We start from the raw sequence: 70,497 nt of genomic DNA, 5'->3' as shown, positions 1-70,497 counted from the left end.
CGTGCCACGGCAGCGGCACCCCGCGGCCCGGGCACCGTGACTTTGGGCACTGCGACCGTGGCCATGGCACTCCCGCGACTCCCACCGTGCCCCGTGAACGAATGAATGAATGGCCCGGGAACCACGGGCACCGCGAAAACAGATCGCGCGTAGAGGGCTAATTAGGCCTATATATTTTGTATTTGAAATGCAACAGTTCTTCACCCAAAAAAATTGAAAACCATGAAAGTTTAAAATTCCCCGACAACAATGGAAGAAAAAAAAAAAGACGGTCCCAGCGCCCCCCTAGGTTGTGCGAACGCCCCCCAGGTGGCGGTACCTTCCCCCGTTGAGAAACCATGATATAATCGATATATTTATATATCTATACATATCGATCTAGAGATTGAGTGAGAGAGAGAGAGATAGCGAGAACGAAGGAGAGAGAGAGAGAGAGAGAGAGAGAGAGAGAGAGAGAGAGAGAGAGAGAGAGAGAGAGAGAGAGAGAGAGAGAGAGAGAGAGAGAGAGAGAGAGAGAGAGAGAGAGAGAGAGAGAGAGAGAGTGTAAAAGAGAGAGAGTGCAAAAGAGAGAGAGTGCAAAAGAGAGAGAGAGTAAGAGACGGAAGAGAACCACTCCAGCACTTCTCTCTCAGCACTTTTCCTGCTGAGAGACGGCAGTCCACTGGTCTAACGGTAGAAGAGCATTAACACCTGATCTTCTTTGCCCTCCTCCTGTCTATTTCAGAACCAGTGAAGATGACGACTTGTGGCCCCGTGACAAAGAGCCTGCTGCTGCTGGCTGTGGTGGTCGCTCTGACCGGACAAGGATCTGCAGGTGAGGGGAGGATGGGGCCGACGGGGACCTGGGTTCTGGGGACGCCATGAGAACCAAGGTACGGACTGCCGTCTTACAATGTGAAAGTTAGGGAAAACTAACCGTCTTTCTGTCTCTCCTTCAGCAGCTGAGAAGTTCTCTGAATGCTGCACCAAGGTAACCAGACAGCAGATCACTGAAACCATCGTGGACTACACGGTGCAACTGAGAAACAAGCGCTGTGTCAATGCCATCATGTAAGCGACCAGCCTTATGAAACGAATGTGTTCTTCAAAAGAACATCTCTAGCTTTGAACGTCCGCTAGGATGTGTGTCTTCGTTGAAACTTGCGTGTTAGGATGTGTTAACCTCATATAGGGTGTCATCCATGGCTCAGACTACTCACGGTGTCTCTGTGTTTTGTGTAGTTTCAAAACGGAGAGTGGTCGTTTGTACTGCAGCAACCATAATGAGCCCTGGGTGTTGAGGAAGGTTAGGGAGCTTGAGTAAGTGTCCCTCACTCATTCACTCACACACTCATTCATTCACATACTCAATCACTCACCTAATTATCCCCACACAGTTTCTGAAAAACAAAATCTAAGTCTCTTTGTTTGTGTTTCACAGGAAGAAAAAAAGAGCAAGATTGGCCCCCGACCCCTCCCTCCTTATCACCTCCGCCCCCTCCCTCCTTATCACCTCCGCCCCCTCCTTCAAGAGGTGAAGTATCCCTCACTAATTCACCGACACCCTCATTCCTTCACGTACTCATTCACACACACTCATTCATTCACACACAGCATGGTTTATGAAAGACAAAATCTAAGTCTCTGTTTTTGTGTTTCACAGCCGGGCAGAAAAAAGATTAGCATTGGCCTCCGCCACCGCCTTCCTGTAGCTCATCACCTCCAGCTCCTCTCCTCCTCCATTGGAGGGAACCACCGCCACGCCCTCAACGCATTATACCGTCCAATAGAAATGCATCTTATTCAGCGGCGGCCAACGAGCTCCAAGATGGCTGACCAGATACTTTTGAAGAGTTAAACAATGAACTGCTAGATTTTTTTTTTTAATTAATTTAGGGAACTCCAGACATACAAGGATTTTTGCGGGATTTGGTTTAGGGCCACGTGCCAATTTTTTTGAATGAGTTCTGAGTTTGAAGTCAGAACTCAAAAAAAAGAATCACATTTTGCCCTAATCCTCTTCTCTACATTGTCAACCCGTTATAGGTTATTTATTAAATTATGATAATATAGCACAATATTTAAATGTATTTTCAAAAGAGAGTCCTAATTATTAATTGCATTCATCGTTTTTAGAATTTTAATATTCAGAAGTATTTTGTGTGTTTGAATATCAATAAAATATGTCCTATTCTATAACCTGACTCTCTATCTTCATTATTTCATGATTTGTCCTTTGGCATCTTTGCCGATCTTTGAAAATAACCTCAGTAACTGCTTCCAAATCAATCATTACTTTACTACTGGTAAAATATCTAAACATAAACGCTTTGCTGAGCATATGGACAGGTCAGCCTCAGAGCCTCTCGGAAGTGTCACTCTGCTCCTAAAGTTATGGATCATTGGTTTCCTTCATTCTGTCCTTGTTTTACATTTTCATTTTACATTAAGGGCATTTAGCAGATTGTTTTATCCAAGAAGACTTACATTATGTACATTTATCAGAAGAAAGAGAAACAACAATATATCGCTGTCGTCATCCATGATACGATTCATATTAATAAGCACCAATAATGAATATCTTTTAAGGGAATTGGTGGTAAATCATGTGATTGTGCGATAAGAATGCCATTCTCCAGATGAAAGTGAACAGTATGTGTTTGGTTCGTGGAAGGCCTCAATTATAACCTTAAGTTAAGATCAATTACCGTAAGCCTTAGTTCTATTTTCTGCAAACATCAAACATATTCGGCAGGAATAATTTATCTAAATATACCACGCCCGGTTCACTTGCATCCTTATTCATCTTCATATGTTTGGTGAAGATGAATATTTTTAATATCATCTGGTTGGACACATTGGTTCAAGTGGATTTTCAATGGTCAGATACAGATCTTTTCTATAACGATAATTGAATAAAAGCTATGGTATACTTATAATATTACAACTAAATAATTTTATATTTGTATATACATAATACGTATTTTAATATTTAATTAAATAATTAGTAAACCAATTACATTTCAATCGGGAGACTTTTTTTCTAAAAGGTGTGCGCCGGGCTGCGCAGTGCACTCCCTAGTTATGGATTTGTCAAAACAACAATCTGATTTATTAGATTTTGAAACCCACGTCCTTTAAACCCTGTCCTACACCAGAGTTCTACAATAACAGCTCTATACATTTGATATGCCTGCGTTTTTTTGACCTTTTTTTTTTTCAATGGCCCTGCGTCCACATCACGTGACTCTCATGGTTGCTATGGTGATTGCCATGGACCGCCCCCTCTGCTCCAAACCACGTTAACGAGGTTAACGTGGTTTGAACCCACACACAGTCACTTGCGGTGTCCCCCAGGGTTCAGTCCTTGGCCCCATCCTCTTCATCCTCTGCCTCATCCCCCTTGGTCAGGTCATCAGACGCCATGGATTTTCGTTCCACTGCTATGCCGACGACACACAGCTCTATGTCAATGCCACAGCTGCCACCCCCCCTTCAACATCGCCGTCATCCCCATCAAAACTCACCACGTGTCTGGAGGAGATAAAGGTATAGAAGGACGTTGGAAGTAGGGGTGTGGTAGGGGAAGTAGGGCCGCAACTTAAAGGGGACATATCATACCACCAGGTGTGAGTGTGATTAGCCAAAACAAGCCGTTTTCAAAATGTGCAGCATCCTTCTCAGACTCTGAAAAACGAGTTCATGCCTTTATCTCCTCCAGACTGGACTACTGTAACGCACTACTCATCGGGATCCCTTTATCTCCTCCAGACTGGACGACTGTAACGCACTGCTCATCGGGATCCCTTTATCTCCTCCAGACTGGACTACTGTAACGCACTGCTCATCGGGATCCCTAGCAAGAGCCTGCAGAGGCTTCAATACATACAAAACTCTGCAGCTAGGAACCTGATGAGAGTGCGCAAGCATGAGCACATTACCCCCAGTCCTCCACTCACTCCTTCACATGCGCTTCCTTTCAATGGCGCATTTGATGATGCTGTGTGAGCCTTTCCTGTAAGGCTGGATTCCCCAAGTTGATAATCGTATGCGTCCTTTGAGACCCCCTTTGATGTAAAAGAGACCCCAGGTCTATAGCTTACGTGTTAATGTCCTCTCCTCAGTCACCTACTGCATCACTACCTTCAGGGTTTCGGCCTGCTAATGCATCATTGTAGTATATTTGAATGCCGTCTTTCATATATATATGACACCACCACCACTGGGACGTGGCAACAATTCTCCATATCCATATGGGAAGGTACACACAGTTACACACACACACTTTAAATCTGGCGGATCCTACCCGACGAGGACCTATATGGATTTTGAGGGGTACATTGCCAAGCATGTTAAAATTGTGTTTTCTGTCATTTGCAATGCTTGTGTCTCTGGGGACCTGGACTCCGGTCCTCACCGCACACGAGGTTCCCACGGGTTTGTTGTGCAATCAGGTTCATGTCCCCCCCACCAAGCAGCAAAAACAAGAACACACACACACGCACACACACACACAGACCACAGATAACAAGGTGTAGCATCCTGTAGCTCTACGTATCTGGAGATGCAGCGGTGCAAAGGAAGAAATGAAGATCAGAAGATAAACACGGAGAGGGATCCCTCTTCTGGGTTCCTTCTCCAGGTTCCTTCCCTGATATTAGGGGGGGTTTCCCTGCCCTTTGGGGGGCTAGGGTCAGGGGGCTTCCTTTGAGAAGCGGCCTGGGAAGCCCGTCAGATCTCTGGTCCAGGGCGTTCTAAACTGTTTGACCTGATGGGGATGTGGTGTTTCAAGGTTGCTTGGACGGCCGGGGAGTGTCCCCCATGGAGCCATCTCGCCAAATACAGACATGGTGCCCTGGCTGAGCATATATTGTGAAATACACTCAAAAATAATTCTGATGACATGGAAAAAAAACACAAGACTACACACACACACACACACACACACACACACACAGACCACAGATAAGAAGACTCAGGGTGTAGAGTCCTGTAGCTCTACGTATCTGGAGACGCAGCGGTGCAAAGAAGGAAATGAAGATCAAAAGATAAACTAGAAAACGCTTTTCCTGCAGATAATGCGGTGAGTGATGTACTACAAAGTGAGGTTGAGAATATTTTTTTTAAATAAAGCCACATATATTAAGACATAAAGAAATGTTAAATGGCTTAAATCAAGTGAAGGGATTTGAACAAAAGTGAAAAGGTGTAAATGGAGTAAACAATGTAAACATGCCTACCATTTATGAAAATGTTAATGGTTGGAAACAAATAAAGTGACTGAATGAAAAGTGCAAAGCATTGCTAAAAATGCAGAAATGTAAAATGTATCGAACGGAAGAATCTGAAAGGTCAGATGTATTGCCCTGCACTGCTGGTGTGTGTGTGTGTGTGTGTGTGTGTGTGTGTGTGTGTGTGTGTGTGTGTGTGTGTGTGTGTGTGTGTGTGTGTGTGTGTGTGTGTGTGTGTGTGTGTGTGTGTGTGTGTGTGTGTGTGTCTTTAAGAGAATAAAGACACACACATTAAAAGTGATTAAAAGTAGCCCAATAGAGCGGAAAAAACGCCAAAGCTAGCAACACTGCCTGAACGTCCTCCAAAAGTAGCCAAATACGGCATACATTTTTGTAATAGGCCTACACCAACAATGTTAACCGTCATACATAGCTAAACAAGCAAATGAAAAATTAAACACTAACACAACTGAAATGTTTATTAGGCTATTAACAATATTATATAAATGATACCGTAATGCACCCCTTCTTTGTCTTTGGATCTTTTGAATAAATGGATCAACAAATGGTGTCGCAATGATCGCAAGCAGAGGAACGTGAGAGTCATTGCGCAACAGCTTACCCAGTCTAAAAATCCCTTTATCACTAAAACACTTTTAGTGACATGTCCACTACGCTATCTGCTATATTTTACCTCAGTATGTATATCTTTATATCAAACAAAAAAAAATTATCGTGTGTGTGTGTGTGTGTTTGTGTTTGCATGCGTCCGCGATTCTTAGAGTCAAATGAGGACATCTGATAAGAGTTGAAGAAAAACATTTTGTGACGCTTGATATCGGATTGCAGATTGCAGATGCGACGTGGTTTTTCCTGCAGATATATCAGAGCTGACTCCTGAGAGCAGATGGATTGGAAGCTGTGGAACCATGGTTACCATTTCTGACCCGGACCCTGGAGTCTCTGAGGAACCTGAGGACACGCCTTGGGAACCCAGGAAGAGAAGATCTGGTAGGTGCCCTTTTGAGAGGATTTAAACGAAATAATCGATCACCTGATGCATTTAAAATATACTTTTAGAAAACGTTTTTAGCCAAAGGGACCAACCTGATTAACTAGCCACCATATATATAGACAGAGTTATTCTCCTAAATAACGACATGTGTGTGTTCGAGACAAAAAGCTCACATTTAACTTACTTGACTTGTGATTACGCCATGAGTTACGGACTATTGATAGGCATCTCAAGTAGTTTAAAGTAGACAATGGTTTATTTACTCAACAATTTTGTGGTTTAATAATGGCTGCTCATTTAATTGAAGTGATATCAGGTGTACTTATGAATTTAACATAAATATATACGTTTGTCCTTAATATGAACATATCTCAAATTATCACACAATACTTACAAAAAAAACATATTTTCTGCCTGGCCCAATGTGAAAGACCCTGGTGACATGCAGGCCACATGTGGTCCCCCCTCGATAACTGTGTGTGTACGTATGTATTTCTGTTTGTATTACTGTATAACTATGTGTGCGTATATGTCAAAAATGTGGTAATAATAACATGTATGCTTGATACCAGTACGTGTTCTGCTTAAGTGTGTTCTAAACTCAACACGAGAGCCACAGTACCAGTCATCACTTACTGATGCGTTCTCAGTAGAGGTGTTTCTTCAAGACGGGGAGGGATTCTGCAGACCGTAGGGAGTCTAGACTGTGAATGATAGACACGCAGTATGAATATATCTGTGTGTACATTACTCTGTATGTCCGTGCGTGTGTGTGCTTGAGTGCGTCCGTAAGTCTGTGTGGCAAATGAAGGCATCTGATAAAAGTTAAAGAAAAACATTTCCTGACACTGATGGTACCAGATTGCAAGCTGATAAATGGTCAGAATTAAAACAAGTGACGTTGTTTTTCCAGCTGATAGAGCAAAGAGGAAGGCTAAGTTCCGAAGCCGTAGAAGCCGTCAGAGAGTAACCATGGTCACCATCTCTGAACCGGACCCTGGAGCCTCTGAGGAACCTGAAGACACGTCTTTGGACCGGGAGGAGAACAGGAAGAGGAGATTAGGTGTCCCTTTTTTAGAGAATTTAAAAGAAATAACCCAGTCCAACAAAATTATCCCCAAAAATAAATTTTCCTCCACATACATTTATGATTTATGTTTAGAAAACTTTTTTAGCCAAAGTGACCGTGTGTGTGTGTGTGTGTGTGTGTGTGTGTGTGTGTGTGTGTGTGTGTGTGTGTGTGTGTGTGTGTGTGTGTGTGTGTGTGTGTGTGTGTGTGTGTGTGTGTGTGTGTGTGTGTGTCCTACTCCTAAACAGCTCTATGGTTTCACATCACTGTCATTGTGAGCATCGGACTGCTGAGTATTCTCCTCATCTCCCTGCGCTTCAGTGAGTCTAAATCATATCATCCTCAATAGAATTACAATACAGTTATATCACATTAATGTTTTACTGTAATAACAGCAATGATAATGATAAATATTGTTTTTGTTAGAATTGGTGTTAATAATATGAATGATCTTACTACCATATAATAGCAGGCCTGTCGGACAAGTTACTCAGCACACTTGGTCAGTGCGCAGTGGCCAAGCAAGACAAGACAAGGGCAAGATTGAGATATCAGCCCTGCCGTCGCCACTCTCTCCCAGCGGAGACGTTATGTCTATTATAGACTACACTTTTTTGCAAAACTATATATATATATTTTTAATATCACCCACCTCCTTAAGCCTCCTCCCCCACCCCCCTTTTAGTTGTTATATTTTTCGAATGTTTTGTGTGTATGCTACGCGCAGGGCCGTTGCTACAATTCCTGGGCCCCTAGACAAGATTTACTGATGGGCCCCCCTGCGCTGAATTGTTGACGGGGGGGGGGGGGGTGGGGGGGTGGAAGGAGCAATTGTTGACGGGGGGGGGGGGGGGTGGAAGGAGCAATTGTTGACGAGGGAGCAATTGTTGACGGGGGGGGGGGGGGGCGCTATGGTAGAATCGTCATCACCTTTCACCCCTTATCGACGGCCCTGGCTACGCGCGTGACTGTAGGCTACTTCGGTCTGTCTTGGCCAGGTTTTTAAAAAAACATCTTAAACTCTCACGTCAGGTAGCCAATTGGCAACCTTGGGTTAGGGTTATGCAAAGAACTAATATTTAATTAATGATGAAAAAAATATTAACTTGTGCCAAATAGATATTTTAGTAACAATTAATATTAATATTAATTAATATTAACAAAGGTTTAGGTAATGACTAGTTTGCTATTTATTATGGCACCTTATTATAAAGTGTTACTGATAATTATAGTTATTGTTTTTTAATTAGTATGATTATTAATAATAACGTGTTTTCTTTCAAGGGGGATGGACTTTGTGTTTGGTTGGCTGTGGGTCCTATGATGTTTAGAGACGATGTTGCTCTGTTTTAGAGCTCATATCTTCTGTATTCCTCTGGCCTGTCCTAGACTCACCGTCACCTTGGAAGGAGGGGAGAGAGCACTTACTGGATGAACTTGGTGAGGGTTTTATCAAAGCAAACGCGTTATTATTTATTTTTTCAAAAACAACCTCTGGTTTTGTGATTTATATTTGAACGTCCCCTCTTTGTCATAACTTCACATTTTATATTGTCAAGCTAATAGAGCATCGACGGTACTGAAGAGGATTAGGGCCACATGTAAGAAAAAACAGGTACCCGTAGTTCTGACTTTAAAGTCAGAATTCTGAGTTTAATCTCAGAATTCTGATTTTAATCTCAGAATTCTGAGAAAAAAGTCTTAATTCTGACTTTAAAGTCAGAACAACGGATACCTGTAAGGACCAAACTCTGTGGGAGAGACACTTTGCTTTATGCAGTAGGAGGAAGAAGAAAAAGCCATTTTGTTAATGGTAAAAGTCAGAATTCTGATAATAAAATTAGAATTCTGACTTTTTTCTCAGAATTCTGAGAATAAAGTCAGAACCTAATTTTTTTTTTATGTGTGGCTCTAATCCTCTTCCGTATCAACTTGTTAAACTACAACCAAATAAAATAAACAACGGATGTCTTCTGGCAGCACAGTGGTAGTGCAGGTGCTTGTTATTCTCCTTCCCCATAGCTTTTCGCTATGCGCTCCATTAAATTGGGTTTACAATTCTAAGGCACTTCCACAAAGATAGACCGATTTCTATCGTGGTCTACTAAAGTCAGGTTTCTATTGTCGTCTATTAAGGTCATGCCTCCTTGTGGTCTGTTAAGGTCAGGTCTCAGGGTTGTATGTCAGTAACGAAGACGGTAGGATAAGCAGTTCTGTGTTTGTTAAGGATTTTCTTTTACATTCAACAGATGAATTGGCACTTCGTGGCTGGATGTTTCACGACGAGAGTGTCTACCTTATTTCTACTACTAAGAAGAACTGGACGGCCAGTAGAGAAGACTGCCTGCAGAGAAACGCAGACCTGGTGGTCATCAACAGCAGAGAAGAACAAGTGTGTGTGTGTGTGTGTGTGTGTGTGTGAGAGACATATTGTGTGTGTCAATGTGTGTGTGAGTGAGTGAGTGAGACATATTGTTTGTGTGTGAGTGAGTGAGTGAGTGAGTGAGTGAGTGAGTGAGTGAGTGAGTGAGTGAGTGAGTGAGTGAGTGAGTGAGTGAGTGAGTGAGAGAGAGAGAGAGTTGTGTGTGTGTGCATGTGTATGTGTTCAGCTTTGTTGTCCTGACAACAGATGCTTTTACCCTTAGGAACAGATTTTCAGGTTTGTCAGCAGATTGATGGGTACTTCCTGGCTAGGACTGAGTGATCGAGACACAGAGGGGACCTTCAAGTGGGTGGATGGTACCCCCATGACCTCAAGGTAAGGCTGAAGACTCTATTCAGCAGCATCTCTTCTCTGAGAGTGACAGACTGACCTCTACTGTTTCCTCCTCGTGGTTCTCAGTTGGAGACACGGTAAACCACGCGTTGACGGCGGAGCAAAATACTGTGTCGTAGCAGGGGAGGACGGCTGGTCCGAAGAACCGTGTGACAGACAGCACTACTGGATCTGTGAGAAGGCCATACACCTGGATCATCTGAGGGCTGGGCGAAACAAAGAGGCCAACAATTTGGCCTCTCATCAAACAGAGTCCAACAATTTTACAGGTAAACTCCGCTACAAAGAAAAGCATGTAGTGTGTGATTCGAGACTTTGTGTGTGTTCATTAGTGGAGAACGGTTCCTCCTTTCTGTTCTCTTTGCCGTAGACACAGTAAATATACCCTGTAAGAGTTGAAAGGGGGTTGGTTGTGTTTAGGGGTACTAATGCCATGTTTCTATGTGGTCTACTAAGACAATGTTTCTATTGTGTTCTAGTAAGACCATGTTTCTATTGTGGTCTGCTAAAGTCAGGTTTCTATTGTGGTCTACTAAGGCTAGGTTTTATATTGTGGTCTACCAAGGTCAGGTTTCTATTGTGGTCTACTAAGGTAAGGTTTCTATTGTGGTATACTAAGGCTAGGTTTCTAGTGTGGTCTACTGAGGTCAGGTTTATATTGTGGTCTACTACAGCCATGTTTCTAATGTGGGCTATTAAATTCAGGTTTCTATTGTAGTCTACAGTGGGCATGTATTAGGAGAGAGTGAAGGGAGTGTCTGATGCTGCATCTCTAGATCCGTGTTGTAAACGTTCACTCCTCTCCCCCTGGTTCCTTCAGGGTCAGCGATGCCCACGGAGGAGGAGGAGGAGGAGGAGGAGGAGGAGGAGGAGGAGGAGGAGGCCCCCAGCATCACAGAGTTCCACGCCTCTACCCACGTGTTGCCCGTGGGCCAAACGGCCCGCTACACCTGCCACGCCGGCGGCACGCCGGAGCCCACCGTCGAGTGGCTCCACAACGGCAGGCCCCTGGAGGGGGACGGCACAGACGACCAATCAGAGGCCTGGGTGGAGAGGGGGTTCCTCTTCGTAAGAGGTGTGAGGTCTGGCGTGAAAACGGTCTGCTGCATGGCGAGCAACAGCGCTGGCACGGCCAATCACAGCGCTGAGCTGCTTGTCTTTGGTAAGTTCTGGATCCAAGGAGAGATGTTTGTTGTTGATATATTCCAAGTATTGTTGTTGATATATTCATAGCATTATTGTTGATATATTCATAGCATTGTTGTTGATATCTTCATAAAGTTGTTGTTAATATATTTATAAATGTATATGTGTGTGTATGTGTGTGTGTGTGTGTGTGTGTGTGTGTGTGTGTGTGTGTGTGTGTGTGTGTGTGTGTGTGTGTGTGTGTGTACATGTTTATATGTGTACTTTTTTTGTTTTTTTTGTTTTTTGTCACTTGTGTCATCGCCTGCTTTACCCAAAACGTAGCGAACCAAATACCGAACCACCAATTCTGTCAACGGTTCCCTAGTTCTTGTGGAAGTCTTGACGTAAAAGAGGTGTTTTTTAAGTCCGTTGATGTCAATGTTTTGATTGGGACATTCACTCACACACACATGGGATTTCTAATTAACTTTAACTTTAATTATCTTAATCACAATGTGTACTATTGCTTAGAAAATCGACAGCACCTGATTCCACTATAGTACCTATTGTATGCTATTTTTTTGTCTTTCTATGTTAATGTCTGAAGAGTCGAGAGCAACCAAAAAAAAGAATCTGGAAGAGAATAAAAAGAAGAAGAATGCAGGAAAGCAGTACACGTGATGATGATGATGACCATGAGGAATGGTTCAGCATCTAATTATGTCTTGTTCTCCCGTCAGATGCCTGTGAACTCACATTGGACCCCAACACGGCCAACCGAGAACTCCATCTGTCTGAGGACAACAGGAAGGTGAAGCGAGATGGAAGGGACCATTCGTATCCGGATCACCCAGAGAGGTTTGACTCCCAGGCTCAGGTGTTGGGTAGAGAGGCTCTGACTGGCCGCTGTTACTGGGAGGTAGAGAGGAAAGGAGATGTTTTTATAGGAGTGACTTACAGAGGAATCACAAGGAGAGGAGGGGGTTATGAAAGCCTGCTTGGAGCGAACAACAAGTCCTGGAGTCTTGATTGTTATGATCATGGTTACTATGCCTGGTACAACAATACAGAGACATTCAGAGGTCTCCCACCCCCCTCTGGCTCCACCAGAGTAGGAGTGTATCTGGACCGGCCTGCTGGCACTCTGTCCTTCTACAGAGTGTCCCCAGGTGGAGGAGGGTCCTCAGACACACACATCCACACCTTCCAGTCCACCTTCACCCAGGAGGACCTCCTCCCTGGGGTTGTGTTAGCGGGGGGTGCTTCAGCGTCTTTGTATCAGTTGTAGAAAAGGCTCTCTCTCTCTCTCTCTCTCTCTCTCTCTCTCTCTCTCTCTCTCTCTCTCTCTCTCTCTCTCTCTCTCTCTCTCTCTCTCTCTCTCTCTCTCTCTCTCTCTCTCTCTCTCTCTCTCTCTCTCTCTCTCTCTCTCTCTCTCTCTCTCTCTCTCTCTCTCTCTCTAGATTTCCCATTGATATATAAGCACATTTATTATTTGAAATGTATATAAAATACCCATTGATGGTAAATGTTTCAGACATCCCCAGTTTTGGTCTTAAGGGCTCTGAGATCATTTTTTTCATATTCCTGATTTAAAGCAGATTTCATATTCTATTCATAATAACCAAGAGGTCTGTTGGATAATGTTGCATGTTGTAAATTACTTTAAGCTGAATCTTGATTTTTTTGTGTTCTGTTGGGAACCAAACGGCCGCAGAACATGTTCAGTTATTAAAGAAACGTGCTCACCTGTTGATGATTTCTAAAGTCTGCTGCTTTTGCTTTTTTTTTGCTTTTGTTTTAGTCCTCGTGTTTATTGCATGTAAGGGACTATTTCTCTATTGTGTTTGTTAATGAAGCATAATTGTAATGAACCATTATTGTTTTATTAGTAAATAATGCTTACATAAATGCCTTAAGAATAATGATAGATTAATCAGAAACAACAAATGTTTTTCCGATATTATTCTCTGACCTCCTCCCTGGGCTTTGGTTGGGGGGGGGGGTGCCTTGGTGTCTCTGTAGGTTGTAGAAAGAAACCACAGACGTGTACTTAACTATACTCCAAATGCTACATTTTATGGGGCTTCTGAAAAGTTGATCACGATAAACCATGAAAGGAAGACACTTTTAAGATCTTCCATAGGATTAGCCAAGTTATTAATATTTAATGTAGTTGACATGTATATTAAATACCTATTGATGGTAAATCACATGGTTTTTATACTACAATATTTGTACATTTTCAGGCATGAACAGTTTTGGATTGGAGGATTATGATGTCATTATTTTTGTCATAATCTTAAAAAGGAACCTGATTAAAAGCAGATTTTATATTTTATTCATAATAACCAAGAGCTCTGAGGGATAATGTTGTAAATTACTTTAAACTGAATCTCAATTCCTTTTGTTCTGTTGGGAACCAAACGGCCGCATTTGTAAAGTCTGCTGCTTCTATTGTTTTAGTCCTCGTGTTTATTGTGTCCATGTAAGGGACTATTTTTCTGGTGTATTTGTTAATGAAGCATAATTGCAATAAGCAACTCAGTGGATCCAACAGTGTGTGTTCAGCCGATGATCATTCTCGTTTTATTAGTAAATAATGCTTGCATATGCGCCTTAATAATAATATTATATTGATCAAAAATTAGAAATAAAACAAATGTTTTTACGATATACGGGGGTGCCTCAGTGTCTCTGTGTCAGTTGTAGAAAGAAACCACAGACAGACGGCCGGACACACACTATCTGTGAGAGAGAGAGAGGTGATTGAGAAGAGGAGAGAGAATAAGAAAGTATTTTATTGTCTCTCTCACAAGAGAAATTTGCTTTAGGCACACCGAGAGCATCGGCGACGCATACATAAAAAATTGACATAGACAATCATAAAAACACGAAAGATGAAACACATAGCATCACCCCCACTATAAAACATAATCTAGGCACTACCCAAGGGCCCGCACATACACACACCCAAACCCCCCCCCCCCCCCCCCAATACACACACACACACACACACACACACACACACACACACACACACACACACACACACACACACACACACACACACACACACACACACACACACACACACACACACACACACACACACACACACACGCACGCACGCCCCACTAACATTGGTCTCTCACTCAATAATCAAAGCGGTTCAACTGTGTTTGGACGAACCGAACAAAAAGTGTGCAAAAACGATGGGTAGGACAGACCGAACCCTAACCCTCGCCCCCACCGCATGATTTCAACACAAAAAGGGGCACCTTTACGCGACCGTTTTATTTCATAAGGTTCAAATGACTTATGTCATTCAATGTCATTCCAATGACTCTGATTAAATGCCCAGCACTTCTCCTTTATCACAATATAAATATCCCTGTCCTGCTGAGAGAGGGCAGTCCACTGGTCTAACTGTAGAAGAGCATTAACACCAGATCTTATCTGTCGTCTTCCTGTCTATCTCTTGATCGTTAAAAGCAGCCAATCAGAACCAGTGAAGATGACGACCTGTGGCCCCATGACGAAGAGCCTGCTGCTGCTGGCTGTGGTGGTCGCTCTGACCGGACAAGGATCTGCAGGTGAGGGGAGGATGGGGCCGACGGGGACCTGGGTTCTCAGGGGACGCCACGAGAACCAAGGTACGGACTGCCGTCTTACAATGTGAAAGTTAGGGAAACTAACTGTCTTTCTGTCTCTTCTTCAGTACCTCAGAAGTTCTCTAAATGCTGCGAAAGGGTGAGCATAAAGCAGATCACTGAAACCATCGTGGACTACATGGTGCAAAAGAAAAACAAACCCTGTGTCAATGCCGTCATGTAAGTGACCAGCCATATGGAACGAATGTGTTCTTCAAAAGAAACATCTCTAGCTTTGAACGTGTCGTACGATGTGTGTCTTCATAGGGTGTCATCCATGGCTCAGACTACTAACGGTATCTCTGTGTTTTGTGTAGTTTCAAAACAGAGAGCGGTAAAACGTTGTGCTGCAAACATGATGCGCCCTGGGTGAAGACGAAGGTCGGGGAGCTTGAGTAAGTGTCCCTCACTAATTCACTCACACACTCATTCACTCACACACTCATTCATTCACACACATTTTATGAAAAATGCAATACAAGTTTCTGTGCTTGTTTCACAGGCTGAACAAAAGATTAGCATTGGCCTCAACCCCTCCCTCCTGAAGCTCATCACGTCCAGCTCCTCTCCTCCACCATTGGAGTGGACCACCGCCACGCCCTCAACGCATTATACCGTCCAATAGAAATGCATCCCATTCAGTGCCGGCCAATGAGCTTCAAGATGGCTGACCAGATACTTTTGAAGAGAAAAACAATCAACTGCTAGAACTTTTTTTTGATACATTTCCAGTACTCCAGATATACTAGCATTTTTGCGGAAGTGTTTTAGGGCCAGATGAGAATCTTTTTGAATGAGTTCTGAGTCTGAAGTCAGAACTCGGAGAAAGAGAATCACATGTGGCCCTAATCCTCTTCTCTACATTGTGAACCCCTTATAGGTTATTTCATATATATATATATATATATATATATATATATATATATATATATATATATATATATATATATATATATATATAATATAATAATATAACAACGCTTTATGTTACAATGTTGTATCGTTGTTTATCTACAAGTTCACTGGATTTCTTGAAGGTTCTAGCTATTCATTAATTATACCCGTTTTTCAGCATTTTAATATTCAAAAGTATTTTGTGTGTCTGAATATAAATAAAATGAGTCCTATTCTATAACCTGACTCTCCATCTTCATTATTTCATGATTTTGTCATTTGACCTCTATTCCCCAATCAAAAAGTTATAATAATAATGATTAAAATATAACTTTTTTTGAAGAAGAAGAAGAAGAAGAAGTAACGTTTTGGGTGGACCTTTTAAACATGGGTGGTCCTAGGTCCATCAGGCCCACCCATAACGCCGTGCCTGCTCAGTACCTGCCCCCTAATCAACCATTACTTTACTTATGGTAAAATATCTAAACACAGACGCTTAGCTGAGCATATGGACAGGTCAGCCTCAGAGCCTCTCAGAAGTGTCACTCTGCTCCTTAAGTTATGGATCATTGGTTTCCCTTATTCTGTCCTTGCTTTACAATAACATTTTACTTTACTTTATTAACGGAATTTAGCAGACGCTTTAATCCAAAGTGACTTACAATATGTACATTTGTCAGAAGAAAGAGGAACAACAATACATTGCTGTTGTTACAGTAAGGATATTTATAGAACCAAGTGCCAGTAACAATCGCTAGGTTAACCCATTCCCTGTATCCAACAAATATAGCTAGGATAAGATGCTACATAATGCTAAGCACTATTTGCAAGTGCCAGGACGTACATCATACAATAAGTGTGTACATTAAGTGCCAGGACGTACAACATACAACAAGTGTATAAGAGGGGGGTGGGGGGGTCAACGAGCTAAACTACACGCTCTATCATGAGGTGGTCCACTGAGACCAGCCCCCCCTTCCAGATCACCAATAACATTGGTCTCTCACTCAATAAACAATGAGGCTCAACTCTGTTTGGACGAACAGAACAAAAGTGTGTGAAAACGATGGGTGGAACAGCCTTGCCATTGCTCCTCGCCCCCACCCCGTGATTTCAACACAAAAACGAGCACTTGTCAATGTCATTCCAATGACTCTGATTAAATGCTGCGGCCTGTCTTCGTTATTTCACAACCGTTTTATGACTTGCGTTTCTTTCGAAATTGATCCATACCCAAGTCAGACATGAAGACAGGTCAGGTTATGAAAACGTTCTGTCGATTCTCCGTTAATGAAGAGGTCTTTCAGGGAGCTCAGCGCTGACTATGATAGGATTATATAAAAGTGGAGGACAGGAAACAGACAGAAAAAAAGGATATGACACGACCTGATTTGAATGAGATTCAGCATCACAGAAAGAGACGGTAGAACACTAAATGTTCTCTGTGTGATACAACCGGTGAAAAGAACAAACAACTCAGAAGGTGCCTTCCTGTCCCCTTTAACAGAACTTCTTCTTTCTAGGTCTGCTTTCAGACCGTCTCATGTCGTAGATCCTTCAATCTGGAGGGACTTGCATGGCACCCCAACATGCTCCTTGAGGAGGAGGCTTAGGATTGGGCCTCTTGCTAAAGGATGCCTACATGAAGGACACCGTAGCCTACACTTTTGCCCCCAATTCGGCTTTCATGCATGAAAATACACATGGTGGGCTACGTCCTGCTACGCGGTCCAACACCCTCATCTAGTGGCCGCTGGTTGTTTCTGGTCCTCATCCCCCCGACACACCTGCCTGTAATATGCTAATCATCATTCCCTACTTCAGTCGGGGGTTTCCAATCTGCCGGCGCCAGTTCGTCGTTTACTACAACAAGTTCGTCCTACCAGCTCTTTGTCAAGTCTTGCTCCAATTCCTTGCTTAGTAATCCCCTCTCCCCCTCTCTGGTTCTCCTTCTGCCTGCCTGCCTACCCGTCATCGGACCTCCGCCTACCTGACTACCCGTCCATCGTCGATCCCTTGCCTACCCGATCGCCCGCCCGGTACCTGACCCCCGGTCAGGAAGAGGTCGGAAAAGGTCTTCCCTAGGGAGGGTGGGGACATGTTCGAGGTAGACAGTTAGAGAGAGAGATACATAAAGATCAATATATTGATGCATCTATATATACATATAGATCTCCAGACAGAGATTGAGTGTGCGAGTTTGTGGAGAGACGGAGACAGAGACAGAGACAGAGACAGAGACAGAGACGGAGACGGAGACGGAGACGGAGACGGAGACGGAGACGGAGACGGAGACAGATCACTCCAGCACTTCTTCTTCTCCTTCTCAATGAAAAAGGTTAGGGAAACTACCGTCTTTTTGTCTCTCCTTCAGTACCTCAGAAGTTCTCTGTAGCCTACGCTGCACCTGGGTGACCAAACAAGTGTTTTAGGGCCAGATGAGAATTTTTTTGAATAAGTTCTGAGTCTGAATTCAGAACTAAAAAAAAGAGAATCACATGTTGCCCTTATCCTCCTCTCTACATTGTCAACCCCTTATAGGATATTTATTAAATTATGATAAAATAGCGACATTTAAATGTATTTTCAAAAGAGAGTCCTATTAATTAATTGCATTCATCAATGTCGGCACATTATGTTACAATGTATCGTTGTTTATCTATGAGTTCACTGGATTTGTTGAAGGTGTGAGCCATTTATTGATTTATACGTATTTTTTTGTGTGTTTCAATATAAATAAAACATGCCATATTCTATAACCTGACATTCTTCATTATTTAATGATTTTGTCTTTTGGCATCTTCACCCCAATCTTTCAAAATAACCTCAGTAACTACCTCCAAACAACCATTACTTTACTACATGTAAAATATCTAAACATAAACGCTTAGCTTAGCATATGGACAGGTCAGCCTCAGAGCCTCTCAGAAGTGGCACTCTGCTCCTTAAAGATCCCATGCCATTCTATTTTATGATGCTTTAATATAGGTATTAGTGGGCCACAAACACAGTATTCAAAGACGTCCCCGAAATTCAGCCGTGGTGCAGAGTTACAGTCACTCCGAAACAGTCGCACATTGAGCTTCCCCCAAACGCGCTGTTTCGGTGGGCGTGTCAAGGCAGGTCAAGGAGGGGGGGTGGGGGTGTGGCCCTGAGCAGCTTGTAGCCACTACCATGCGCTCTGTATACGGTGGGCGTGTCAAGGCAGGTCAAGGAGGGGGGTGGGGGTGTGGCCCTGAGCAGCTTGTAGCCACTGACAGTACCATGCGCTCTTTTTACGGTGGATGTATCGCAATGGCTCGTAGAAACCCATATTATACATAGATATCTATATCATATAATATATAATATTATCACCTGGCCCTGAGCAGCTTGTAGCCACGGTACCATGCGCTCTGTTTACGGTGGATGTATCGCAATGGCTCTTAGAAACCCATATTATACATAGATATCTATATCATATAATATATAATATATATTATCACGGCCAAAAGCTGTGTGAGCCTCCAGACGATAGGTTATTATGAATCTCAAACGACCGCGTCTACTTCAGATTGATGTGGAAGTGGAAGAACCAGAGACGTCGGAGAACCCGACGAAGTCCTTTGTGATTCATTATATCGTCTGGACGCGCACACAGCTTTTGGCCGTGATGTATTATTTGATATAGATATCTATGTATTATATGATATTATTTAGATATAGAGCAGAGCTCCAGGTCTGTAACGCAAGTGTTGTACACTTCCTTGTTATTTGGATAACCGTTCTGCTGTTGGTGTTATGGCATAACACGTCGGACTCTCGTCTCTGGTATTTCTACAACGAGACTCGTATTGGGGGTTATCTCAGCCATGGTTGAGAATGAATTGGGGGAAAGGAACTTTGGCTTTGACTCCCTGAAGTAGGCTACATGAACCACGACATGGAGGAGAAAGGGATTGTTGGCCGCGAATGTATCCCGCTTGAGCCCTGCTTCCCGCCGCCTCGGCAGCGGTCAGCGCTAATCACCGCCTCCTCAAGCCGAGGCGGTGGTCCATCGGCAGCGAGGCTCCGGCGGGAGACGACCGCGGTCAACAATCCCTTTCTCCTCCATGTCGTGGTTCATGACTTCAGGGAGTCAAAGCCAAAGTTCCTTTCCCCCAATTCATTCTCAACCATGGCTGAGATAACCCCCACTACGGGTCTAGTTGTAGAAATACCATAGACGAGAGTCCGACGTGCTATGCGCCATCACACCAACAGCAGAACGGTTATCCAAATAACAAGGAAGTGTACAACACTTGCATTACAGTCCTGGAGATCTATATCTAAATAATATCATATAATACATAGATATCTATATCAAATAATACATATTATCACGGCCAAAAGCTGTGTGCACGTCCAGACGATATAATGAATCACAAAGGACTTCGTCGGGTTCTCCGACGTCTCTGGTTCTTCCACTTCACATCAATCTGTAGTAGACAGAACCGCGCGCTGCCTGCTGCCTGCTGCCGGCGCAAGGCACCACCGCCCGGCTGCCCGCTGCCGGGCGGTGGTGCTTCGCGGCGGTGGTGCCTCGCGCCGCGGCAACCGGCGGCAGGCAGCATGTCGCAGTTCATGTACTTCGATGTCGTTCTGCCATTGCATTCAAAATTCTGTAACTAGCCTGTTACTACGAACTAAGCAACTACCATACACGTATTAGCATTTAGCACTAGCTCAATCACGACTCCTTCAGAATTCTTGTGGGTGGTTACGAACCAACCAAGTGGGCAGGGCCATGAATAATAGTTTGACAACGCTACGTCACAGTGTCACCTTATCCAGATCGGCTCATTTCTTCTGCCTTTTTCCTTTCATTGCCTATTGCATTCAGCAGACAAACTGCATAGATTTCAAACTTACCACAGCTCACAAACTTATTCAGACCTATGTTATTTAACAAACAGGAAAAATGTGATTTTAATGGCATGGGCTCTTTAAGATATGGATTATTGGTTTCCTTCATTTTGTCCTTGTTTTACATTATCATTTTACATTAACGGCATTTAGCAGATTGTTTTATCCAAAGCGACTTACAACATGTACAGTTATCAGAAGAAAGAGAGACAACAATATATTGCTGTCGTCAACCATGATACGATGCATATTAATAAGCACCAATAATGAATATCTTTTAAGGGAATCGTGGTAAATCATGTGATTGTGCGATAAGAATGCCATTCTCTAGTTCATGAGATGAAAATGGACAGCGTGTGTTTGGTTCGTGGAAAGCCTAATTATAACCTTAAATTAAGATAAATTACCTTAAGCATTAATTCTAATATCTGAAAACGACAAACATATTCGGTACCACGCCCGGTTAACTTGCATCCTTATTCATCTTCATTTGTTTGGTTTATCTTTCTAATCTACAGTAATTTGTCTGAACACTTTTCCATCTGGCCACTATAGGGCGACAAGAGATCATGAGTCTGCATGAACCAGCAAATTCACAAATGGGATCTGTTTTACATGACATCCATTCTATTACAGCGATTGAGTGGGTCAATGTGTGGGAGAGTGATGTATGGGCATGTGAACCTTGTGTCTACTGAGGGAGGGGGGCACGTGGTAACCTGGTCAGTCACTAAGGTATGCACGTAATGCATGAGCATGGGGTGTAGCCCCTGGGATTAAAGCTTATTCTATCATCGTCATTAACGACTCTATCCAGATACATGTCTGTCCTCTCTATCCATCATTAACTCTCTCTCTCTCTCTCTCTCTCTCTCTCTCTCTCTCTCTCTCTCTCTCTCTCTCTCTCTCTCTCTCTCTCTCTCTCTCTCTCTCTCTCTCTCTCTCTCTCTCTCTCTCTCTCTCTCTCTCTCTCTCTCTCTCTCTCTCTCTCTCTCTCTCTCGAACAAGAGTTGTTCCCACTTCATTGAAACACTCTCGTAGGAAGAGGAAGTGAATACTAAGAAAACGACTTGACCAAAATTCTGAATCTTGCAGCGTAAATCTCGGAGCATACAAAGGGGCGATAAAAACAGTTAGAAGACATGCAACCAATATTATATGTAGAGTTACTAAACACATTCCAAACAAGCAAGTTCTGCAGACACTCCTGGACAGAGAGCCGACCAGAGTGGCCATTGGGACAACCAGAGGTGTACATATTGGGGTAAACATATATGGTAGTTAATTGTATGTATATATTTTTTCTTTAAGGTTTTTTCAATATGGCTTTAAACCAGAGCCTATAGAAGCAGCAGACTCATGTAAACCACATTGTACCTTTAACAGCATAATGTTTAACTAAAATGGAAATAATTTAAACAAAGGATTAAATGGTCGTTCACTTAATGGCCATTTTGGTTCTAAACCCACGTGCACTTCTTTCAAGACGCAGCACGACCAACATGGCCGACAGGTAAATAAGGCTTGTAGTAACTTCCAAGAAACAAATGCGTGGGAGACTTTCGTTCTTGGCTTACAATCCTTCTTCCTCTTCCCTTTCTTGGTTCCTTCCCTTTACCAGAGAAAGGGGATTTCAGAGAGACTTTCGATATTGCGTCAGAAAGAGGTCGGACAAAGGCTTCCCGAGAGAGGGTCAGGACACGTTCGAGGTAAATCGATTGTTAGAGAGAGAGATAGACATAATCAATATATTTATATATATACATATAGATCAATATATGTCTAGATCTATACATACAGATCTACAGACTAAGAGATTGAGAGAAAGAGAAAGAGAGAGAGAGAGAGAGACGGAAGAGACATACCACTCCAGCACTTCTCCTTTATCACAATATAAATATCCCTGTCCTGCTCAGAGAGGGCCGTCCACTGGTCTACCGATAGCAGAGCATTAACACCTGATCTTCTTCGCCGTCCTCCTGTCTATCTCTTGATTAGATTTCTCGTTAGCAGCGGCCAATCAGAACCAGTGAAGATGACGACCTGTGGCACCGTGACGAAGAGCCTGCTGCTGCTGGCTGTGGTGGTCGCTCTGACCGGACACGGATCTGCAGGTGAGGGGAGGATGGGGCCGACGGGGACCTGGGTTCTCAGGGGACGCCACGAGAACCGAGGTACGGACTGCCGTCTTACAATGAGAAAGTTAGGGAAAACTAACCGTCTTTCTGTCTCTCCTTCAGCAGATTGGAAGGTCTCTGAATGCTGCACCACGGTGGCCAGAAAGGAGATCACTGAAACCATCGTGGACTTCATGGTGCAACACAGAAACAATCACTGTGTCAATGCCATCATGTAAGCGACCAGCCATATGGAACGAATGTGTTCTTCAAAAGAACATCTCTAGCTTTGAACGTCCGCTAGGATGTGTGTCTTCGTTGAAACTTGTGTGCTAGGATGTGTTAACCTCACATAGGGTGTCATCCCTGGCTCAGACTACTCACGGTGTCTCTGTGTTTTGTGTAGTTTCAAAACGGAGAGTGGTCGTTTGTACTGCTGCAAACATGATGAGCCCTGGGTGAAGGGGAAGGTCAGGCAGCTTAGGTAAGTGTCCCTCACTCATTCACTCACATATGCATTCAATCACACACTCATTCATTCACAAACTCATTCATTCACAGTTTCTGAAAAACAAAATCTAAGTCTCTGTGTTTGCGTTTCACAGGGGGACAAAAAGAGCAGCATTGGCCTCCACCCCCTCCCTCCTGAAGCTCATCACCTCCAGCTCCTCTCCTCCACCATTGGACGGAACCACCGGAACGCCCTCAACGCATTATACCGTCCAATAGAAATGCTTCTCATGAGCTCAAACGGCTGACAAGATACTTTAGAGGAAAAAATGAACTGCTAGAATTTATTTGAATGATTTTAGCGTGCTCCAGATATGCAAGCACTTTTGCTTGTAGTTGATTATGGCCACATGTGAATTTTTTTTAATGAGTTTTGAGTGTGAAGTCAGAACTAAAAAAAAAGCATCACATGGGGCCATAATCCTCTTCTCTACATTGTCATCCCGTATTTGTTATTTATTAAGTTATGATAATATAGCACAACATTTAAATGTATTTTCAAAAGAGAATCCTATACATTTATTATGTTTATCAATGTCGGCGCAATATGTTACAAACTTTAATAATTTTTTATTAATAAGTTTTCTGGATTTGGTTTTAGCCAATTATTAATTTATATGCGTTTTCAGCATTTTAATATTCAGAAGCATTTTGTGTGTTTGAATTTAAATAAAATATGTCTTGCCTATAACCTGACTCTCTTCATTATTTAATCATTTTTTCTTTTGGCATCTTCACCCCAATCTTTCAAAAATAACCTCATGCCTCCAAATCAATCATTACTTTACTACTGGTAAAATATCTAAACATAAACGCTTAGCTGAGCATATGGACAGGTCAGCCTCAGAGCCTCTCAGAAGTGTCACTCTGCTCCTTAAGTTATGGATTATTGGTTTCCTTCATTCTGTCCTTGTTTTACATTTTCATTTTACATTAAGGGCATTAATGGCACAGGGATTGTTTCATCCAAAGCGACCTACAACATGTACATTTATCAGAAGAAAGAGAAACAACAATATATTGCTGTCCTCATCCATGATACGATGCATATTAATAAGCACCAATAATGAATATCTTTTAAGGGATTCGTGGTAAACCATGTGATTGTGCGATAAGAATGCCATTCTCCAGTTTATGAAATGAAAATGGACAGCCTGTGTTTTGGTTCATGGAAGGCCTAAATTATAACCTTAAATCAAGAAAAATGTGATGTCTGGGAATGTGAACCTTGTGTCTACTGAGGGAGGGGGGCATGTGATGGAGGTTGTTAGTTGTTCCCATGGTAACCTGGTCAGTCACTAAGGAATGCACGTGATGCATGAGAATGGGGTGTGGCTCCTGGGATTAACGCTTACTCTGACCACCTTTAAATCAAGACTGAAGACTTTTATGTTTGCTGTAGCTTTCTGCTAAATCTTCTAAAATGATTTTTTAACTTTGCCTTTATTTTCTATTTTACTACTCAAAGGCCTTTTTTTTAAACTTTGCCATTATTATCTATTTTTACCAGAAAGATACATGATCTGATACAAGAGAGAAAGGATAAGGGTTTGAGAACCAAGTTCTGTCTGGGTTAGAATCCGGGTTTTAGTCCCAGAGAAAGGACCGAGTTCCTTTAGGTCGGTTTGGAGTCCCGACGTGGGTACCAGAGAGACAGTGGATCGGATCTTAAATACATAGCATTTTACTAAAATGCTGATCTGTTTTGCTCATTTTTTTGTCAGTCAGTCAGTCAGTCACTCGCCCTCCCTCTCCCTCTCCCTCTCCCCTCCCCCTCTCCCTCCATTCACAAGTTTGAGCACTAGTTGGAGAGGAAGTGAATCAATGACCTCAAGTGTCTGTTCAGACGGACAGTGATACTGAGAAAGCGCCTTTGGGGTGGAAATGAGGAAACAATCGAGTGAAAACGATGAGCAGATGACCAAAATACTGAAACATGCAGTGTAAATGATGGAGCATATCCTTAAAATGGGGCAATATAAACATTTAGAAGATGCTGTTTTCATCCAAACGAATTACAGGTGTGGATGAGAGAAATGAAGACATGCAACCAATAAAATATAGAGTTAAACTAAACACTAAACACATTCCAAACAAGCAAGTTCTACAGAAACACCTGGACAGAGAGCCAACACGAGTGGCTATTGGGACAACCAGAGGTGTACATATTGGGGTAGACATATATGGTAGCTAATTGTATATAAATTTAGCACAAAAAGTAACGCACATTTTTGTTTGTTTGATTATTTCTCTGTGGTAACGATGCATTTTGGCAATAAATCTTATACCGTTGGAAAGCCCGTTTAGTTCCCTTTCAAATGGTGCACCATTTGTAAGGAACATGCATTTGTGGGATGAGCAGCAGCGCTGAGTATGTGGGTGGCGCCCATGAAAAATTTGCCAAATCCTTTCTGCCATTGCCAAACAGGTTATTTTGCTGTTGCTATTGACACTTGTTTTGAGATTCTGGTATCCCCAGGTGCTGCCAATCAGGTGGCCGATTGGAACCTGATTGTGCAGCTTCAAGCTGGTGTTCTGCAAAACCAAAGTTGCGGCATTATTTGGAGTTATCCCTAGTACCCTCTCCAAACTGAAGGCCAAGTTCCATATAACGGGGGATGTCAAAGACAGGCCGCGAAGTGGGCGTCCCAAGAAGACGACACCACAAGATGACCGTTTCACCACCCTGTCAGCACCACGTTGGCTGACTTGCGACAAATGCTGGTTGAAGAATGGGATGCAATCCCACAGCAGTGTGTTACCAGGCTGGTGACCAGCATGAGGAGGAGGTGCCAGGCTGTTGTGGCTGTGTATGGTTCTTCCACAAGCTACTGAGGCTCCTGTTTGTATTATAAATTATAAAATGTATTATAAATTATAAATTGTTTAATTGTCAATTTTGTCTTGTTTCTTCAAACTTCAATCATCCAATCCACCAAACACCAAACGAGTCAATGGCAGAATAAGATGTTTGGCATTGGCAGAGAAGATTTGGCAAATCTTTCATGGGCACAACCCACATACTCAGCTTTGCTGCTCATCCCACAAGTGCATGTTCCTTACAAATGGGGCCCCATTTGAAAGGGAACTATACAGGCTTTCCAACGGAATAAGATTTATTGCCAAAAACCATTGTTACCACAGAGAAATTATCAACCAGTTTGGTATCAGTGAAGTGCACGGTCAAGCTAATAAGTTCATATTTTTTGCTTTAGGATTCTTTCAATATGGCTTTAAACCAAAGCCGATACGTAGAAACAGCAGACTCATGTAAACCACATTGTACCTTTACCAGCATAATGTTTGAACTAAAATGGAAAACATTGGGACCAGTCACATAAACAAAATATTACATGGTCGTTCACCTAGCAGCCATTTTTGTTCAAATCCCACGTGCACTTCTTTCAAGACGCAGCTGAACCAACATGGCCGACAGGTGAATAAGGCCGGTATTAACTTACAGGAAACAAAGTAGGAGACATTCTTTCTAGGTTTGCAATCCTCCGTCGTCGTCCCTTTCTTGGTTCCTTCCCTTTTCCAGAGCAAAGGGACTTGAGAGAGTTCCAATATTGCATCAGAAAGCGGTCGGAAAGGGCTTCTCTAAGGAGGGTCGAGAGACGTCACTCCAGCACTTCTCCTTTTCACAATATAAATATCCCTGTCCTGCTGAGAGAGGGCAGTCCACTGGTCTAACGGTAGAAGAGCATTAACACCTGATCTTCTCTGTCGTCTTCCTGTCTATCTCTTGATCGTTAAAAGCAGCCAATCAGAACCAGTGAAGATGACGACCTGTGGCACCGTGACGAAGAGCCTGCTGCTGCTGGCTGTGGTGGTCGCTCTGACCGGACAAGGATCTGCAGGTGAGGGGAGGATGGGGACCTGGGTTCTCAGGGGACGCCACGAGAACCAAGGTACGGACTGCCACCTTACAATGTGAAAGTTAGGGAAAACTAACCGTCTTTCTGTCTCTCCTTCAGCAGTTGAGAAGTTCTCTGAATGCTGCACCAAGGTGTCCACACAGCAGATCACTGAAACCATCGTGGACTACATGGTGCAAAAGAGAAACAATCACTGTGTCAATGCCATAATGTAAGTGACAAGCAATATGGGATGAATGTGGTCTTCAACAGAAACATCTCTACCTTTGAACGTGTGTTCGGTTATGGGTCTTCTTTAAAACGTGTGTTTTAGGATGTCATCATGGCTCAGACTACTCACGGTGTCTCTGTGTTTTGTGTAGTTTCCAAACGGAGAGTGGTGGTTTGTACTGCTTTAAACATGATGAGCCCTGGGTGATGAAGAAGTTCAGGCAGCTTAGGTAAGTGTCCCTCACTCATTCATTCACATATTCATTCACTCACACACTCATTCATTCACAAACTCATTCATTCACACACAGTTTATGAAAAAGAAAAAATCTAAGACTCTGTGTTTGTGTTTCACAGGGGGACAAAAAGAGCAGCATTGGCCTCCACCCCCTCCCTCCTGAAGCTCATCACCTCCAGCTCCGCTCCTCCACCATTGGAGGGAACCACCGGCATGCCCTCAACGCATTATACCGTCCAATAGAAATGCTTCTTATACAGCGCCGGCCAATGAGCTCCAAGATGGCTGACCAGATACTTTTGAAGAGAAAAACAATGGACTGCTCGATTTAAAAAATAATAATAATTTAGAGTACTCCAGATATACTAGCATTTTATCAGAAGTGCTTAAGGGCCATTTCTAATTCTAAGTCTGAAGTCAGAACTCAAGAAAAAGAATCACATGTTGCCCTAATCCTCTTCTCTACATTGTCAACCCGTTATAGGTTATTTATTCAATTATAATAATATAGCACAACATTTAAATGTATTTTCAAAAGAGAGTCCTATTTATTAATTGTATTTATTAATGTCAGCGCATTATGATATCATTGTTTATAGTTGCAACCCAGTCTCACGGAAATATGTGACGCTGTCACGTCACGTCATTTAATCTATTCACTCGTGATTTGGGACTGGGATCTGGGAATTTTTCTGTTGCCGTTTGCCTACAGATCAACACACCTGCATTAAATGTATCCGTGAATTGTCACAATTTCTCAGAATCAATGGTGAAAGTAGAAACGGGTGACCAAAAGCTGTCATAATGTTAGAAATTTGTGCTTTTGGCATGACATTTTTTAATTACGTGTCCCAGATCACGAATGAATAGATTAAATGACGTGACCGAGTCACGTATTTCTGTGAGACTGGGTTGTAAACTAACGGGATTTGATGAAGGTTCTAGCTATTTATTAATTTATAAGTTTTTAGCATTTAATATTCAAATGTATTTTGTGTGTAAATATAAATAAAATATGTTCTATTCTATAACCTGACTTTCCATCTTCATTATTTCACGATTTTGTTTTTGGCATCAGCTTAACTCGCAAACACTGCTTGGAAACAATACCTTGGCTCAATGTGTGGCAGAGATGTAGAACAGGCCAGAACTGCATTCATTATCTCTCAGTAAATTAACTATGATGGCAGTTTTCATGGTTTTCATGAAAAGGGATCTGTTCCAAACAGAATGACTTCCCAGGTGTAGGGTAGCCTTCCCATTACTAGCCAAATAATAGCATGATTGCTCTTCTGTCATACTATGTGATGCTAAATGTGTTTTGATTTTAGAGAATTCAATAAAGGTGCAGGATCGGCGGTGCGATGGGGGTCTGCAAGAGGTCGGTCAGCAGTTTTTTCTACAAAAGAAAAAAGGGAACTTCCCCTTCAGGGAACACTCCCTGAAGGAGTGACGGACTGGGATTAAAAAACGGCCCTGCCATTTTCACCCACCAGCGGCCCACGCGGGGACGCGCACGCACGCGCGTGCCCGCAACACACAAACATAACTTCACATGCACGGAAATAACACCCACTTTTGTAGCCCCATTGGTGATCAACTCTCTAACTTTAATATGCATAAAGACTGACTGTCCTCACTGTTTCTCACTGTCCTCCTGTCTTACTCCCTGCCCCTGGTCTGTTTGCTCAGTGTCTTGAACATTAGTGTTCGCGCATTTTTCACTGTCAGCCAAAAGTAATTTCCTGGATTTCGCTCTCTTTTTCTCCGCTCTTCCCTTCTGTCGCTTAATTCCTCGATTCATAGTTCATACTCATAGTAACCTCAGCAGACTCTGGTATCTTCCAACTTTCAACTTCCAACAACCCTCTATACGCAGACCCGGTCTGATTCGGTTTTGAAATTCCCAGAAGTCATTGCTTCATATAACTTTTGTAAACTAATATAAAAATAAAAATACAGGCAGATTTGCTGTATTTCAATTTCAAACAATGCACTTTTTAAACATCTGATTGAATAAGGCTACAAAATAATGTAGACCGATGTAAATATTAAGGGCAACCATGACTGTAGTATATAGACACTCATATATGGTATAAAGACAAATGGCTAATTCCAAGCTTTTAACACTATAGATGCTTGATAGTGTGCCAAGAGATAATGTGGGGCCACGTTGCGACGAAGCGGCCGCGCGAAGCCGACAAGCATGCCACCCCGTGATTGGCCGGCCCAAACGGCCCACGAGAGGCCGCGGCCCCTCTGGCATCTGCCCGAATGCCAGACCGTCCAGTCCGTCACTGCGCCTGAAGACAGTATGTCAAACCAGATGGGGTTCTAGGCAGGCCATGAGCGAGAGGATCCTTGAGCAGCAGAAGGCCATTTCCCAGGTGCTCTCTAATGAACGGAAACTCAGACATCTCACCCTCTCCCGGCAGGATGTTGATGTGCTAGAAGCTGTCAATAAGTCACTTAGCCCCCTAGTTGAATTCACGGATGCACTTTCTGGAGAGAAATATGTAAGTGTGTTGTGGCAACCCAGTCCCAAACCCTCAGGCCAGGTGGCCCGAGGGAGGAGTGGCGGATGGTGTATACCGCCGATATCCACCAGCCGGAGACAGAGAGCGTCCATTGCGTCACTCTAATCGACCCAATGGAGAACAACTGCGGCAGAGGGCGAGGAAGATCAGGTACCCTTTAAAAGACTGTTTGATGTTCTCCCAGGGGAGGGAACCGGGAGTCCGAGCGGAGCAGAGTACCTCCAGGACCCGATACGGACAGGTAGACTCGTTGATTTAACGGACTTTCCCAACAAGCGGCCACGAGAGAACCCGCACGCCAGGGTGACGCGCGCCGACACGGCACGCACCACGGGGACGGCATCACCAACGGGAGTGAACTCCCTCGCCAGGGACGCCAGGGACGAGACAGGCCCGGCCGGAAAGACAATGTCCTGGACTCTACCGTGACTCACGGAGTCACCTGTATGATTTTTGGTTTCCCCGTGTTGGGCACAGACCAACACGTTGTTTTACGTTATTTAATGAATAAACGCCCTACCGGGCTTTGAACGGGTCTTGGCGTTTGTCGTTTTCCTGCGTGAGAGAGACATTCCTGGGGCCGGGTCGCCACAGTGTCTTTTGAGAAACCAACCCTTCACCTCTTCAACAATTGAGGACATAGGGGGGGTACATAGAAAATAATAGGGGCGGCTTTTTTGACGCGCGCCGTTCGGAGGTGTTGTGTTTTAGTCGTAGCCTATACTCACAACTGAGGAGGACACTCTGACGTGGTGGAGAGGTACCCAAATGATGCTCCCACCCACGTCTTTCAAAATTGGCCAGGAAAAATGTGTGTATTCCTGCCACAAGTTCCTCTTCAGAGCGAGTCTTTACTAGCACTCATGGAAATATTGTTTCCTGCTTGCGCTCATCTCTGAAGCCTGATCATGTTAACAGGCTTGTGTTTCTGGCAAAAAACCTTTTAAGTCTGTGCCATATTCACCTAAAATGATTCTGAAGTTCAAGTCAAGATCATTTCAGTGAGTTCTGAGTATGATGGGCCAAGCCAGTCCTTCCAGCCATATTCCACTACTGGATCATTTTTCAGAATGCAATTTATTGAGTGTTGTTCACAAAAAACGTTAGATTAAAAATGTGTCAGTGCACTAAGAACGAAAAAGTTACTTTTAAGTTTGTTTAAGTTTTTCTGTCTTATTACATTTTCTAGTATATTTATTTTATTCATTGAAAGTTTTACAGAAATTGCAGAACACCTGGAAACATTTATTTGTACATTATTTTCAATTTGAACATTTTCAAATTGAAAATAACAAACTAACAGTTTGGGTACTGTGTAGTTTAAGAATTTTGAAAGCTCAGTTATCACCAAACATCTAACTTCTCCTGGGAATCATCACAGAGTGACTGAGCAACTCCCGCCACTGTAAATCAGAGGGGGTGGGGAGAGACCCTGAACTCAGTCTGAAGCACTGGCTATGCTAATGAGCAGGGGTGCCCAACCTTTTTTGACCCAAGATCTACTTTTCAAGTAGCCAACCTCCCGAGATCTACCAGCAAACCTACCTTGAAGCGGGGGGGGGGTAGAGAACAATTGTTGACTGGGGGGGGGGGGGGAGGGGGGGGTTGTATCGTGAACCTACGGACTTCAGTGGGGGTTTCATTCCGTCTGCGCACAATAATCTTCCTCCCACTCAGGGTGAAAATGGTAGGTCTTAGCTTGTTTCCCCTCAGCCATGCCAACGTTTAGGAGTGTGTAACTACTGTTGATGGCTTTCAACTGCTGTTAACAGCACATGCGCTACCGCGCGTATATGTCCCGCGCAAATTTAATTTTATTAAAAAAAAAATAATAAAATTAAAAAAAAAAAAATCTTTTTTTTTTCTTCACCCCTCGCGATCGACTTGGGATCTGTCGGCGATCTACTGGTAGACCGCGATCGACTGGTTGGGCACCCCTGCTAATGAGGATACTAGCATCCGTGTTCCTGTGAACGGTATCTATATATACAGATAGATCTACAGACAGAGAGATTGAGGTGTGTGTGTGTGTGTGTGTGTGTGTGTGTGTGTGTGTGTGTGTGTGTGTGTGTGTGTGTGTGTGTGTGTGTGTGTGTGTGTGTGTGTGTGTGTGTGTGAGTGTGAGAGAGAGAGAGAGAGAGAGCTTCTCCTTTTTCACAATATAAATATCCCTGTCCTGCTGAGATAGAGCAGTCCACTGGTCTAACCGTAGACGAGCATTAACACCTGATCTTCTCTGTCGTCTTCCCGTCTATCTCTTGATCGTTAAAAGCAGCCAATCAGAACCAGTGAAGATGACGACCTGTGGCCCCGTGACGAAGAGCCTGCTGCTGCTGGCTGTGGTGGTCGCTCTGACCGGACAAGGATCTGCAGGTGAGGGGAGGATGGGGCCGACGGGGACCTGGGTTCTCAGGGGACGCCATGAGAACCGAGGTACGGACTGCCATCTTACAATGAGAAAGTTAGGGAAAACTAACCGTCTTTCTGTCTCTCCTTCAGCAGCTGAGAAGGTCTTTGAATGCTGCAAAAGGGTGGCCAGAAATAGGATCACTGAAACCATCGTGGACTACATGGAGCAAAAGAAAAACCTTCCCTGTGTCAAAGCCTTCATGTAAGTGACCAGCCATATGAAATGAATGCGTTCTTCAAAAGAAACATCTCTAGCTTTGAACGTGCGCTAGGATGTGTGTCTTCGTTGAAACTTGCGTGTTAGGATGTGTTATCCTCATATAGGGTGTCATCCATGGCTCAGACTACTAACAGTGTCTCTGTGTTTTGTGTAGTTTTCAAACAAAGGGAGGTAGTTTGTACTGCCTTAAACATGGTGAGCCCTGGGTGAAGAGGAAGGTCAGGGAGCTTGAGTAAGTGTCCCTCACTCATTCATTCACAAACTCATTCATTCACACACAGTTTATGAAAAACAAAATCTAAGTCTCTGTGTTTGTGTTTCACAGGGCGACAAAAAGAGCAGCATTGGCCTCCACCCCCTCCCTCCTGAAGCTCATCACCTCCAGCTCCGCTCCTCCACCATTGGAGGAGGAGCGGAGCCGGTATACGCCCTCAACGCATTATACCGTCCAATAGAAATGAATCTTATTCAGCGCAGGCCAATGAGCATCAAGATGGCTGACCTGATACTTTTGAAATGGGAAACAATGAACTGCTAGAAACTTTTTTCAAATTAATTTAGAGAACTCCAGATATACAAGCAATTTTGCGGAAGTGGTTTAGGGCCAGATGAGAGTTCTGAGTTTGAAGTCAGAACTCAAAAAAAGAGAATCACATGTTACCCTAAACCTATTCTTTACATTGTCAACCCGAAATGGGTTATTTATTAAATTATCATAATTTAGCACAACATTTTAATGTATTTTCAAAAGAGAGTCCTATTTATTAATTGCATTCATCAATGTCGGCGCATTATGTTACAATGTTGAATCGTTGTTTATCTATAAGTTCACTGAATTTGGGTTTCTAGCTATTTATTAATTTATACGTTTCAAGCATTTTAATGTTCAACAGTATTTTGTGTGTTTGAATATAAATAAAATATGTCCTATTCAATATCCCGACTCTCCATCTTCTTTATTTTATGATTTGTCTTTTTGCATCTTTACCCCAATCTTTGAAAATAACCTCAGTAACTGCCTCCAAATCAACCATTGCTTTACTTATGGTAAAATATCTAAACATAAACGCTTAGTGGAGCATATGGACAGGTCAGCCTCAGAGCCTCTCAGAAGTGTCACTCTTCTCTTTAAGTTATGGATTATTAGTCTCCTTTACTCTGTCCTTGCTTTACAATTAAATTTTACATTAACGGCATTTAGCAGACGCTTTTATCCAAAGCGACTTAAAATATGTACATTTGTCAGAAGAAAGAGGAACAACAACATGTATCGCTGTCACCAAATGACTATCGCCCCGTAGATCTGCTCTGCCAGTGCATTGAGCAAGTGAAAGACTGGATATGCCAAAATTTCCTTCAACTAAATGACGATAAAACAGATAATTGTATTTGGTTCTAAAACGGAAAGGCTTAAAGTAACGCAACACCTTGCTGCTGATAGAGTTCTAACAAAGACGAAATACATATTACACCAATTCTTAAATCGTTACATTGGCTTCCTGTAGGTCAGATAATTGATTTTAAAATCATGTTGCTAACCTATAAATCCCTACATGGTTTAGGCCCAAAATATTTAACTGATATGCTTCCACTACATAAGCCTTCTAGACCACTAAGATCTTCTAAGGCCAATATGTTAATTATCCCCAGAGTAAACACGAAACACGGGAAAGCAGAATTTAGTTACTATGCAACAAATAGCTGGAATAAACTCCCTGAGGATTTAAGACTTGCCCCAACTCTGAGCACCTTTAAAACAAGACTGAAGACTTTTATGTTTGCTTTAGCTTTCTGCTAAATCTTAAATACATTGCACTTTCTAAAAAGCTTTTTTAACTTTGCCTTTATTTTCTATTTTATCACTAAAATAACTTTCTAACTTTGTATTTTACTCTTTTCTTTGCATATGTTTTATTTTACTTATCTATCATTTTATTTTATTGTATGACAATGTTTGTATGTGAAGCACTTTGAGTCTGCCTTGTGTATGCATGCCTTGGGTATGCAATATAAATAAAGTTGCCTTACATCACAAAAAGGCTACATGGCTACATATACTTGCAAGTACACAGATACTGAGTACAAGTTCTGTTTGCTGTTTCTTGCAGGTCATGCATTTGTTGAGGAGTGTAGCTGGCTGGCTGCGGCCGAGGAAGTAGAGCAATATATATATATGGCCCTAAATATAACCATGAATAGAGAATTGAAAAAAAAATGGTGCACATGTTAACATGTACACAGACATGCACATACACGTATATGAGAATGCAAATCTATTCAGACCTGTAATTCATGTCTCCGACTTTTTCACACAGCTATAGATAATTTTTTCTTTTTCTAATCTCTATTTATGGTGTCATAATGACTGAGTCAACGTTAAAACAAATGAGTTTCAGCTCTAATGCTGCTACTGTCTGTAATATGTTTCCATTCAGATTATTTGTCAGGATATTTTGCTATTATGGTCCGAGTCTGGTCTTAACTAATGCTGGGCTTACACCAAAATATTTTCACAGTCACAGACTAAAAACTGCAAGAGAGAATTTAGCGTTGGATCAAGTGTGATATTTAAAAAGGGTTTTGTAGATATGTAGATATGGGGGGTGGAGATGCAGCGACCACAGGAGGTCTGTTAACTTCCTGTTCGGGTTTCCAACTGTCTTCTCAGCAGCACAAGAGACACAAACTTGAAAAATAAACAACTGCTATTTACAGTGCTGTACTATTATTCAGATGAATGTACTTGATTAAATTGTTTTAATCAAGTACATACAGGGTTTTTCCCGTTCGTCTCGTCCCACCCCTAGTGCTGATAATGTAAGAGGCTGGTCTGGACAGAAAATGCCAGGGCTGAATCTTTGTCCCAGCCACCCATGCCCCCACCCCATGATTTCAAAACAAAAATGAGCACTTGTCATTCCAATGACAATGCTGCGGCCTGTCTTCGTTATTTCACAACCGTTTTATGACTAGCTTTACTTTCGTAATTAATCCAAACCTAAGTCAGATATGGCGACAGCTCAGGTTATGAAAACGTTCCGTCTCTTCTCCGTTAGCGAAGAGGTCTTTCAGGGAGCCCAGCGCTGACTATGATAGGATTATATAAAAGCGGAGGACAGGAAACAGACAGAAAAAAAAGATATGACACGACCTGATTGGAATGAGATTCAGCATCATAGAAAGAGATGGTAGAACACTAAATAAACTCTGTGTGATACAACCGATGAAAAGAACGAACAACTCAGAAGGTGATACCTGCCTTCCTGTCCCACTAACAGAACTTCTTCTTCCTAGGTCTGCTTTCAGACCGTCTCATGTCGTAGATCCTTCTATCTGGAGGGACTTGCATGGAACCCCAACATGCTCCTTGAGGAGGAGGTTTAGGTTTGGGCCTCTTGCTAGAGGATGCCTACATGTAGGACACCGTAGCCTACACTTTTGCCCCCGATTCGACTTTCATGCAAGAAAATACACATGGTTCACACTTATTTGGGCCAACGTTAGTTTCGGAACACAGCGAGTGTTTGTGTGGTTGATGTGGTCCAGATGCTAATCACCAAACGTCCAACTTCTCCCGGGAATCCTCACAGTGTGACTGAGCAACTCCTGCAACTCTCAATCAGAGGGGGTGTGGAGTGACCCTGAACTCAGTCTGAAGGATTGGCTATGCTAATGAGGATACTAGCATCCGTGTTCCTGTGATCGTATCGTTTGATGAGAGGTGGACGATAACCGATGTAAAGTGCTTGTTTGAGCCATTTAGAGGTCTTTTGTGTTGAATATTTTTAAGTAAATATATTTGGAGTCTAAGGCTAAAAGTACGAGTTATGAAGTATAAAGTGTATAAAATATTAATCAAATTTCCTTTCATATGTATATTTATGCACTTTGTGATGACGTGGTGATTAGTCCGTTGTGTCACCTGGGGAAGTAGGTGTGTCACGCTCTACCTGGAGCCTATTGGAGGCCCTCATACGTGCTTCCCAAGAAATGTGGGTCGGACTACCTCTGCCTCAGGAATAAATAGGGCGAGCAAAGGGTTCGCCACTTCAGTGCTGGAGTGTTAATGCTGATAGAGGCAGATTTAACAAGTGTCTCTGTTTGTCTGTCTCTCCGTCTGTCTGGCGCCAGTCAACTAAACAAAAGATTACATGGTCATTCATCTAGGGGCTTCCCTAGTGAGAGTCGGGACATGTTTTAGATAGATCGATAGTCAGAGAGAGAGAGATACATATAAATATACATATAGATCTACAGATACAGAGAGACAGAGACAGAGACAGAGACAGAGACAGACAGAAAGAGAGAGAGGAGAGAGAGAGAGCACTTCTCCTTTTCACAATATAAATATCCCTGTCCTGCTGAGAGAGGGCAGTTTACTGGTCTAACGGTAGACCAGCATTAACACCAGATCTTCTCTGCCGTCTTCCTGTCTATCTCTTGATCTTTAAAAGCAGCCAATCAGAACCAGTGAAGATGACGACCTGTGGCCCCGTGACGAAGAGCCTGCTGCTGCTGGCTGTGGTGGTCGCTCTGACCGTACAAGGATCTGCAGGTGAGGGGAGGATGGGGCCGACGGGGACCTGGGTTCTCAGGGTACACAATGAGAACCAATAAACGGACTGCCATCTTACAATGTGAAAGTTAGGGAAAACTAACCGTCTTTCTGTCTCTCCTTCAGCAGATTGGAAGGTCTCTGAATGCTGCACCAGGGTGAGCAGACAGCAGATCACTGAAACCATCGTGGACTTCATGGTGCAACACAGAAACAATCACTGTGTCAATGCCGTCATGTAAGTGACCAGCCATATGGAACGAATGTGTTCTTCAAAAGAACATCTCTAGCTTTGAACATGCGCTAGGATGTGTGTCTTCGTTGAAACTTGTGTGCTAGGATGTGTTAACCTCAGATAGGGTGTCATCCATGGCTCAGACTACTCAAGGTGTCTGTGTTTTGTGTAGATTTCAAACAAAGAGTGGTCGTTTGTACTGCTGCAAACATGATGGGAGATGGGTGATTAAGAAGGTCAAGCAGCTTTGGTAAGTGTCCCTCACTCATTCACTCACATATTCATTCACTCACACACTCATTCATTCACACACATTTTATGAACAATTAAATGTAAGTTTCTGTGTACTCACAGGGCGAAAAAAAGAGCAGCATTGGCCTCCGGCCCCTCCCTCCTGTAGCTCATCACCTCCCGCTCCTCTCCTCCACCATTGGAGGGAACCACCGCCACGCCCTCAATGCATTATACCGTCCAATAGAAATGCATCTTATTCAGCGCAGGCCAATGAGCACCAAGACGACTGACCAGATACTTTTGAAATGGAAAACAATGAACTGCTAGAACCTTTTTTCAAATTAATTTAGAGAACTCCAGATATACAAGCATTTTTGCGGAAGTGGTTTAGGGCCAGATGAGAGTTCTGAGTTTGAAGTCAGAACTCAAAAAAAGAGAATCACATGTTAACCTAAACCGATTCTCTACATTGTCAACCTGAAATAGGTTATATATTAAATTATGATAATATAGCACAACATTTAAATGTATTTTCAAAAGAGAGTCCTATTTATAAATTGTATTTATCAATGTCGGTGCATTATGTTACAATGTTATGTCATTGTTATTCTATACATTTACTGGATTTGTTGAAAGTTCGAGCCATTTATTGATTCATACGTTTTTAGCATTTTAATAATCCAAAGTATTTGGTGTGTTTGAATATAAAAAAAATGTGTTCTATTCTATAACCTGACTCTCTTCACTATTTAAAGATTTTGTCTTTTGGCATCTTCACCTCAATCTTTCAAAATAACCTCAGTAACTGCCTCCAAATCAACCATCACTTTACTATTTGTAAAATGTGTAAACAAAAACGCTTAGCTGAGCATATGGACAGGTCAGCCTCAGAGCCTCTCAGAAGTGTCACTCTGCTCCTTAAGATATGGATTTTTTGGTTTGCTTCATTCTGTTCTGGTTTTACGTTTTAATTTTACATTAAGGGCACATTAAGGGATTGTTTTATCCAAAGCGACTTGCAACATGTACATTCATCAGAAGAAATAGAAACAACAATATATTGCTGTCGTCATCCATGATACGATGCATATTAATAAGCACCAATAATGAATATCTTTTAAGGGAGTCGTGGTAAATCATGTGATTGTGCGATAAGAATGCCATTCCAGTTTATGAGATGAAAATGGACAGCCTGTGTTTTGGTTCGTGAGGCCTAAATTATAACCTTAGATTACCTTAAGCCTATCTATTTTCTGCGAACAACAAATATATTCTGTACGAATAAATTATCTAAATATACCACGCCCGGTTCACTTGCATCCTTATATATCTTCATAAATTTGGATTATCTTTCTAATCTACAGTAATTTGTCTGAACTCTTCACTCTGGCCACTGGAGGGCGGTCAAGAGATCCTGAGTCAGCATGAACGAGCAAGTTCACAAATGGGATCGGTTTTACATGACATCCATTCTATTAAAGCGATTGAGTGAGTCACTAGCTGCGTTTCCATCTAAAAAGGTGATGCGAATGTTTAGAAAGTTCGCAAAAAAGTAATTTGAATTTGGTGCGTTTCCATCAAGTGGTGGGAGCGGGTAACTACCCCAGTTCTGCCTGGAGGTGGCGCTGTAGGCAAAAAATATATGCCGATACGTGGCTGTAGAAATAGAAAAGCTGGAACAAATGTAACAAAAAACGGTTAGTCCGCCAATAGAGAGGAGTAACAACAAACATGGAGAGAGGAATTCAGCAGCAATTGGTTTCCCTTGGGCAAGTCATAACTGTTCTTTCAGTGAAGTTATCATTGGCTATTTTAACTTCCATCCGTAGACGAAGAAATAGAGAAATTACAATGTACACAGCGGTAGCAAGGGAAATAGGAGGACGACGTTGAGTGCCTTACGTATGGGAGAGCACAATAGGGTGATGACGTGACACGTTGATGTCGGCAGGGTTGCTATGGCCGGTCGTTATGCGGAAATCTGAAAGACTGTCAGTCCTGTGTGTTCAAAGTTCGCTATGTCACAGCCGTTTCGAAAAGTGTGTTTCCATCTCCCATTTTGCGAATTTACTCTCTTTCGCATTTCTCAAAAACCACCTCAAGCCAGCGGAATTTTTTTTTTGCGAATTAGAGGATTTCTATGCAAATTTTGGTGTTTCCATCACCGTTTACAAATTCGATGCTTCAAAGTTCGCATAAAATCAGGGAGGATGGAAACGCACCTAGTGTGTGAGGGAGTGATGTCTGGGAACCTTGTGTCTACTGAGGGAGGGGGGCATGTGATGGAGGTTGTTAGTTGTTCCCATGGTAACCTGGTCAGTCACTAAGGAATGCACGTGATGCATGAGAATGGGGTGTGGCTCCTGGGATTAACGCTTACTCTGACCACCTTTAAATCAAGACTGAAGACTTTTGTGTTTGCTTTAGCTCTGCTAAATCTTAAATACAATACACTTTCTAAAATGCTTTTGTAACTTTGTCTTTATTTTCTATTTTATTACTAAAATGCCCTTTTAACTTTGCCCTTATTTTCTATTTTTTTCAGAAAGATACCAGAGGGAAAGGATAAGGGTTTGAGACAAAATTTCTGTCTGGTTTAAAGTCTTACAATCTGGGTTAGAGTCGCAGCAAAAATTGTCTTGCCTTATCATCATCATGACACTCTCTCTCTCTCTCTCTCTCTCTCTCTCTCTCTCTCTCTCTCTCTCTCTCTCTCTCTCTCTCTCTCTCTCTCTCTCTCTCTCTCTCTCTCTCTCTCTCTCTCTCTCTCTCTCTCTCTCTCTCTCTCTCTCTCTCTCTCTCTCTCTCTCTCTCTCTCTCTCTCTCTCTGCACAATTTTTCCCACTTCATTGAAACGCTCTCGTAGGGACAGGAAGTGAATCATGACCTCAAGTGTCCGTTCAGACAGACAGTGATACGGAGGAAAGGCCTTTGGGGAGAAAATGAGGAAACAATCGAGTGAAAACGATGAGCACATGACCAAAATTCTGAATCATGCAGTGTAAATCATGGAGCAAATCCTAAAGACGGGGTGAAAAAAACATTTAGAAGATGCTGTTTTCATCCAAACGATATACAGGTGAGGATGAGAGGAAAGAAGACATGTAGCTAATACTATATGTAGAGTTACCAAACACATTCCAAACAAGCAAGTTCTGCAGACACACCTGGACCGAGGGCCGACCAGAGTGGCTATTGGGACAACCAGAGGTGTACATATTGGGGTAGGCATATATGGTAGCTAAATATATTTATTTTTTACTTTCAATATGGCTTCAAACCAAAGCTGATACTTAGAAACATCAGACTCATGTTAACCACATTGTACCTTTACCAGCATTATGTTTTAACTAAAATGGAAATAATTGGGACCAGTCACATAAACAAAAGATTACATGGTCGTTCACCCAGCGGCCATTTTGGTTCTAGTCCCACGTTCATTTCTTTCAAGACACAGCTGAACCAACATGGCCGACAGGTGAATAAGGCCGGTATTAACTTACAGGAAACAAAGTAGGAGACATTCTTTCTAGGTTTGCAATCCTCCGTCGTCGTCCCTTTCTTGGTTCCTTCCCTTTTCCAGAGCAAAGGGACTTGAGAGAGTTTTCCAATATTGCATCAGAAAGCGGTCGGAAAAGGGCTTCTCTAAGGAGGGGCGAGAGACGTCACTCCAGCACTTCTCCTTTTCACAATATAAATATCCCTGTCCTGCTGAGAGAGGGCAGTCCACTGGTCTAACGGTAGAATAGCATTAACACCTGATCTCCTCGGTCGTCTTCCCGTCTATCTCTTGATCGTTAAAAGCAGCCAATCAGAACCAGTGAAGATGACGACCTGTGGCACCGTGACAAAGAGCCTGCTGCTGCTGGCTGTGGTGGTCGCTCTGACCGGACAAGTATCTGCAGGTGAGGGGAGGATGGGGCCGACGGGGACCTGGGTTCTCAGGGTACACCATGAGAACCAAGGTATGGACTGCCGTCTTACAATGTCAAAGTTAGGGAAAACTAACCGTCTTTCTGTCTCTCCTTCAGCAGTTGAGAAGTTCTCTGAATGCTGCACCAAGGTGTCCACACAGCAGATCACTGAAACCATCGTGGACTACATGGTGCAAAAGAGAAACCATCACTGTGTCAATGCCATAATGTAAGTGACAAGCAATATGGGATGAATGTGGTCTTCAACAGAAACATCTCTACCTTTGAACGTGTGTTCGGTTATGGGTCTTCTTTTAAACGTGTGTTTTAGGATGTCATCATGGCTCAGACTACTCACGGTGTCTCTGTGTTTTGTGTAGTTTCCAAACGGAGAGTGGTGGTTTGTACTGCTTTAAACATGATGAGCCCTGGGTGATGAAGAAGTTCAGGCAGTTTAGGTAAGTGTCCCTCACTCATTCATTCACATATTCATTCACTCACACACTCATTCATTCACAAACTCATTCATTCACACACAGTTTATGAAAAAGAAAAAATCTAAGTCTCTGTGTTCGTGTTTCACAGGGGGACAAAAAGAGCAGCATTGGCCTCCACCCCCTCCCTCCTGAAGCTCATCACCTCCAGCTCCTCTCCTCCACCATTGGAGGGAACCACCGGCATGCCCTCAACGCATTATACCGTCCAATAGAAATGCTTCTTATACAGCGCCGGCCAATGAGCTCCAAGATGGCTGACCAGATACTTTTGAAGAGGAAAACAATGGACTGCTCGATTTAAAAAATAATAATAATTTAGAGTACTCCAGATATACTAGCATTTTATCAGAAGTGCTTAAGGGCCATATGTGATTTTTTTTTAATTATTTCTAAGTCTGAAGTCAGAACTCAAGAAAAAGAATCACATGTTGCCCTAATCCTCTTCCCGTTATAGGTTATTTATTAAATTATAATAATATAGCACAACATTTAAATGTATTTTCAAAAGAGAGTCCTATTTATTAATTGTATTTATCAATGTCAGCGCATTATGATACAATGTTGTATCATTGTTTATAAGTTACAACCCAGTCTCACGGAAATATGTGACGCTGTCACGTCACGTCATTTAATCTATTCACTCGTGATTTGGGACTGGGATCTGGGAATTTTTCTGTTGCCGTTTGCCTACAGATCAACACACCTGCATTAAATATATCCGTGAATTGTCACAATTTCTCAGAATCAATGGTGAAAGTAGAAACGGGTGACCAAAAGCTGTCATAATGTTAGAAATTTGTGCTTTTGGCACGAAAAATTTAAATTACGTGTCCCAGATCACGAATGAATAGATTAAATGACGTGACAGAGTCACGTATTTCCGTGAGACTGGGTTGTAAACTAACGGGATTTGATGAAGGTTCTAGCTATTTATTAATTTATACGTTTTTAGCATTTTAATATTCAAATGTATTTTGTGCGTGAATATAAATAAAATACGTTTTATTCTATAACCTGACTTTCTATCTTCATTATTTCATGATTTTGTTTTTGGCATCTTCACACCAATCTTTGAAAATAACCTCAGTAACTGCCTCCAAATCAACCATTAGTTTCCTTCATTCTGTCCTTTGTTTTACATTTTCATTTTACATTCAAGGCATTTGGCAGACACTTTTATCCAGTGACTTACAGTATGTACATTTGTCTGAAGAAAGAGAAACAACAATATATCGCTATCGGTACAGTAAGCTTCATCATAGAACCAAGTGCCAAGCACCAACAATCGCTAGGTTGACCCATTCCCCGTATACAGCAAAGATAGCTAGGATAAGATGCTACACCATGCCAAGTACTTTTCTTAAATGCAAGGACATACAACATACAAAAAGTGTGTACTTTAAGTGCCAGAACGTACAACATACGATGAGTTGATTTACTGCTGTCAATCAGGGCCTGTATTAACTTCTAAGAAACCCACATAGGAGACGTCATTTCTTGGTATGCAATCCCCCTTCCTCTTTCCTTTCTGAGTTCCTTCCCTTTTTCACCCAAAGGGACTTTAGAAAGACGTCCGATACAGCCATAGAAGGGCTTCCCTATAGAGGGTTTAGGGGATCTTGTTCTACTGGTAGACTGAAGGTAATGGAGACCGAAACCCACTGCTTTCATCTGTGAGTCCAACACCCTGGCAACGACACTGTAACTGCATGTCCGTCATGCCCAACGCACAGAGTGCGGATTCACGCAGAGTGTGTGCAGTGCGACCCAATTATTAATTTTTGAGTCATAGTGTTTCAATGGAGCAAAGCACATTTCCCAATGACGACATTTAACAGACGCTTTGATGCAGAGTCTAGGTGACCTCGTGAGTCCTGAGTACATGGAGCACTGATAAAGCGAGGCTGCCCTTTTTCACTCATATGGGTCTGTGACTGATTTGCCTTATTCTTTCTCTCCTTCACAGCACAGAGATCAATAAAGAGGGGGTTGCTTGAGTGACGAGATCGGATGAAGTGGCACCAATGAGGTTCATGGAATTTGTAGGGCACACAAATTCACTGTAACAATGAGGAACATGGAACGAGTTGTGTCCTACTGGGCCTGTGATTCGTCTTTGACAATGAGTCTCCTTATGATTCATGACCTCACCCCTCCCCCACCACATCCTCCCTCACACCCACACCATGTCTGTCATACTTCAACATGTTAACATTTTCATTCACACGACTTAGAATAAGTACATTTGTCAGAAGAAAAATAAACGACAATACATGGTTGTCGGTACCGTAAGGATGTTCATGGAACCAAGTGCCAAGCACTAGTAATTGCTAGCTTAACCCATTCTCTGTGTTAAACAAAGATAGCTAGGATATGATGCTACATAATGCTAGGCACTATTTGCAAGTGCCAGGACAATAAGTGTGTACATTAAGTGCCAGGACGAACAACATATAATAAGTGCATTAGAGGGGGGGGCGGGTCCACTGAGACCAGCCCCCCCCCCCCCTTGCAGATTACCCCTAACAGTGGTCCCTCACTCAATCATCAATGGGGTTCAATGGTGTACGGACCATTAGAACAAAATTGATAGACAAAAGTGTTGGAGATGGGAGGACAGTCTTGCCATCGTTACTCGCCCCCACCCCATGATGTCAAAACGAAAACGAGAATGTTTATGTCATCAGGTTCAACTGACTAATGTCATTCTATGTCATTCCAATGACTGATTAAATGCTGTGGCCTATCTTCATCATTTCACAACCGTTTTATGACTCGCTTAACATTCTAATTAAATCTCAAAACGTAAGACAGATATCCCCACAGGTCAGGTTATGAAAACGTTCCGTCTCTTCTCCGTTAGTGAAGAGGTCTTTCAGGGAGCTCAGCGCTGCCTATGATAGGATTATATAAAAGTGGAGGACAGGAAACAGACAGAAAAAAAAGATATGACACGACCTGATTGAAATGAGATTCAGCATCACAGAAAGAGACGGTAAAACACTAAATATACTCTGTGTGATACACAGAGTCCTTGCTCTACAATTAAATTTTACATTCACGGCATTTAGCAGACGCTTTTATCCAAAGTGACTTACAATATGTATATTTGTAAGAAGAAAGAGGAACAACAATATATCGCTGTCCGTACAGTAAGGATATTAATAGAACCAAGTGCCAAGCACCAACAATCGCTAGGTTAACCCATTCCCTGTATACAACAAAGATAGCTAGGATAAGATGCTAAATAATGCTAAGCACTATTTGCAAGTGCCAGGACGTACATCATACAATGAGTGTGTACATTAAGTGCCAGGACGTACAACACACAATAAGTGTGTACATTAAGTGCCAGGACGTACAACATACAACAAGTGTATAAGAGGGGGGTGGGGGGGGTCAACGAGTTAAACTACACGCTCTATCATGAGGTGGTCCACTGAGACCAGCCCCCCCTTCCAGATCAACACTAACATTAGTCGCTCACTCAATAATCAATGAGGCTCAACTCTGTTTGGACGAACAGAACAAAAGTGTGTGAAAACGATGGGTGGAACAGCCTTGCCATTGGTCCTCGCCCCCACCCCATGATTTCAACACAAAAACGAGCACTTGTCAATGTCATTCCAATGACTCTGATTAAATGCTGCGGCCTGTCTTCGTTATTTCACAACCGTTTTATGACTTGCTTTACTTTCGAAATTCATCCAAACCAAAGTCAGATATGGCGACAGCTCAGGTTGTGAAAACGCTCCGTCTCTCATCCGTTAGTGAAGAGGTCTTTCAGGGAGCCCAGCGCTGATAGGGTTATATAAAAGTGGAGGACAGGAAACTGACACGACACGAAAAAGGATACGACACGACCTGATTTGAATGAGATTCAGCATCACAGAAAGAGACGATAGAACACTATATATACTATATCACTCTGTGTGATACAACCGGTGAAAAGAACGAACAACTCAGAAGGTGATTCCTGCCTTCCTGTCCCACTAACGGAACTTCTTCTTCCTAGGTCTGCTTTCAGACCGTCTCATGTCGTAGATCCTTCTATCTGGAGGGACTTGCATGGAACTCCAACATGCTCCTTGAGGAGGAGGCTTAGGTTTGGGCCTCTTGCTAGAGGATGTCTACATGAAGGACACCGTAGCCTAGACTTTTGCCCCCAATTCGACTTCATGCATGAAAATACACATGGTACACACTTATTTGGGCCAACGTTAGTTTCGGAACACAGCTAGTGTTTGTGTGGTTGATGTGGTCCAGATGCTAATCACCAAACATCCAACTTCTCCCGGGAATCCTCACAGTGTGACTGAGCAACTCCTGCAACTTTCAATCAGAGGGGGTATGGAGTGACCCTGAACTCAGTCTGAAGGACTGGCCATGCTAATGAGGATACTAGCATCCGTGTTCCTGTGAACGGATCGTTTGACGAGAGGTGGAGGATAACCGATGTTAAGTGCTGAGTGTTACTGCTGAAAGAGGCAGATTAAACACGTGTCTGTCTGTTTGTCTGTCTCTCTGCCTGTCTGAATGTCGCCAGTCAACTAAACAAGAGATTACATGGTCGTTCACCTAGCGGCCATTTTGGTTCTAAACCCACGTGCACTTCTTTAAAGAAGCGGCAGAACCGACATGGCCGATATTGCGTCAGGAAGAGGTCGGAAAAGGTCTTCCGTAGGGAGGGTGGGGACATGTTAGAGGTTGACAGATAGAGAGAGAGATATCTGAAGATCAATATATTGAAGCATTTATATATACTGTAGCGACCCTTGGCTTGGACATTTAAATAGTTTGTCAGCATGTATTGCAACGTTCTTCTTGTCAATCAGCGTGGGGGCGCATCATTAGGTCTGCTGGGGCTGCGGGCAGCCTGGCCACCTTGTCAGAGAGTGCCCTAAAGCTGTGAGAGCCCAGGGAAACGGGTCAGGGTCCGCGTAATTGGGGAGACGCGAGGCCCTGCCCCCGTACCCCCGCCGACGTCGTCTGGAGGAGCCCGTCATCGCAGCCGGGGGGGGGCGGGGCTCCAACAGGCTCCAGCGTCATGGAGCCTGTTGTCGTGGTTGGGCGGACCTGGGCCGGGGACTTTTGACATGTTCCTGTCACTGTTGAGGGGGTGGCTTGTTTGGCTTCAGTCGATACGGGGTCTGCAGTGACCCTGATGAGGCCAAACATTTTGCCAACCTGGACGGTACTCAAACCTACAACTGTGCAGCTCCACACAGTCCACACGGGGGAGAGGGCTCCCATGAAAGGGAAGGGGTTGTTGTCCATCTGCGTAGGGAGAAAGACTGCCCTCCATGCCGTGCAGGACCCCTGTATCCTAGGGCTGGATTTCCTGCGATGCACAGGCTGGACCTGGAGAGGGGGGGCGATTGGCTTCCAAGGAGGGCCCACAGTCTATATGGCCCCGCCAAACACCTCCTACATCCGGCCCCCACCGACAACAGCTCGGATGGACCAGTCACACGTCCCCGCCCCCCCTTCACCCCCTTGCAAAGACCTTCCAACCACCCTGTCTTCCCGATCCCTGCCCATTGTCTCAGTCCTCCTCCCGGAACCCTTCCCCCCCTCCCCGCCACCCCCTCGTGTCAATGTTTCGGGCCCCTGCAGACTACTCCCTTGCCACTCCAGCACCCCACCCCATGAGCCTGGGCCCCTTCCCCTGCCCTGCCCATTATCCCCAGACAGGTGTGGAGACTCTGCTGTCTACTGTGCGGGCAATTTGGCAGGGGCACTGTGATTGACTAGACCCTCAACAGCAGGATCAGCTGTGGCTACTACTGGCGGAGTTTAAGGACAGCTTTGCCTTGAGTGCCGGTGTCGCTTCCGGGACTTTATTTGTTCCCTCGAGGACGAGGAACTTTGAAGGGGGGAGGCAATGTAGCGACCCTGGGACATTTAAATAGTTTGTGTGCATGTATTGCAATGTTCTTCTTGTCAATCAGTGTGGGGGCGAATCATTAGGTCAGCTGGGGGAGGGCCTTGGAAGAACAGGAGGGTGGAGGCTTGCACGTGAGGAAGACTGTGTTTGGGGTTGCCGGGCTATGTTTTGGGTGAGATTTTTGCCGTTGATTACGCGTTCCAGTGACGTCGTTTTGTTACATAAAAAAGTTCCTTCAAATAACTATGACTGGACATCTTTATGTCACTGACGAGGTCATTACAATACATATAGATCTACAGACAGAGAGATTGAGTGGGCGAGTGAGTTTGTGGGGGGAGAGAGAGAGAGACAGAGAGAGACAGAGAGAGATCACTCAAGCACTTCTCCATTCGACAATATAAATATCCCTCCCTGCTAAGAGAGGGCAGTTTACTGGTCCAACGCTAGACGATCATTAACACCTGATCTCCTCTGCCATCCTCCTGTCTATCTCTTGATCGTTAAAAGCAGCCAATCACAACCAGTGAAGATGACGACCTGTGGCCCCATGACGAAGAGCCTGCTGCTTCTGGCTGTGGTGGTCGCTCTGACCGGACAAGGATCTGCAGGTGAGGGGAGGATGGGGACGACGGGGACCTGGGTTCTCAGGGTACGCCACGAGAACCAAGGTACGGACTGCCGTCTTACAATGTGAAAGTTAGGGAAACTAACCGTCTTTCTGTCTCTTCTTCAGTACCTCATAAGCCCTTTGAATGCTGCGAAAGGGTGAGCATAAAGCAGATCACTGAAACCATCGTGGACTACATGGTGCAAAAGAAAAACAAACCCTGTGTCAATGCCGTCATGTAAGTGACCAGCCTTATGAAACTAATGTGTTCTTCAACAGAAACATCTCTAGCTTTGACCATGTGCTAGGATGTGTGTCTTCGTTTGAACGTGCGTGTTAGGATGTGTTAACCTCATTTAGGGTGTCATCCATGGCTCAGACTACTCACGGTGTCTCTGTGTTTTGTGTAGATTCCAAACGGAGAGTGGTCGTTTGTACTGCTGCAAACGTGATGAGCCCTGGGTGATGAGGAAGGTTAGGGAGCTTGAGTAAGTGTCCCTCACTCATTCACTCACATATTCATTCACTCACACACTCATTCATTCACAAACACATTCATTCACACAGTTTATGAAAAACAAAATCTAAGTCTCTGTGTTTGTGTTTCACAGGGGGACAAAAAGAGCAGCATTGGCCTCCACCCCCTCCCTCCTGTAGCTCATCACCTCCAGCTCCTCTCCTCCACCATTGGAGGGAACCAATGCCACGCCCTCAACGCATTATACCGTCCAATGGAAATGCATCTTATTCAGCGCAGGCCAATGAGCACCAAGATGGCTGACCAGATACTTTTGAGGAGGAAAACCAATGACCTGCTAGCACTTTTTTTTTTTTTTTTATTAATTTAGAGAACTCCAAGCATTTTTGCGGAAGTGGTTTAGGGGCACATTTTTTTGAATGAGTTCCGAGTCTGAAGCCAGCACTCAAAAAAAGGAATCACATGTGGCCCTAATCCTATTCTCTACATTGTCGATCCCTTATAGGTTATTTATTAAATTATAATAATATAGCACGACATTTAAATGTATTTTCAAAATAGAGTCCTATTTATTGATTGTATTTATCAATGTCGGTGCATTATGTTACAATGTTCTGTCATTGTTATTCTATAAATTCACTGAATTTGTTGAAGGTTCGAGCCATTTATTGATTCATACGTTATTAGCATTTTAATAATCAAAAATACTCTGTATGTTTGAATATAAATAAACATGTCCTATTCTAAAACCTGACTCTCATTATTTAATAACTTTGTCTTTTGGCGTCTTCACCCCAATCTTTCAAAATAACCTCAGTAACTGCCTCCAAATCAATCATTACTTTACTACTTGTAAAATATCTAAACATAAACGCTTAGCTGAGCATATGGACAGGTCAGCCTCAGAGCCTCTCAGAAGTGTCACTCTGCTCCTTAAGTTATGGATTATTGGTTTCCTTCATTCTGTCCTTGTTTTACATTTTCATTTTACATTAAGGGCATTTACCAGATTGTTTTATCCAAAGCGACTTACAACATGTTCATTTATCAGAAGAAAGAGAAACAACAATATATTGCTGTCGTCATCCATGATACGATGCATATTAATAAGCTCCAACAATGAATAACTTTTAAGGGAATCGTGGTAAATTATGTGATTTTGCGATAAGAATGCCATTCTCCAGTTTATGAGATGAAAATGGACAGCCTGTGTTTTGGTTCTTGAGGCCTAAATTATAACCTTTAGTTAAGATAAATTACCTTAAGCATTAATTCTATTTCCTGCGAACAACAAAGATATTCCGTACGAATAAGTTATCTAAATATACCACGCCCGGTTCACTTGCATCCTTGTGTATCTTCACAAATTTGGTTTAACTTTCTAACCTTCACTCTGTCCACTAGAGGGCGGTAGAGAGATCATGAGTCTGCATGAACGAGCAAGTTCACAAATGGGTTCTTGTTTAACATGATCATCAAATTTATTGAAGTGATTGAGTGAGTCAATGTGTGGGAGAGTGATGTCTGGGAATGTGAACCTTGTGTCTACTGAGGGAGGGGGGCACGTGATGGAGGTTGTTAGTTGTTCCCATGGTAACCTGGTCAGTCACTAAGGTATGCACGTGATGCATGAGAATGGGGTGTGGCTCCTGGGATTAACGCTTACTCTGACCACCTTTAAATCAAGATTGAAGACTTTTATGTATGCTTTTGCTCTGCTAAATCTTAAATACGATACAATACAATTTCTAAAATGCTTTTTTAACTTTGCCTTTATTTTTATATTTTATTACTAAAATGCTTTTTAACTTTGCCCTTATTTTCTATATTTTCTAGAAAGATACATGATCTGATACCAGAGAGCAAGGATAAGGGTATGAGACCAAATTTCTGTCTGGTTTAAAGTCCTACAATCTGGGTTGGAGTCCCGGCGAAAGGACCAAATTCCTTTAGGTCGGGTTGGAGTCCGAGAGAAAGAAACAAGTTCCTCTAGGTTGGGTTGGAGTCCTGACATGGGTAACTTTGAAGGGTTTGAGACCCAAGTTCTGTCTGGGTTTAGAGTCCAAGAATCCTGGCTAGAGTCCTAGAATCCGGGTTTTAGTCCCAGAGAAAGGACCAAGGTCCCTTAGGTCGGGTTGGAGTCCCGACGTGGGTTTCAGAGAGACTGTTGATCTGATCTTAAATACATTGCACTTTCAAAAAGGCTGAACAATTTTACTAATTTTTTGCATGTGTTTTCTTTTACTTACCTATTATTTAATTGTATGACAATGTTTATATGTGAAGCTCTTTGAGTCTGCCTTGTGTATGAAAAGTGCTACATAAATAAAGTTCCCTTGTCTTGCCATGCCTTATCATCGTCATTATGACTATCTATCTACATGTCTGTCCGTCTATCTATCTATCTGGCTGTATGTATGTCTGTCTCTCTTTTTTTCTTACTTGTCATCATATTTGTCTCAGACAAAAGTTTGAGCACAATTTTTTCCCACTTCATCGAAACACTCTCGTAGGGAAAGGAAGTGAATCAATGACCTCAAGTGTCCGTTCAGACAGACAATGAGGAAACAATTGAGTGAAAACGATGAGCACATGACCAAAATTCTTAATCATGCAGTGTAAATCATGGAGAATGGCCTAAAAATAGGGCGATAAAAACATCTAGAAGAGGCTGTTTTCATCCAAATGATTTACAGGTGAGGATGAGAGGAAAGAAGACATGCAACCAATATTATACACATTCCAAACTAGCAAGTTCTGCAGACACACCGTGACGGAGAGCCGACCAGAGTGGCTATTGGGGCAACCAGAGGTGCACATATTGGGGTAGACATATATGGTAGCTAATTGTATATATATTTTTTTCTTTCAATATGGCTTTAAACCAAAGCTGATGCATAGAAACATCAGACTCATGTTAACCACATTGTACCTTTACCAGCATTATGTTTTAACTAAAATGGAAATAATTGGGACCAGTCACATAAACAAAAGATTACATGGTCGTTCACCTAGCAGCCATTTTGGTTCTAATCCCACGTGCACTTCTTTCAAGACGCAGCAGAACCAACATGGCCAACAGGTGAATAAGGCCGGTATTAAAGGCCCACTATGCAGGATCAGCCATTTCTTCGCTGTTTTCTTGGTTTGCGCACGCACTTTTCTCTACACAGCGCCCCCTCCAGCTTCGTAGTAGATATTTTACAACACTGTCGTAACAACTCGTTGACGACCCTTCCCCATGCACTTCTACGCTAGCCATGTGCATTTGTTTTCAAAGAAGCCGCGAATGCGTGGAGCCATGGCCGAAGTACATGTTCATAAAGTGTAGAGAAGGTTCTACATTTTTAAAATGGTGTATTTGTATTGCAATAAACATGAATCCATCCTTTTTAACAGTTGACAGGGAGAATTTATATCCTAGATTATAATTGTTTCATCTTTGGTGGACAGAACAATCAGTGTAAGAGTGTTGGCCAACATAATACATAACGATAGCACCAACAGTCGCCTCTTGGGTCCCTTATCAGTCGATTGATCCATGATGAATGCAACAAATGCCTCGCACCTGGCTGTTTATATCTAGCCGGTGCCATGTTTGGGGGTGTGTCTGTGCCGTAAAGCATTTTCGAAACTACAATCTGACTACATTTTCAAGGCGCGATTGGATACTTCCGCTGCGTCACATCCAGGTTGTGTCGGTCCGAACAGAGCAAGTTGCATATTCCCTTTTTCCTTGGAGAAGCGACAAGGGGCAATGAAACACCCACCAAACGACCCAGAAATGGTTGTAGGACCATTAGAATAACTCTCAACCTGCATAATTAATGTAATTCTGGCAAAAATGTTGCATGGGGCCTTTAACTTCCAAGAAACAAAAGGCGTAGGAGACATTCTTTCTAGGTTTGCAATCCTCCGTCCTCGTCCCTTTCTTGGTTCCTTCCCTTTTCCAGAGCAAAGGGACTTGAGAGAGTCTTCCGATATTGCATCAGAAAGCGGTCGGAAAAAGGCTTCTCTATGGAGGGCGAGAGACGTCACTCCAGCACTTCTCCTTTTTCACAATATAAATATCCCTGTCCTGCTGAGAGAGGGCAGTCCACTGGTCTAACGGTAGAAGAGCATTAACACCTGATCTTCTCTGTCGTCTTCCTGTCTATCTCTTGATCGTTAAAAGCAGCCAATCAGAACCAGTGAAGATGACGACCTGTGGCACCGTGGCGAAGAGCCTGCTGCTGCTGGCTGTGGTGGTCGCTCTGACCGGACAAGGATCTGCAGGTGAGGGGAGGATGGGGCCGACGGGGACCTGGGTTCTCAGGGTACGCCACGAGAACCAAGGTACGGACTGCCGTCTTACAATGTGAAAGTTAGGGAAAACTAACCGTCTTTCTGTCTCTCTTTCAGTACCTGAGAAGTTCTCTAAATGCTGCACCAAGGTGAGCAGACAGCAGATCACTGAAACCATCGTGGACTACATGGTGCAAAAGAGAAACAATCACTGTGTCAATTCCATCATGTAAGTGACCGGCCATATGCGTGTTCTTCAAAAGAAACATCTGTACCATTGATCTACCTTTGAACGTGTGTTAAGATGTGTGTCTTCATTTGAACGCGTTTTAGGATCCGTGTCTTTGTTTGAACGTGTGTTCGGTTGTGTGTCTTCATTTGAACGTGTGTGCTAGGATGTGTTAACCTCGGATAGGCTGTCATCCATGGCTCAGACTACTCACGGTGTCTCTTTGGTTTGTGTAGTTTCCGAACGGAGAGTGGTATTTTGTACTGCAGCAAACATGATGAGCCCTGGGTGAGGAGGAAGGTCCGGGAGCTTGAGTAAGTGTCCCTCACTCATTCACTCAAACTCATTCATTCACAGTTTATGAAAAACAAAATCTAAGTCTCTGTGTTTGTGTTTCACAGGACAAAAAAAGCAGCATTGGCCTCCACCCCCTCCCTCCTGAAGCTCATCACCTCCAGCTCCTCTCCTCCACCATTGGAGTGAACCACCGGAACGTCCTCAACGCATTATACCGTCGAATAGAAAAGCTTCTTACACAGCGTCGACCGATGAGCTCCAAGATGGCAGACCAGATACTTTTGAAAAGGAAAACAATGGACTGCTCGATTTAAAAAATAATAATAATTTAGAGAACTCCAGATATACTAGCATTTTTGCAGAAGTGCTTAAGGGCCATATGTGATTTTTTTTTCATTATTTCTAAGTCTGAAGTCAGAACTCCAGAAAAAGAATCACATGTTGCCCTAATCCTCTTCTCTACATTGTCAACCCGTTATAGGTTATTTATTAAATTGTAATAATATAGCACAACATTTAAATGTATTTTCAAAAGATAGTCCTATTTATTAATTGTATTTATCAATGTCAGCGCATTATGATACAATGTTGTATCATTGTTTATAAGTTACAACCCAGTCTCACGGGAATATGTGACGCTGTCACGTCACGTCATTTAATCTATTCACTCGTGATCTGGGAATGGGATCTGGGAAGTTTTCTGTTGCGGTTTGCCTTCAGATCAACACACCTGCATTTAATGTATCCGTGAATTGTCACCATTTCTCAGAATCAATGGTGAAAGTAGAAACGGGTGACCAAAAGCTGTCATAATGTTAGAAATTTGTGCTTTTGGCACGAAAATTTGAAATTACGTGTCCCAGATCACGAATGAATAGATTAAATGACGTGACAGAGTCACGTATTTCCGTGAGACTGGGTTGTAAACTAACAGGATTTGATGAAGATTCTAGCTATTTATTAATTTATAAGTTTTTAGCATTTTAATATTCAAATGTATTTTGTGTGTGAATATAAATAAAATATGTCCTATTCTATAACCTCACTCTCTATCTCCATTATTTCATGATTTTGTTTTTGGCATCTTCACACCAATCTTTGAAAATAACCTCAGTAACTGCCTCCAAATCAACCATTTGTTTCCTTCATTCTGTCCTTTGTTTTACATTTTCATTTTACATTCAAGGCATTTGGCAGACACTTTTATCCAGTGACTTACAGTATGTACATTTGTCTGAAGAAAGAGAAACAACAATATATCGCTGTCGGTACAGTAAGCTTCATCATAGAACCAAGTGCCAAGCACCAACAATCGCTAGGTTGACCCATTCCCCGTATACAGCAAAGATAGCTAGGATAAGATGCTACACTATGCCAAGTACTATTCTTAAATGCAAGGACATACAACACACAAAAAGTGTGTACATTAAGTGCCAGAACGTACAACATACGATGAGTTGATTTACTGCTGTCAATCAGGGCCTGTATTAACTTCTAAGAAACCCACATAGGAGACGTCATTTCTTATGCAATCCTCCTTCCTCTTTCCTTTCTGAGTTCCTTCCCTTTTTCACCCAAAGGGACTTTGGAAAGACGTCCGATACATCCATAGAAGGGCTTCCCTATACAGGGTTTAGGGGATCTTGTTCTCGTCTGTGAGTCCAACACCCTGGCAACGACACTGTAACTGCATGTCCGTCATGCCCAACGCACAGAGTGCGGATTCACGCAGAGTGTGTGCAGTGCGACCCAATTATTATTTTTTGAGTCATAGTGTTTCAATGGAGCAAAGCACATTTCCCAATGACGACATTTAACAGACGCTTTGATGCAGAGTCTAGGTGACCTCGTGAGTCCTGAGTACATGGAGCACTGATAAAGCGAGGCTGCCCTTTTTCACTCATATGGGTCTGTGACTGATTTGCCTTATTCTTTCTCTCCTTCACAGCACAGAGATCAATAAAGAGGGGGTTGCTTGAGTGACGAGATCGGATGAAGTGGCACCAATGAGGTTCATGGAATTTGTAGGGCACACAAATTCACTGTAACAATGAGTATAATGGAACGAGTTGTTTCCTACTGGGCCTGTGATTCGTCTTTGACAATGAGTCTCCTTATGATTCATGACCTCACCCCTCCCCCACCACATCCTCCCTCACACCCACACCATGTCTGTCATACTTCAACATGTTAACATTTTCATTCACACGACTTAGAATAAGTACATTTGTCAGAAGAAAAATAAACGACAATACATGGTTGTCGGTACCGTAAGGATGTTCATGGAACCAAGTGCCAAGCACTAGTAATTGCTAGCTTAACCCATTCTCTGTGTTAAACAAAGATAGCTAGGATATGATGCTACATAATGCTAGGCACTATTTGCAAGTGCCAGGACAATAAGTGTGTACATTAAGTGCCAGGACGAACAACATATAATAAGTGCATTAGAGGGGGGGGGGGGTCCACTGAGACCAGCCCCCCCCCCCCCCCTTGCAGATTACCCCTAACAGTGGTCCCTCACTCAATCATCAATGGGGTTCAATGGTGTACGGACGATTAGAACAAAATTGATAGACAAAAGTGTTGGAGATGGGAGGACAGTCTTGCCATCGTTACTCGCCCCCACCCCATGATGTCAAAACGAAAACGAGAATGTTTATGTCATCAGGTTCAACTGACTAATGTCATTCTATGTCATTCCAATGACTGATTAAATGCTGTGGCCTATCTTCATCATTTCACAACCGTTTTATGACTCGCTTAACATTCTAATTAAATCTCAAAACGTAAGACAGATATCCCCACAGGTCAGGTTATGAAAACGTTCCGTCTCTTCTCCGTTAGTGAAGAGGTGTTTCAGGGAGCTCAGCGCTGCCTATGATAGGATTATATAAAAGTGGAGGACAGGAAACAGACAGAAAAAAAAGATATGACACGACCTGATTGGAATGACTTTCAGCATCACAGAAAGAGACGGTAAAACACTAAATATACTCTGTGTGATACACAGAGTCCTTGCTCTACAATTAAATTTTACATTCACGGCATTTAGCAGACGCTTTTATCCAAAGTGACTTACAATATGTATATTTGTAAGAAGAAAGAGGAACAACAATATATCGCTGTCCGTACAGTAAGGATATTAATAGAACCAAGTGCCAAGCACCAACAATCGCTAGGTTAACCCATTCCCTGTATCCAACAAAGATAGCTAGGATAAGATGCTAAATAATGCTAAGCACTATTTGCAAGTGCCAGGACATACATCATACAATGAGTGTGTACATTAAGTGCCAGGACGTACAACACACAATAAGTGTGTACATTAAGTGCCAGGACGTACAACATACAACAAGTGTATAAGAGGGGGGTGGGGGGGTCAACGAGCTAAACTACACGCTCTATCATGAGGTGGTCCACTGAGACCAGCCCCCCCTTCCAGATCAACACTAACATTAGTCGCTCACTCAATAATCAATGAGGCTCAACTCTGTTTGGACGAACAGAACAAAAGTGTGTGAAAACGATGGGTGGAACAGCCTTGCCATTGCTCCTCGCCCCCACCCCGTGAATTCAACACAAAAACGAGCACTTGTCAATGTCATTCCAATGACTCTGATTAAACGCTGCGGCCTGTCTTCGTTATTTCACAACCGTTTTATGACTTGCTTTACTTTCGAAATTCATCCAAACCAAAGTCAGATATGGCGACAGCTCAGGTTGTGAAAACGCTCCGTCTCTCATCCGTTAGTGAAGAGGTCTTTCAGGGAGCCCAGCGCTGATAGGGTTATATAAAAGTGGAGGACAGGAAACTGACAGAAAAAAAGGATACGACACCACCTGATTTGAATGAGATTCAGCATCACAGAAAGAGACGATAGAACACTATATATACTATATCACTCTGTGTGATACAACCGGTGAAAAGAATGAACAACTCAGAAGGTGATTCCTGCCTTCCTGTCCCACTAACGGAACTTCTTCTTTCTAGGTCTGCTTTCGGACCGTCTCATGTCGTAGATCCTTCTATCTGGAGGGACTTGCATGGAACTCCAACATGCTCCTTGAGGAGGAGGCTTAGGTTTGGGCCTCTTGCTAGAGGATGCCTACATGAAGGACACTGTAGCCTACGCTTTTGCCCCCAATTCGACTTCATGCATGAAAATACACATGGTACACACTTATTTGGGCCAACGTTAGTTTCGGAACACAGCGAGTGTTTGTGTGGTTGATGTGGTCCAGATGCTAATCACCAAACATCCAACTTCTCCCGGGAATCCTCACAGTGTGACTGAGCAACTCCTGCAACTTTCAATCAGAGGGGGTGTGGAGTGACCCTGAACTCAGTCTGAAGGACTGGCCATGCTAATGAGGATACTAGCATCCGTGTTCCTGTGAACGGATCGTTTGACGAGAGGTGGAGGATAACCGATGTTAAGTGCTGAGTGTAACTGCTGAAAGAGGCAGATTAAACACGTGTCTGTCTGTTTGTCTGTCTCTCTGCCTGTCTGAATGTCGCCAGTCAACTAAACAAGAGATTACATGGTCGTTCACCTAGCGGCCATTTTGGTTCTAAACCCACGTGCACTTCTTTCAAGAAGCGGCAGAACCGACATGGCCGATATTGCGTCAGGAAGAGGTCGGAAAAGGTCTTCCGTAGGGAGGGTGGGGACATGTTAGAGGTTGACAGATAGAGAGAGAGATATCTAAAGATCAATATATTGAAGCATTTATATATACTGTAGCGACCCTTGGACATTTAAATAGTTTGTCAGCATGTATTGCAACGTTCTTCTTGTCAATCAGTGTGGGGGCGCATCATTAGGTCTGCTGGGGCTGCGGGCAGCCTGGCCACCTCGTCAGAGAGTGCCCTAAAGCTGTGAGAGCCCAGGGAAACGGGTCAAGGTCCGCGTAATTGGGGAGACGCGAGGCCCTGCCCCCGTACCCCCGCCGACGTCGTCTGGAGGAGCCCGTCATCGCAGCCGGGGGGGGGGCGGGGCACCAACAGGCTCCAGCGTCCTGGAGCCTGTTGTCGTGGTGGGGCGGACCTGGGCCGGGGACTTTTGACATGTACCTGTCACTGTTGAGGGGGTGGCTTGTTTGGCTTCAGTCGATACGGGGTCTGCAGTGACCCTGATGAGGCCAAACATTTTGCCAACCTGGACGGTACTCAAACCTACAACTGTGCAGCTCCACACAGTCCACACGGGGGAGAGGGCTCCCATGAAAGGGAAGGGGTTGTTGTCCATCTGCGTCGGGAGAAAGACTGTCCTCCATGCCGTGCAGGACCCCTGTATCCTAGGGCTGGACTTCCTGCGATGCACAGGCTGGACCTGGAGAGGGGGGGGCGATTGGCTTCCAAGGAGGGCCCACAGTCTATATGGCCCCGCCAAACACCTCCTACATCCGGCCCCCACCGACAACAGCTCGGATGGACCAGTCACACGTCCCCGCCCCCCTTCACCCCCTTGCAAAGACCTTCCAACCACCCTGTCTTCCCGATCCCTGCCCATTGTCTCAGTCCTCCTCCCGGAACCCTTCCCCCCCTCCCCGCCACCCCCTCGTGTCAATGTTTCGGGCCCCTGTAGACTACTCCCTTGCCACCCCAGCACCCCACTCCATGAGCCCGGGCCCCTTCCCCTGCCCTGCCTAACATCCCCAGACAGGTGAGGAGACTCTGCTGTCTACTGTGCGGGCAATTTGGCAGGGGCACTGTGATTGACTAGACCCTCAACAGCAGGATCAGCTGTGGCTACTACTGGCGGAGTTTAAGGACAGCTTTGCCTTGAGTGCCGGTGTCGCTTCCGGGACTTTATTTGTTCCCTCGAGGACGAGGAACTTTGAAGGGGGGAGGCAATGTAGCGACCCTGGGACATTTAAATAGTTTGTGTGCATGTATTGCAATGTTCTTCTTGTCAATCAGTGTGGGGGCGAATCATTAGGTCAGCTGGGGGAGGGCCTTGGAAGAACAGGAGGGTGGAGGCTTGCACGTGAGGAAGACCGTGTTTGGGGTTGCCGGGCTATGTTTTGGGTGAGATTTTTGCCGTTGATTACGCGTTCCAGTGACGTCGTTTTGTTACATAAAAAAGTTCCTTCAAATAACTATGACTGGACATCTTTATGTCACTGACGAGGTCATTACAATACATATAGATCTACAGACAGAGAGATTGAGTGGGCGAGTGAGTTTGTGGGGGGAGAGAGAGAGAGACAGAGACAGAGACAGAGAGAGATCACTCAAGCACTTCTCCATTCGACAATATAAATATCCCTCCCTGCTAAGAGAGGGCAGTTTACTGGTCCAACGCTAGACGATCATTAACACCTGATCTCCTCTGCCATCCTCCTGTCTATCTCTTGATCGTTAAAAGCAGCCAATCAGAACCAGTGAAGATGACGACCTGTGGCCCCGTGACGAAGAGCCTGCTGCTGCTGGCTGTGGTGGTCGCTCTGACCGGACAAGGATCTGCAGGTGAGGGGAGGATGGGGCCGACGGGGACCTGGGTTCTCAGGGGACGCCACGAGAACCAAGGTACGGACTGCCGTCTTACAATGAGAAAGTTAGGGAAACTAACTGTCTTTCTGTCTCTTCTTCAGTACCTCATAAGCCCTTTGAATGCTGCGAAAGGGTGAGCATAAAGCAGATCACTGAAACCATCGTGGACTACATGGTGCAAAAGAAAAACAAACCCTGTGTCAATGCCGTCATGTAAGTGACCAGCCTTATGAAACGAATGTGTTCTTCAACAGAAACATCTCTAGCTTTGACCATGTGCTAGGATGTGTGTCTTCGTTTGAACGTGCGTGTTAGGATGTGTTAACCTCATTTAGGGTGTCATCCATGGCTCAGACTACTCACGGTGTCTCTGTGTTTTGTGTAGATTCCAAACGGAGAGTGGTCGTTTGTACTGCTGCAAACGTGATGAGCCCTGGGTGATGAGGAAGGTTAGGGAGCTTGAGTAAGTGTCCCTCACTCATTCACTCACATATTCATTCACTCACACACTCATTCATTCACAAACTCATTCATTCACACAGTTTATGAAAAACAAAATCTAAGTCTCTGTGTTTGTGTTTCACAGGGGGACAAAAAGAGCAGCATTGGCCTCCACCCCCTCCCTCCTGTAGCTCATCACCTCCAGCTCCTCTCCTCCACCATTGGAGGGAACCAACGCCACGCCCTCAACGCATTATACCGTCCAATGGAAATGCATCTTATTCAGCGCAGGCCAATGAGCACCAAGATGGCTGACCAGATACTTTTGAGGAGGAAAACCAATGACCTGCTAGCACTTTTTTTTTTTTTTTTATTAATTTAGAGAACTCCAAGCATTTTTGCGGAAGTGGTTTAGGGGCACATTTTTTTGAATGAGTTCCGAGTCTGAAGCCAGCACTCAAAAAAAGGAATCACATGTGGCCCTAATCCTATTCTCTACATTGTCGATCCCTTATAGGTTATTTATTAAATTATAATAATATAGCACGACATTTAAATGTATTTTCAAAATAGAGTCCTATTTATTGATTGTATTTATCAATGTCGGTGCATTATGTTACAATGTTCTGTCATTGTTATTCTATAAATTCACTGAATTTGTTGAAGGTTCGAGCCATTTATTGATTCATACGTTATTAGCATTTTAATAATCAAAAATACTCTGTATGTTTGAATATAAATAAACATGTCCTATTCTAAAACCTGACTCTCATTATTTAATAACTTTGTCTTTTGGCGTCTTCACCCCAATCTTTCAAAATAACCTCAGTAACTGCCTCCAAATCAATCATTACTTTACTACTTGTAAAATATCTAAACATAAACGCTTAGCTGAGCATATGGACAGGTCAGCCTCAGAGCCTCTCAGAAGTGTCACTCTGCTCCTTAAGTTATGGATTATTGGTTTCCTTCATTCTGTCCTTGTTTTACATTTTCATTTTACATTAAGGGCATTTACCAGATTGTTTTATCCAAAGCGACTTACAACATGTTCATTTATCAGAAGAAAGAGAAACAACAATATATTGCTGTCGTCATCCATGATACGATGCATATTAATAAGCTCCAACAATGAATACCTTTTAAGGGAATCGTGGTAAATTATGTGATTTTGCGATAAGAATGCCATTCTCCAGTTTATGAGATGAAAATGGACAGCCTGTGTTTTGGTTCTTGAGGCCTAAATTATAACCTTTAGTTAAGATAAATTACCTTAAGCATTAATTCTATTTCCTGCGAACAACAAAGATATTCCGTACGAATAAGTTATCTAAATATACCACGCCCGGTTCACTTGCATCCTTGTGTATCTTCACAAATTTGGTTTAACTTTCTAATCTACAGTAATTTTTCTGAACTCTTTTCACTCTGTCCACTAGAGGGCGGTAGAGAGATCATGAGTCTGCATGAACGAGCAAGTTCACAAATGGGTTCTTGTTTAACATGATCATCAAATTTATTGAAGTGATTGAGTGAGTCAATGTGTGAGGGAGTGATGTCTGGGAATGTGAACCTTGTGTCTACTGAGGGAGGGGGGCACGTGATGGAGGTTGTTAGTTGTTCCCATGGTAACCTGGTCAGTCACTAAGGTATGCACGTGATGCATGAGAATGGGGTGTGGCTCCTGGGATTAACGCTTACTCTGACCACCTTTAAATCAAGACTGAAGACTTTTATGTATGCTTTTGCTCTGCTAAATCTTAAATACGATACAATACAATTTCTAAAATGCTTTTTTAACTTTGCCTTTATTTTTATATTTTATTACTAAAATGCTTTTTAACTTTGCCCTTATTTTCTATATTTTCTAGAAAGATACATGATCTGATACCAGAGAGCAAGGATAAGGGTATGAGACCAAATTTCTGTCTGGTTTAAAGTCCTACAATCTGGGTTGGAGTCCCGGCGAAAGGACCAAATTCCTTTAGGTCGGGTTGGAGTCCGAGAGAAAGAAACAAGTTCCTCTAGGTTGGGTTGGAGTCCTGACGTGGGTAACTTTGAAGGATTTGAGACCCAAGTTCTGTCTGGGTTTAGAGTCCAAGAATCCTGGCTAGAGTCCTAGAATCCGGGTTTTAGTCCCAGAGAAAGGACCAAGGTCCCTTAGGTCGGGTTGGAGTCCCGACGTGGGTTTCAGAGAGACTGTTGATCTGATCTTATTTGAGATTTTGACAATTTTACTAATTTTTTGCATATGTTTTCTTTTACTTACCTATTATTTAATTGTATGACAATGTTTATATGTGAAGCTCTTTGAGTCGGCCTTGTGTATGAAAAGTGCTACATAAATAAAGTTCCCTTGTCTTGCCATGCCTTATCATCGTCATTATGACTATCTATCTACATGTCTGTCCGTCTATCTATCTATCTGGCTGTATGTATGTCTGTCTCTCTTTTTTTCTTACTTGTCATCATATTTGTCTCAGACAAAAGTTTGAGCACAATTTTTTCCCACTTCATCGAAACACTCTCGTAGGGAAAGGAAGTGAATCAATGACCTCAAGTGTCCGTTCAGACAGACAATGAGGAAACAATTGAGTGAAAACGATGAGCACATGACCAAAATTCTTAATCATGCAGTGTAAATCATGGAGAATGGCCTAAAAATAGGGCGATAAAAACATCTAGAAGAGGCTGTTTTCATCCAAATGATTTACAGGTGAGGATGAGAGGAAAGAAGACATGCAACCAATATTATACACATTCCAAACTAGCAAGTTCTGCAGACACACCGTGACGGAGAGCCGACCAGAGTGGCTATTGGGGCAACCAGAGGTGCACATATTGGGGTAGACATATATGGTAGCTAATTGTATATATCTTTTTTTTCTTTCAATATGGCTTTAAACCAAAGCTGATGCGTAGAAACATCAGACTCATGTTAACCACATTGTACCTTTACCAGCATTATGTTTTAACTAAAATGGAAATAATTGGGACCAGTCACATAAACAAAAGATTACATGGTCGTTCACCTAGCAGCCATTTTGGTTCTAATCCCACGTGCACTTCTTTCAAGACGCAGCAGAACCAACATGGCCGACAGGTGAATAAGGCCGGTATTAAAGGCCCACTATGCAGGATCAGCCATTTCTTCGCTGTTTTCTTGGTTTGCGCACGCACTTTTCTCTACACAGCGCCCCCTCCAGCTTCGTAGTAGATATTTTACAACACTGTCGTAACAACTCGTTGACGACCCTTCCCCATGCACTTCTACGCTAGCCATGTGCATTTGTTTTCAAAGAAGCCGCGAATGCGTGGAGCCATGGCCGAAGTACATGTTCATAAAGTGTAGAGAAGGTTCTACATTTTTAAAATGGTGTATTTGTATTGCAATAAACATGAATCCATCCTTTTTAACAGTTGACAGGGAGAATTTATATCCTAGATTATAATTGTTTTATCTTTGGTGGACAGAACAATCAGTGTAAGAGTGTTGGCCAACATAATACATAACGATAGCACCAACAGTCGCCTCTTGGGTCCCTTATCAGTCGATTGATCCATGATGAATGCAACAAATGCCTCGCACCTGGCTGTTTATATCTAGCCGGTGCCATGTTTGGGGGTGTGTCTGTGCCGTAAAGCATTTTCGAAACTACAATCTGACTACATTTTCAAGGCGCGATTGGATACTTCCGCTGCGTCACATCCAGGTTGTGTCGGTCCGAACAGAGCAAGTTGCATATTCCCTTTTTCCTTGGAGAAGCGACAAGGGGCAATGAAACACCCACCAAACGACCCAGAAATGGTTGTAGGACCATTAGAATAACTCTCAACCTGCATAATTAATGTAATTCTGGCAAAAATGTTGCATGGGGCCTTTAACTTCCAAGAAACAAAAGGCGTAGGAGACATTCTTTCTAGGTTTGCAATCCTCCGTCCTCGTCCCTTTCTTGGTTCCTTCCCTTTTCCAGAGCAAAGGGACTTGAGAGAGTCTTCCGATATTGCATCAGAAAGCGGTCGGAAAAAGGCTTCTCTATGGAGGGCGAGAGACGTCACTCCAGCACTTCTCCTTTTTCACAATATAAATATCCCTGTCCTGCTGAGAGAGGGCAGTCCACTGGTCTAACGGTAGAAGAGCATTAACACCTGATCTTCTCTGTCGTCTTCCTGTCTATCTCTTGATCGTTAAAAGCAGCCAATCAGAACCAGTGAAGATGACGACCTGTGGCACCGTGGCGAAGAGCCTGCTGCTGCTGGCTGTGGTGGTCGCTCTGACCGGACAAGGATCTGCAGGTGAGGGGAGGATGGGGCCGACGGGGACCTGGGTTCTGGGGACGCCACGAGAACCAAGATACGGACTGCCGTCTTACAATGTGAAAGTTAGGGAAAACTAACCGTCTTTCGGTCTCTCCTTCAGTACCTGAGAAGTTCTCTAAATGCTGCACCAAGGTGAGCAGACAGCAGATCACTGAAACCATCGTGGACTACATGGTGCAACTGAGAAACAAGCACTGTGTCAATGCCATCATGTAAGTGACCGGCCATATGCGTGTTCTTCAAAAGAAACATCTGTACCATTGATCTACCTTTGAACGTGTGTTAAGATGTGTGTCTTCATTTGAACACGTTTTAGGATCCGTGTCTTTGTTTGAACGTGTGTTCGGTTGTGTGTCTTTGTTTGAACGTGTGTTAGGATGTGTTAACCTCAGATAGGTTGTCATCCATGGCTCAGACTACTCACGGTGTCTCTTTGGTTTGTGTAGTTTCCAAACGGAGAGTGGTGGTTTGTACTGCTTTAAACATGATGAGCCCTGGGTGAGGAGGAAGGTCCGGGAGCTTGAGTAAGTGTCCCTCACTCATTCACTCAAACTCATTCATTCACAGTTTATGAAAAACAAAATCTAAGTCTCTGTGTTTGTGTTTCACAGGAGGACAAAAAGAGCAGCATTGGCCTCCACCCCCTCCCTCCTGAAGCTCATCACTTCCAGCTCCTCTCCTCCACCATTGGAGGGAACCACCGGCACGTCCTCAACGCATTATACCGTCCAATAGAAAAGCTTCTTACACAGCGTCGGCCAATGAGCTCCAAGATGGCAGACCAGACACTTTTGAAGAGGGAAACAATGAACGGCTTGATTTTTTTTTCAAATTAATTTAGTGTACACCAGGTATACTAGCATTTTTGCAGTAGTGCATAAGGGCCACATGTGATTTTTTTTTATGACTTCTAAGTCTGAAGTCAGAACTCAAGCAAAAGAATCACATGTCGCCCTAATCCTCTTCTCTACATTGTCAACCCGTTATAGGTTATTTATTAAATTATAAAAATATAGCACAACATTTAAACGTATTTTCAAAAGAGAGTCCTATTTATAAATTGTATTTATCAATGTTAGCGCATTATGTTACAATGTTGAATCGTTTATCTATAAGTTCACGGGATTTGATGAAGGTTCTAGCTATTTATTAATTTATACGTTTTAGCATTTTAATGTTCAAAAGTATTTTGTTTGTTTGAATATAAATAAAATATGTCTTATTCTATAACCTGACTCTCTTTCTTCATTATTTCATATTTTTACATCTTTACCCCAATCTTTGAAGATAACCTCAGTAACTGCGACAAAAAATCAGTTTCTTTCATTCTGTCCTCGTTTGATATTTTCATTTTACATTTAAGGCATTTGGCAGACGCTTTTATCCAAAGTGACTTACAGTATGTACATTTGTCAGAAGAAAGAGAAACAACAATATATTGTTGTCGGTACAGTAAGGATGTTCATAGAACCAAGTGCCAAACACCAACAATCGCTAGGCAAATCCATTCCCCGTACGCAACAAAGATAGCTAGGATAAGATGCTACACTATGCTAAGTACTATTCTTATATGCAAGGACATACAACATAGAAAAAGTGTGCATATTAAGTGCCAGAACGTACAACATACAATGAGTTGATTTACTGCTGTTAATCAGGGCCTGTATTGCCTTCCGAGAAACCCTCACAGGAGACGTCATTTCTTGGTATGCAATCCCCCTTCCTCTTTCCTTTCCGAGTTCCATTCCTTTTCAACCTCACTATCTGTGGGTCACTGTGTGGTGGAAAGGAACTTGAAAAGGACGTCCGATACATCCATAGAAGGGCTTCCCTATAGGGGGTTTAGGGCATCTTGTTCTACCGGTAGACTGAAGGTAATGGAGACCGAAACCCACCGCTTTCGTCTGTGACTGCATGTCTGTCATGCCCTAACGCACACAGAAAAACTACGTCAGAAGAAAAAGAAACGACAATATATGGCTGTCGGTACAGTAAGGATGTTCATAAAACCCAAGTGCCAAGCACTTGCAATTGCTAGCTTAACCCATTCCCCGTATAAAACAAAGATAGCTAGGATAAGATGCTACATAATGCTAACAATATACAATAAGTGGGTAAGAGGGGGCGTTTGGGGGGTGGTTAACGAGCTAACCTAACCCTTAATCGTTGGCTGCCCCCCCCCCCCCCTCCCAGATCACCCTTAACAGTGCTCTCACACTCAATACAAAAAAGTGTTAAAAAGATGGGAGGACAGTCTTGCCATCGTTACTCGCCCCCACCCCATGATGTCAAAACTAAAACGAGAATGTTTACGTGTTCATAATTTCACAACCGTCTTCATTATCTCACAACCGTTTTATGACTCGCTTAACATTCTACTTAAATCTCAAACGTAAGACAGATATCCCCACAGGTCAGGTTATGAAAATGTTCCGGTCTCTGCTCTGTTAGTGAAGAGGTGTTTCAGGGGTGCCATGCCGTAATTCCGACGCCTCATTGTTCCGACGTCTCAATGTTCCGAAATACTTTCTAAAATGCTTTTTTAACTTTGCCTTTATTTTTATATTTTATTACTAAAATGCTTTTTAACTTAGCCCTTATTTTCTAAATTTTCCAGAAAGACACATGATCTGATACCAGAGAGCAAGGATAAGGGTATGAGACCAAATTTCTGTCTGGTTTAAAGTCCTACAATCTGGGTTGGAGTCCTGGCGAAAGGACCAAATTCCCCTAGTTCGGGTTGGAGTCCGAGAGAAAGAAACAAGTTCCTTTAGGTTGGGTTGTAGTCCTGACGTGGGTAACTTTGAAGGGTTTGAGACCCAAGTTCTGTCTGGGTTAGAGTCCTAGAATCCTGGCTAGAGTCCTAGAATCCGGGTTTTAGTCCCAGAGAAAGGACCAACGCCCCTGAGGTCGGGTTGGAGTCCCGACGTGGGTTTCAGAGAGACTGTTGATCTGATCTTAAATACATTGCACTTTCAAAAATGCTGAAGTATTTTATTAATTTTTTGCATATATTTTCTTTTACTTACCTATTATTTTATTGTATGACAATGTTTATATGTGAAGCTCTTTGAGTCTGCCTTGTGTATGGCATTGTGCTGCATAAATAAAGTTCCCTTGTCTGGCCTTGCCTTATCATCGTCATTATGACTATCTATCTATCTATCTAGATGTTTGTCTGTCTATGTATCTATCTGGCTGTATGTCTGTCTGTCCGTCTCTCTTGCTGTATGTGTATCCATCAATACATCTCTCTTTATATCTATCCATCTTTCTCTGCCTGGCTGTATGTCTCTCTCTCTCTTTCGCCTTTCTGTCTATTCATCAATAAATCTCTCTCTCTTTATGTCTATATATCTATCTATCTATCTGGCTGTATGTCTTCCCGTCTCTTTTTCTTGCGTGTCATCATATTTGTCTCACACAAAAGTTTTTCCCACTTCATTGAAACCCTCTCGTAGGGAGAGGAAGTGACTCAACGACCTCGAGTGTCCGTTCAGACTGACAATGAGGAAACAATCGAGTGAAAACGATGAGCGCATGACAACAATTCTGAATCATGCAGTGTAAATCATGGAGAATGTCCTAAAATTAGGGCGATAAAAACATTTAGAAGATGCTGCTTTCATCCAAATGATTTACAGGTGAGGATGAGAGGAAAGAAGACATGCAACCAATATTATATGTAGATACTGAACACATTCCAAACAAGCAAGTTCTGCAGACACACCGTGACGGAGAGCCGACCAGAGTGGCTATTGGGACAACCATGTTTATTTATATTTACATTTATTTATTTATATTTATTTATTTATTTATTTATACTAATCCTCTATACAGTTCTCTACATTTATCTTTTATTTTACTTGAATCCTGTTTTACTTCTATTATTATTATTATTATTATTATTATTATTATCTCTACTTTCTATATTAGCTAAGAGTTTATTGTTTACTGTTTACTGTTTTTTGCTTACTTTTTATAGTTAGTTAGTTAAGAGTTTATTGTTTATCTTATATTATATTATAATTATTGTTTACTTTTTATTTTACTTTTTATAGTTATCTAAGAGTGTATTGTTTATCTTATATTGTATATAATTTAATATTGTGTTGCGTTTCTTTCTGTAAACTACTGGACAATCAATTTCCTTGAGGGAGTCATCCCAAAAGGATCAATAAAGCCTAATCTAATCTAATCTAACCAGAGGTGTACATATTGGGGTAGACATATATGGTAGCTAATTGTATAGATATTTTTTTCTTTCAATATGGCTTCAAACCAAAGCTGATACTTAAAAACATCAGACTCATGTTAACCACATTGTACCTTTACCAGCATTATGTTTTAACTAAAATGGAAATAATTGGGACCAGTCACATAAACAAAAGATTACATGGTCGTTCACCTAGCAGCCATTTTGGTTCTAATCCCACGTGCACTTCTTTCAAGACGCAGCAGAACCAACATGGCCGACAGGTGAATAAGGCCGGTATTAAAGGCCCACTATGCAGGATCAGCCATTTCTTCGCTGTTTTCTTGGTTTGCGCACGCACTTTTCTCTACACAGCGCCCCCTCCAGCTTCGTAGTAGATATTTTACAACACTGTCGTAACAACTCGTTGACGACCCTTCCCCATGCACTTCTACGCTAGCCATGTGCATTTGTTTTCAAAGAAGCCGCGAATGCGTGGAGCCCTGGCCGAAGTACATGTTCATAAAGTGTAGAGAAGGTTCTACATTTTTAAAATGGTGTATTTGTATTGCAATAAACATGAATCCATCCTTTTTAACAGTTGACAGGGAGAATTTATATCCTAGATTATAATTGTTTTATCTTTGGTTGAACAGAACAATCAGTGTAAGAGTGTTGGCCTGCATAATTAATGTAATTCTGGCAAAAATGTTGCATAGTGGGCCTTTAACTACCAAAAAAAAGGCGTAGGAGACATTCTTTCTAGGTTTGCAATCCTCCGTCGTCGTCCCTTTCTTGGTTCCTTCCCTTTTCCAGAGCAAAGGGACTTGAGAGAGTCTTCCGATATTGCATCAGAAAGCGGTCGGAAAAGGGCTTCTCTATGGAGGGCGAGAGACATCACTACAGCACTTCTCCTTTATCACAATATAAATATCCCTGTCCTGCTGAGAGAGGGCAGTCCACTGGTCTAACAGTAGAAGAGCATTAACACCAGATCTTCTCTATCGTCTTCCTGTCTATCTCTTGATCGTTAAAAGCAGCCAATCAGAACCAGTGAAGATGACGACCTGTGGCCCC

The 70,497-nt window shown here is 43.0% G+C and overlaps 6 protein-coding genes and 1 long non-coding RNA gene across 7 annotated transcripts; 6 read left to right on the top strand and 1 right to left on the bottom strand.

Annotated features, from left to right (window-relative positions):
• Window positions 1-645: 645 nt before the first annotated feature.
• LOC130377024 (C-C motif chemokine 4-like) lies at window positions 646-1,303 on the top strand. Its single transcript, XM_056583964.1, has 3 exons — window positions 646-814; window positions 939-1,050; window positions 1,222-1,303. The coding sequence occupies exons 1-3, from the start codon at window positions 736-738 to the stop codon at window positions 1,301-1,303; spliced, it is 273 nt and encodes a 90-aa protein (XP_056439939.1). The 5' UTR covers window positions 646-735.
• Window positions 1,304-8,228: 6,925 nt separating this feature from the next.
• Window positions 8,229-11,142, top strand: LOC130377023 (C-type lectin domain family 4 member M-like). The gene is made up of 6 exons (XM_056583963.1): window positions 8,229-8,734; window positions 9,544-9,686; window positions 9,940-10,052; window positions 10,137-10,339; window positions 10,891-10,923; window positions 11,075-11,142. Exons 2-6 carry the CDS (start codon window positions 9,567-9,569, stop codon window positions 11,140-11,142), a joined length of 537 nt encoding a protein of 178 aa, XP_056439938.1. The 5' UTR covers window positions 8,229-8,734; window positions 9,544-9,566.
• LOC130377261 (stonustoxin subunit beta-like) lies at window positions 10,928-12,515 on the top strand. The gene is made up of 2 exons (XM_056584299.1): window positions 10,928-11,232; window positions 11,939-12,515. The coding sequence occupies exons 1-2, from the start codon at window positions 11,178-11,180 to the stop codon at window positions 12,484-12,486; spliced, it is 603 nt and encodes a 200-aa protein (XP_056440274.1). The 5' UTR covers window positions 10,928-11,177; the 3' UTR covers window positions 12,487-12,515.
• Window positions 12,516-14,599: 2,084 nt separating this feature from the next.
• On the top strand, window positions 14,600-15,479 carry LOC130377235 (C-C motif chemokine 4-like). The gene is made up of 4 exons (XM_056584269.1): window positions 14,600-14,791; window positions 14,917-15,028; window positions 15,166-15,243; window positions 15,351-15,479. Exons 1-4 carry the CDS (start codon window positions 14,713-14,715, stop codon window positions 15,391-15,393), a joined length of 312 nt encoding a protein of 103 aa, XP_056440244.1. The 5' UTR covers window positions 14,600-14,712; the 3' UTR covers window positions 15,394-15,479.
• A 25,536-nt stretch (window positions 15,480-41,015) lies between these two features.
• LOC130377377 (uncharacterized) lies at window positions 41,016-49,280 on the bottom strand. Its single transcript, XR_008894151.1, has 3 exons — window positions 49,066-49,280; window positions 41,966-42,111; window positions 41,016-41,867 (listed from the first exon to the last, which is right to left on the bottom strand). It is a non-coding gene; the product is annotated as an uncharacterized LOC130377377 (long non-coding RNA).
• On the top strand, window positions 48,531-49,396 carry LOC130377375 (C-C motif chemokine 4-like). Its single transcript, XM_056584476.1, has 4 exons — window positions 48,531-48,678; window positions 48,804-48,915; window positions 49,088-49,165; window positions 49,289-49,396. Exons 1-4 carry the CDS (start codon window positions 48,600-48,602, stop codon window positions 49,332-49,334), a joined length of 315 nt encoding a protein of 104 aa, XP_056440451.1. The 5' UTR covers window positions 48,531-48,599; the 3' UTR covers window positions 49,335-49,396.
• Window positions 49,397-60,310: 10,914 nt separating this feature from the next.
• LOC130377374 (C-C motif chemokine 4-like) lies at window positions 60,311-61,557 on the top strand. Its single transcript, XM_056584475.1, has 4 exons — window positions 60,311-60,440; window positions 60,566-60,677; window positions 60,850-60,927; window positions 61,051-61,557. The coding sequence occupies exons 1-4, from the start codon at window positions 60,362-60,364 to the stop codon at window positions 61,094-61,096; spliced, it is 315 nt and encodes a 104-aa protein (XP_056440450.1). The 5' UTR covers window positions 60,311-60,361; the 3' UTR covers window positions 61,097-61,557.
• Window positions 61,558-70,497: the final 8,940 nt, after the last annotated feature.

This window comes from Gadus chalcogrammus, chromosome 23 (assembly GCF_026213295.1).
Source record: "Gadus chalcogrammus isolate NIFS_2021 chromosome 23, NIFS_Gcha_1.0, whole genome shotgun sequence".
Taxonomy (NCBI): Eukaryota; Metazoa; Chordata; class Actinopteri; order Gadiformes; family Gadidae; genus Gadus; species Gadus chalcogrammus.
The sequence above is the reverse complement of the archived record's forward strand: the minus strand, read 5'-3'. Positions and strand labels throughout refer to the sequence as shown.

What these genes read in the sequence shown, in the direction of transcription:
- LOC130377024 (XM_056583964.1), top strand. Translation starts at nt 736, where the DNA reads ATGACGACTTGTGGCCCCGTGACAAAGAGCCTGCTGCTGCTGGCTGTG. An exon ending in GACCGGACAAGGATCTGCAG is followed by an intron (nt 815 to 938) that starts GTGAGGGGAGGA and finishes TCTCTCCTTCAG; the next exon opens with CAGCTGAGAAGTTCTCTGAA. An exon ending in CGCTGTGTCAATGCCATCAT is followed by an intron (nt 1,051 to 1,221) that starts GTAAGCGACCAG and finishes TGTTTTGTGTAG; the next exon opens with TTTCAAAACGGAGAGTGGTC.
- LOC130377023 (XM_056583963.1), top strand. Translation starts at nt 9,567, where the DNA reads ATGTTTCACGACGAGAGTGTCTACCTTATTTCTACTACTAAGAAGAAC. An exon ending in TCAACAGCAGAGAAGAACAA is followed by an intron (nt 9,687 to 9,939) that starts GTGTGTGTGTGT and finishes TTTTACCCTTAG; the next exon opens with GAACAGATTTTCAGGTTTGT. An exon ending in AGAGTCCAACAATTTTACAG is followed by an intron (nt 10,340 to 10,890) that starts GTAAACTCCGCT and finishes TGGTTCCTTCAG; the next exon opens with GGTCAGCGATGCCCACGGAG.
- LOC130377261 (XM_056584299.1), top strand. Translation starts at nt 11,178, where the DNA reads ATGGCGAGCAACAGCGCTGGCACGGCCAATCACAGCGCTGAGCTGCTT. An exon ending in CGCTGAGCTGCTTGTCTTTG is followed by an intron (nt 11,233 to 11,938) that starts GTAAGTTCTGGA and finishes TTCTCCCGTCAG; the next exon opens with ATGCCTGTGAACTCACATTG.
- LOC130377235 (XM_056584269.1), top strand. Translation starts at nt 14,713, where the DNA reads ATGACGACCTGTGGCCCCATGACGAAGAGCCTGCTGCTGCTGGCTGTG. An exon ending in CCCTGTGTCAATGCCGTCAT is followed by an intron (nt 15,029 to 15,165) that starts GTAAGTGACCAG and finishes TGTTTTGTGTAG; the next exon opens with TTTCAAAACAGAGAGCGGTA. An exon ending in ACGAAGGTCGGGGAGCTTGA is followed by an intron (nt 15,244 to 15,350) that starts GTAAGTGTCCCT and finishes CTTGTTTCACAG; the next exon opens with GCTGAACAAAAGATTAGCAT.
- LOC130377375 (XM_056584476.1), top strand. Translation starts at nt 48,600, where the DNA reads ATGACGACCTGTGGCCCCATGACGAAGAGCCTGCTGCTTCTGGCTGTG. An exon ending in GACCGGACAAGGATCTGCAG is followed by an intron (nt 48,679 to 48,803) that starts GTGAGGGGAGGA and finishes TCTCTTCTTCAG; the next exon opens with TACCTCATAAGCCCTTTGAA. An exon ending in CCCTGTGTCAATGCCGTCAT is followed by an intron (nt 48,916 to 49,087) that starts GTAAGTGACCAG and finishes TGTTTTGTGTAG; the next exon opens with ATTCCAAACGGAGAGTGGTC.
- LOC130377374 (XM_056584475.1), top strand. Translation starts at nt 60,362, where the DNA reads ATGACGACCTGTGGCCCCGTGACGAAGAGCCTGCTGCTGCTGGCTGTG. An exon ending in GACCGGACAAGGATCTGCAG is followed by an intron (nt 60,441 to 60,565) that starts GTGAGGGGAGGA and finishes TCTCTTCTTCAG; the next exon opens with TACCTCATAAGCCCTTTGAA. An exon ending in AGGAAGGTTAGGGAGCTTGA is followed by an intron (nt 60,928 to 61,050) that starts GTAAGTGTCCCT and finishes TGTGTTTCACAG; the next exon opens with GGGGACAAAAAGAGCAGCAT.